The sequence below is a fragment of the Glycine soja genome, chromosome 19, assembly GCF_004193775.1.
Source record: "Glycine soja cultivar W05 chromosome 19, ASM419377v2, whole genome shotgun sequence".
Taxonomy (NCBI): Eukaryota; Viridiplantae; Streptophyta; class Magnoliopsida; order Fabales; family Fabaceae; genus Glycine; species Glycine soja.
Genome location: NC_041020.1, coordinates 8,322,530 through 8,394,618, shown reverse-complemented (window position 1 = coordinate 8,394,618; position 72,089 = coordinate 8,322,530). Strand labels below are relative to the sequence as shown.

General features: G+C 31.8%; 4 protein-coding genes and 1 pseudogene across 4 annotated transcripts; 4 read left to right on the top strand and 1 right to left on the bottom strand.

Annotated features, from left to right (window-relative positions):
* The first annotated feature begins 15,640 nt into the window (after nt 1-15,640).
* LOC114398391 (uridine kinase-like protein 5) lies at nt 15,641-25,230 on the top strand. Its single transcript, XM_028360578.1, has 13 exons — nt 15,641-15,703; nt 15,971-16,040; nt 16,164-16,279; nt 16,592-16,688; nt 17,150-17,229; nt 18,533-18,727; nt 18,828-18,911; nt 18,985-19,045; nt 19,924-19,984; nt 20,727-20,820; nt 23,379-23,451; nt 24,799-24,881; nt 24,979-25,230. The coding sequence occupies exons 1-13, from the start codon at nt 15,656-15,658 to the stop codon at nt 25,123-25,125; spliced, it is 1,209 nt and encodes a 402-aa protein (XP_028216379.1). The 5' UTR covers nt 15,641-15,655; the 3' UTR covers nt 25,126-25,230.
* A 3,516-nt stretch (nt 25,231-28,746) lies between these two features.
* LOC114399486 (GDSL esterase/lipase At5g33370-like) lies at nt 28,747-31,072 on the top strand. Its single transcript, XM_028361682.1, has 5 exons — nt 28,747-29,076; nt 29,262-29,389; nt 29,559-29,801; nt 29,898-30,150; nt 30,623-31,072. The coding sequence occupies exons 1-5, from the start codon at nt 28,824-28,826 to the stop codon at nt 30,856-30,858; spliced, it is 1,113 nt and encodes a 370-aa protein (XP_028217483.1). The 5' UTR covers nt 28,747-28,823; the 3' UTR covers nt 30,859-31,072.
* Nucleotides 31,073-33,528: 2,456 nt separating this feature from the next.
* Nucleotides 33,529-35,404, top strand: LOC114399649 (GDSL esterase/lipase At5g33370-like). The gene is made up of 5 exons (XM_028361857.1): nt 33,529-33,863; nt 34,051-34,178; nt 34,355-34,597; nt 34,681-34,933; nt 35,032-35,404. Exons 1-5 carry the CDS (start codon nt 33,608-33,610, stop codon nt 35,262-35,264), a joined length of 1,113 nt encoding a protein of 370 aa, XP_028217658.1. The 5' UTR covers nt 33,529-33,607; the 3' UTR covers nt 35,265-35,404.
* Nucleotides 35,405-43,711: 8,307 nt separating this feature from the next.
* On the bottom strand, nt 43,712-44,810 carry LOC114398322 (annotated as a pseudogene).
* Nucleotides 44,811-52,206: 7,396 nt separating this feature from the next.
* LOC114399856 (GDSL esterase/lipase At5g33370-like) lies at nt 52,207-54,736 on the top strand. The gene is made up of 5 exons (XM_028362073.1): nt 52,207-52,519; nt 52,709-52,836; nt 53,130-53,372; nt 53,607-53,859; nt 54,429-54,736. Exons 1-5 carry the CDS (start codon nt 52,264-52,266, stop codon nt 54,659-54,661), a joined length of 1,113 nt encoding a protein of 370 aa, XP_028217874.1. The 5' UTR covers nt 52,207-52,263; the 3' UTR covers nt 54,662-54,736.
* The last annotated feature ends 17,353 nt before the right edge of the window (nt 54,737-72,089 follow it).

Below are 72,089 nucleotides of genomic sequence, written 5' to 3'. Positions count from 1 at the left end.
TCATTCACGTTCTTTCTTTACTTCATTGTTCTTTCATTGACGTTGTAACGATAAACTTTTAAAATTTTTTGTTGCAGGATATCATAGAAATACGTTCCTTTTACCATTAGCAGTGGGCACCAAACTATCCATAGTTTGCCCAATTTAAATACGACGGAGGCACCTACAAAATTCGAGTCAGGCAACACCGAGGAAAATTCTTCTTTGCTGATGGCTTGAAAGACTTCAAAAGAGAGTTAAACAATTACGAGTCTACTACCATCAACTTCTACGCCTACGGCCACAACTAGATATTCGACCTCCACTTCACCCCCTCCACTGGACCAGCAAACATGTGGAAGACCACGACTCATATCAAGAAAACATATGTGGACTGTTGAAGTCACTCAATCCATGCTTGCTGCCCCCTATCCACTGGTAAATCACCATTAACTGATTATACTTTCTTATTCAAATTCTTATTTAAATGTTTATCTAATTTACATTTAATCTGTAGAAACTTCCTACTTCTGTCGCGCCGCATGTTGATGCCTGCGGCCAACATATGACAATTCTAAGAAGATTTGGCTCTCCTCTGCAATGGAATGTCATAGTCCTCGACACTGGCATTGGTGACAAATATATTGTTCAACCTTGGTACCAATTTCTCGCGAACAACGATTTGAGCCATGGAGATGAAGTTGCATTTTACTACAGACGTTATGATAAAATTTGGGAGATTGTCATCAGAAGACAAAAAGACTGGGAAGATAGTGCTACCGACTGAATTTTATTTGTATTTTCTTAATTTTACAAAGAATATTTTGTAGCTTGAACACCAATTTTATTATAAATATTGAGCCTTTTTTGCTTCAACACTGCATTTCCCTTTATATCTGTCTTGCAAAAAAGAAAGCCATGCTTGCTAAATCACTAAGCAGACGACCCATGCGTATGCACGGGTTGCAAACTAGTTTAACTATAATATAAAATAATATATAGTTATATATAAACTTAGCTTGCTGTGTTGGAAGTTGTTGCTAGCTAGCCTATGTCACGTGATGTAACCATAAAAATGTCTATTGTGGTTCAACTTTTTCGATAACAATGCACCCACTTCAAACTGAAGGAGCAAGCACAAGTCCCAGGACTCAAATTGCAAACATTTTTTTAAACCGGTTAAACCAGTGAATTATTAGTTTTTCTGATTTTTACGATTTTAAACCGATTATGGGTTTTTAAAACGATTTGATCATTGACTGGTGTGAAGGGTCTTCTGGGCCGAATGACATATCAGTTCAACCAGTTGATCTAGTCTGATTTTGAAAATCATGAGAAAAGGAGAATGTGCCATTTGAATGATGAGGGGGTACAAACATTCAATCGTTTTGGGTCTCTCTAAAAAAACCTCATATAAATGGTTCTATGAATATGAATAAAAAATGAGGTAAGGGGACATTGGCCCATTGTAGATTTGAAGGTTTCCTAAGTAGAGAAGGATTTCTACTTACCCTAAATAACAGGGAAAGAGTAATAGAACAACAACAATAATATGGGGCTTCGAGAGTAAGGTCTAGGCGAAGTAAGAAGATAAATAGAAGTTGGCCATGTTTGTTGAAGGTGATGCATCTAAGGAAGAAAAACCAGAAAAATAACTAGTAAGGGGATATTTCCATGGTAAGTCCAATATTATTGGTAGTTCATCTGATGATAGCTATAATGTGGTTAATGAGAAGCTGGATCAACAAAAAATGAGAAATAAAAAGCTTCAAACGAGTTTGGAATTAAGCAATATGCTGCCAGATGTGTTCATACAAAATTACAAGAGGATTTTTTAGAACAATGAATACAAGAAAGCCTGGAGCTAGGCTCAGTTTTAACTAAACCTACGTGTAGGTGGGTTGCACAACACATGTCAAGGAATCATAATAGGCAAATGAACCTAATGTAATTTGTAGAAAAGAAATAATAAGTATAAAGAGTTATTGTATCATCGAGACTATATGCAACATAAAGGAATCAACAAATTTTTACATGACTGTGTGGAGCTTTAGTTTTAAGAAAAAAAAATGTTTTGTTGTAGCAAGGCGTTAATTCGCTATGGCAAAACCAAACTAATTTTGGTTTTTCAAACATAGTTTTTGGAGTGAAAAATGAATCAAATAGATCAAAATGTTGCTGAGATGAAATCCATAGAATTCTTCATATGAATTTCGTTCCTAATTAATCTTCTAATTCAATACAACCAAGATCCAAACTACATTGACTAACCTTAATTCCTTAACAATTAATCCTTGAGTTACAAGTCAAATCCCTAATTCTTTAAGTGACTCAAACCTAGAAACTCAGAATAAGATCAATGAATCTCTACAAATGTAAGCATTTGATCCATTTCTGGCATCAAAGCCTAACACAATTTCAATTTAGATCTAGGATTTGAACTTGTTTTCACTCAATCCAAATCCCTAAAAGCTAGGTTAATCACTCCTAACATGTATCTAAGCATAGAACTGAAATAGAATCACATTAACTATGAGATTTGATAAAAAAAAAAAAAAAAATAGAGCTTACATACTTGAGTTCTACTTCAATCACTCAACAACTGTGAAATTTAGCTCATTTTGGATCATGAAGGATCCAAATAGAACCTCAAAGAAAAACACTGGAGGAAGAGATATAGAGATAAAAGAGAGAAAAGTGAGAAAAAGTGAGATTCTATTTATGAATTTATCAAATAAACCAAAAGTCTCTTACAAAGATGTTACAAGCTCTTATAATAGAGCTTAAAATACATTATTTTTTTATGCCTCAGATAAGTTTTGCTATAGCGAAATTACACTAATAGACTAAGGATTCTGAACTTGATCTTCATGCCTCTAGACCTTTATTCGCTGAGGCAAATGGTCAACTCGTTGTGGCGAGTTTCTCTTAAATCTAAGGTCTTTATCTCTTTATATTTGTTGTGAGGAAGTGCAACTCTGCTGAGGCGAATTCCCTGTCAGTTCCAACTGGTCTAGTGTCTTGTTTAGCTGTGGTGAAAACATATGTCGTTGTGGTGAGATCATTTCTACAACTCTTCATTTCTTGATTGATCAAAATTTTCTATTGTAACAACAAAATTTACACAAAAACTTCAAAAACTATCTTTTTTAAGTTTTCAAAACAATTTTATACAATTTATTAACAAAAACCACTTTAATGAACAAAAATTCTAAAGATAAACTAAGATAATTGCTCACAAAATAAGGTGTGAAAAACAATTATCAAAATACCCTAAACTTAGATAATTGTTTGTCCCTAAGAAACACAAAATCAAACAAAGGGTGAAGAAAATATTTACAAAAATACAAAAATGGTTAGAATGATCAAACACATACATCATCATAATGAAATTTCAAATTATGCATAACCAAGAAATACTCGTGCAATAATGTTCATAAGGATTCATCATGACATTGGAAGCAATTCTTTGAAATTGAGAGGCATAACATCCTATGATTGAGAATTCACTATTTTGCATGGTGTCTCACAAATGAAATGTTTCACCCAAGGCATGTTTTGCCAAGGTTATCACTTTCACTCATTCAAACATTGAAATTCTTCAAATCAACTTTGTTTTTCATCCTAATTTTCATTAAGAACATCAAATGAAAGCATGAATAACTAAGGTCTTTTAGGTTTGTAACCTGGCTAAGCTAACAACATTTTTTTTTTGTTTTTCTAGACAATCAAAATTATCCAAGGATCAAGGAGAAAAAAAATATGTGCAAGTTTTGACATAAGCATTCACCTATCATTTCCAATTATTTTTCCGAACCAAGTTTTTCTTTTTGATCTTTTATTTCTAACTTTTTTTCCTTGGAGACTTTATCTCTCTTTTATTTCTAGTTTTCTTCTTTTTTTTTTATTAGAGAAACTTGGTCTCTCCATTTTTATTCCCTTGCCAATTTTGATTATATGACAACCTTTCCATGTGGTGAAACCACCCAAACTTATGTCAAAACTTTATCTCACAAGATTGCTCTTCTATCACTAGGATAAAGGAAACAATGGTTTTTCTTTTTGGCTTTTATTTAAAGGTCTAAAAAAAATAATTTTTTTTACTTTTGACTCAAAAATTGGTTCAATGGTTTAAATTTTGAAACTATTTTTGGTTGGCTTTTTTTGGATACAGGCTAAAATACTAAAAGAAAACAAGTGTTATAATCACTTTTATGCTTCATGTGACATCCTAATGATATAGAGATCAAACAAAATCAATGGTAAACACAATAATGGTCACACACATTCACTTATTATGTAGGATCACACCTCACACCTTAAAAGATATGAGCATTTTTATGAATCTCATCAAAGAATGCCACACAACCAATTTTCATCTAAATGCACCAATCAATTGAATTGATCCATATTCACACATGCATAAGTTCCTATGGAATTAGCATAGTCATTCATTCATCATGTGTTGTGATGTTCACACCTCACACCTCAAAAGATAAGAGCATTTTAATGAATCTCATCAAAGAATGCCACACAACCAATTTTCATCTAAATGCACCAATCAATTGAATTGATCCACATTCACACATGCATAAGTTCCTATGGAATTAGCACAATCATTCATTCATCATGTGTTGTGATGTGCTCAGTCATTGCAAACCAAACAAGGGACTAGCAATTATCCAATTTTTATTTTTTTTAAATTCTGAAAATTGTTGTTTTTGACAATAGGATTCACTATGGTGAGAATTACACTCGCTGCAACGAAAACAACAAGTATCTATCTAGTATTACTCCCTTGGCACCAAATAACCAGTCTCCAATGAGTTAGGCCATGTGATTGGATTTCTCAACACTAATGTTTTTTGCTATAGTGTTTGTAACCTTCAATGTAGTGAATCAACCTCTAGAAGCTGATAAAAACACTTGGTCTCTCGCCACAGCAAAACCTTGCTTCGCAGGAGTGAATATAGTTACAGAAACAAAGTTGGATATTGCATGAATTTTCCCTGAAGTGATAACCAACATTGTCTCAATGAATATAGTTATAGAATCAAAATTGAATTATGTGAAGAAATTTGTTGCAGCAAAAACATTTTTTGCCTCAACGAATGAAGTTACAGACACAAGACTACATTCTAGAGAGATTTCACTGCAGCGAAAGTTTCTTTTGCTTAAGAGATTACAACTACATATTTACAATTACCTTTTGCAAAGAATGCCACTATATTGAAGACAAATTTCACTTCAATGATGGCAATTACAAAACTTCAAGACTATGAAAGCATTTTCTAACAACAATCAAGTACCAAAAACATGCCATGGTTGGAAATTCCACAACAAACATTAAATAAAGAAGCAAATACTAACATTAATACTATATATATATATATATATATATATATATATATATATATATATATATATATATATATATATATATATATATTAAAATATCAAAAGATAGAAGAGAATATGAGTTTGGTTGCATCTAACCCCAATGGTGGAGGATTTAGCTACCCATTTCCATGGGTAGCCTCAAAACACATGGAGGGAGGAAAAAGATGAAGAGTGGAGCCCAAAGGAAGCTTCCCCTCTCGATGGACTGTGAATTCATGCCAAATGAAGAACTCCCCCCTCACTTTCTAAATGGCAGTCAAGCCTTATTTATGGAAAAGCTAAAATATTTATTTTTAGTGACTTTTAGTTGAGCTTAAAATTTTGACTAAGCTAAAGTGAAAAACAACCTAATTGTGAAAAATAGAATCTAGCTTAGTTCCTAATTTTGGCTCAAGCTTGTAGAGATCATTTTGCTTCTTGCCAGAATCTAGCTCTAGCTCCATTTCTTAGCTTAGCTACATCAAAGTTTTTTTTGGAATAAGTGGCCTCAGAATAATTAAGACGGGGGGGGGGGGGGGGGTTGAATTAATTATGAATGTGTCTTGACTAATTAAAATTTATCCTTCTTAATGTTACTAGATTCAATTAGGCTTTACTACTAAGTTATGTAGACAAAAGTAAAGCGGAAATAAAAAGAGCACAGCGGAAAAGTAAAAAGCGTAGGAAAAAAGAAAGCAAACACAAGTTTTATACTGGTTCGGCAATGACCCGTGCCTACATCCAATCCTCAAGCAACCTCTTGAGATTTCCTTTCCTTGTAAAAATCCTTTACAAGCAAAGAGCCACAAAAGATTTATCCTCCCTTTTTCTCTTTGAACAACCAAGTAGATGTACCCTCTACTTGAAGCGAACCACAAAGGATGTACCCTCCCTTGTGTTCACTATTACAACCAAGAAGTTACCCGCTTCTTAGACAGAATTCTTAGACAGTTAGTTCTTTGAATTTAGTGTTTGGGCAAAGAATTCTCAGATGGTTAGTTCTTTGAATTCTTTGTTTGGGGAATCAAAAGAATTCTCAGACGGTTAGTTCTTTGAATTCTTTTGGCAAGAGGGAGAAGGAAAGAAGAAGAGAAAAACAGAAGGATAACACAGTTTTTGTTTTTGCAGAATTTTCCTTTCTTCAAGGACAAATTGAACAAAAACTAAGAATGAATTTGGCAAAGGTTTTGCAAGAGAAAAGCCGTGGAAAGTTTTGTGTAATCAGATGTGTTTTTTTGTGTTATTGTATTTTTAAAATGCGTGCCAAGGTCTTATATTTATAGAACCTTGATACCTTTTGAGAAAATCATGTTAAGAGTTATAACTCTTAACATTTTCTTCAAAAACATTTGCTGGTAATTGATTACCATAATGGTGTAATCTATTACACAATGTATTTTATGAAAAGTTGTGACTCTTCACAATTGGATTTGAATTCCAATGTTTAGATTCACTGGTAATCGATTACTAATATAGTGTAATCGATTACATTATTTGAAAATCATTTTGGAACGTTGCAAAGTACTGAAACCAGTTTGAAAACCATCCTGGTCATTGATAATCGATTACTACCAAATGGTAATCGATTACCAGAGAGTAAAAACTCTGGTAACTTAGAAAATTTCAAAAAATCATGTTTAAAACAAAAAGTGTGTTATTTGATGTTTTTTTAAAAAAAAATACTTTTTACTACCTACTTTGACTTGGCTTGATGCTTCTTGATTTCTTCATTTGATTCTTGAATCTTTGAGTGGAATCTTGAATGCTTGATTCTTTAATCTTGAAACAACTCTTTGAGCTTTGGCATCATCAAAACATCTTGGTGAATCATCATGGTAACTTTGCTTCCACAATCTCCCCCTTTTTGATTATTACAAACCTGAAATCAAGAGATGCCTACAAGCTATTTTCTAGTTGTTCACTCACTTTATTCTCCCCCTTTCTTTTTGAGTTTAAGCTTCATTTTAAGTTAAGTTAATAATTGCATGAATTCTTGATTTAAATAACCCCAAATTTTTCTCCCCCTTTGGCATAAAAAAAAAGGCCAAAGTGTGTTGTAACATAAAATCATACACAAATGGATAAACATACAAGAAATGTATTCATACAAGAAGAAAGGAGAAACTTATAAAAATCAAACAAGATAATAAATTATCCACAAATCATACTAAAAGCATATGTATCAAATAAGTCACAAGTCATTAAAAGTAACCAATTAGAACCATAACATAAAGCTACTAACAAGTTCTAAAATTCTAGAAAATAAAGTACTAATAAAGTTTAAAAACATAGCTAAATACACGATTTAGAAATAGAAAATACGATAAACTATAATAATAATCTAAGTGGATGGTGGCGGTGGAAGGTTGAAGCAATCTTTGATGAAAGTAATGTCGCCTTCAATCTTCGTGATCCTAGAATCCATCTCTCCGAATCGAATGTCTACTTGACTCTCCAAGTAATCGATTACTAGACACCTTTTTCCTAAGACTAAGTGCTAATTGACTATCAACACTTACCAAGATGAATTTTTATTAACATAGAAGGTTTTAACATATCAGAATAATTTTATTTGAAATAAAATATAATAATTTTGAAAAGCATAAAAATATTTTGAGCAATCAATCAAGTAATTCAAACATATCAAACAAGAATCACACATGGATTGAAGGATATAAATCACAGGCATCATCAAACATTCAGATTTGTTAAAGGTAATTTAAAACTTGGAAAGTTGAAAGAACACAATCAATCATTTTAAAAACAATCCCAAAACAAAAATCAACAAAAAAATGTTAGTCATCATGTTAACAATTTAATTTAAAATTAATGAACTGAACCACTTAAGTTGAGTAATTGGATAAGATAATACCTTTTCGTGATTGGAATGTTTGATCTTCACCATTGGAATGAAATGGAAATCAGATTACCATCTTGATTTTAGTCCCTTTGAGTGATGTCCTCTTCACTCTCATAGTCTTTTCTTAGAAGGTTGATTTCCTTCTTTTCAGATTCTTTGGATGAATCGTTGTCATCCCAAGCGATGTAAGCCTTCTTGGTCTTTCTTTCTTCATGACTTTTCTTATCACTCTTCTCAGGCCATTGCTCGTTTGAGGGGCAATTTGCTTTGATGTGACCAAGTTGATTGCACTTGTAGCATCTAAGAGTTGGAGAACCTTCATGGAATCTTTTTCCATGGTTGAAATTTTGACGCCTCTAGCTTCTTCTATTCTTGACAAATTTGTGAAACTTCTTCACAAAAGGTGAGAAGTCTTCTTCATATTCCGATTCTTCATCTTCATTTTCCTCTTGCACTAATGAGGAGGCTTTTAGTGTTATGCTTCGTTTCCTCTTGTCGGTTTCTTCATTTTGATTTAGCCATTGGAGTTCCATCTCATGTTCCTGTAATTTGCCAAAAAGTGTGGCAAGAGACATAGAAGAAAGATCTTTACTTTCAGAAATGATAGTTACCTTGAGTTGCCATTCCCTACTTAAGCATCTCAAAACTTTATTAATTAAATCTTGATTAGGAAAGGTTTTTCCTAAGGAGGCAAGGTGATTAACTATCTGTGTGAATCTTTTCTGCATGCTTTGGATGTTCTCATTTGTGTTCATCCTAAATAATTCATATTCATGTGTAAGGGTGTTGACTCTAGATCTTTTCACATTAGTGGTGCCTTCATGTGTGAGTTGTAGTGTATCCCACATCTCCTTGGCATTTAAACAGTTTGAAACTCTAAAATATTCATCTATTCCTAGAGCAGAAGTAATGATGTTTTTGGCTTTAAGATTATATTGAACTATTCTTCTATCTTCTTCAGACCATTGTTCTCTAGGTTTTTCTGTTGTTGTGTTTGTTGATGTGCTTTCATCTACTATGGTGGGTACATAAGGTCCTATTTCTATTGCGTCCCAAATGTTTAAATCTATGGCTTCAATAAAGATTTGCATTTGAGTTTTCCAGTAGTGGTAATCCTCACCATTAAAGATAGATGGCCTATGGATGGAGTTTCCTTCAGGGAACATAAAATTTGAGGAGGCCATTGATCTTGAAGTTGTGAAACTTTTCTCAAGAAACTTGTTCTGATACCACTTGTTGGAACAAGTGGCCTCGAAATAATTAAGAAGGGGGGGTTGAATTAATTATGAATGTGTCTTGACTAATTAAAATTTATCCTTCTTAATGTTACTAGATTCAATTAGGCTTTACTACTAAGTTATGAGAAAGTAAAGAACAGAAACAATAACTTAGACAAAAGTAAAGCGAAAATAAAAATAGCATAGCGAAAAAGTAAAAACCGTAGGGAAGAAGAAAGCAAACACAAGTTTTATACTGATTTGGCAACGACCCATGCCTACATCTAGTCCTTAAGAAACCTCTTAAGATTTCATTTCCTTGTAAAAATCCTTTACAAGCAAAGAGCCACAAAGGATGTACCCTCCCTTGTTCTCTTTGAACAACTAAGTAGATGTACCCTCTACTTGAAGCGAACCACAAAGGATGTACCCTCCCTTGTGTTCACTATTACAACCAAGAAGCTACCCGCTTCTTACACAAAATTCTCAGATGGTTAGTTCTTTGAATTTAGTGTTTGGGCAAAGAATTCTCAGACGGTTAGTTCTTTGAATTCTTTGTTTGGGGAATCAAAAGAATTCTTAGACGGCTAGTTCTTTGAATTCTTTGTTTGGGGAATCAAAAGAATTCTCAGAAGGTTAGTTCTTTGAATTCTTTTGGCAAGAGGGAGAAGGAAAGAAGAAGAAGAGAAAAATAGAAGTATAACACAATTTTTTTTTTATAGAATTTTCCTTTCTTCAAGGAAAGATTGAACAAAAACTTATAATTAATTTGGCAAAGGTTTTGCAAGAGAAAAGCAGTGGAAAGTTCTGTGTAATCAGATGTTTTTTTTTGTGTTATTGTATTTTTAAAATGCATGCCAAGGTCTTATATTTATAGAACCTTGATACCTTTTGAGAAAACCATGTTAAGAGTTATAACTCTTAACATTTTCTTCAAAAACATTTGCTGGTAATCGATTACCATAATGGTGTAATCGATTACACAATGTATTTTATGAAAAGTTGTGACTCTTCACAATTGGATTTGAATTCCAATGTTCATATTCACTTGTAATCGATTACTAATATAGTGTAATCGATTACACTATTTGAAAATCATTTTGGAACGTTGCAAAGCACTGAAACCAGATTGAAAACCATCCTGGTCATTGGTAATCGATTACTACCAAATGGTAATCGATTACCAAAGAGTAAAAACTCTGGTAACTTAGAAGATTTCAGAAAATCCTTTTTAAAACAAAAAGTGTGTTATTTGATGTTTTTTCTTTTTGAAAAATAATTTTTACTACCTACTTTGACTTGACTTGATGCTTCTTGATTTCTTCATTTGATTCTTGAATCTTTGAGTGGAATCTTGAATGCTTGATTCTTTAATCTTGAAACAACTCTTTGAGCTTTGGCATCATCAAAACATCTTGGTGAATCATCATGGTAACTTTGCTTCCCTAGTTTTGTTTCTCTTCAAATTGACTCTAAAGTTTCTTCTACTTCACTCTATGAAAGTAGACAAAAAATATAAAATGCAACTTAAGAAATTAAATATCTAAACTAAACATTTAATATTTACAAAACTAAGATAAAAAGGTAAATAATCACTTTTGTCCCTCAATGTATAATTCGTTGACAAATACGTCTCTGAAAGATGAAAATACAAAATTTAGTCCCTGAAAGTGTAAAAAAGTGCGACAAATACATCCTATCATTAACTTCTGTCTGTCACTGTTAATAAAATAGCCTACATGGATTGCCAGCGTAGGGGCATATTTGTCATAATATTTTTTTGACTTTTCGTCTTCTCATTCTATTGACAAATGTGTCCTCAAAAGATGAAAATATAAAATTTAGTTCTCGAAAGTATAAAAAGTGCAACAAATATATCCAGACGTTGATAATAGATTGTGACTAATTATTGTTGTTGTTGTTGTTATTATTATTATTATTATTATTATTATTATTATTATTATTATTATTATTATTATTATTATGTGTTTGTAATTTACTACTCCTATTTGTTTAGTACTTATGTAATATATTTTTTAAATTGCCTTTTAATATATATATTTTATTATTTTGATTTCCTTGTCAAACCTTAATCTTTGTTGTTAAAAAAAACTTTATCTTATATCTTATAATTTTATCAAATTTCTACTAAATTTCTCACTTTTAATCTTTAAAATTATTCTATATCCCAATTCAAACTTAAGTACCCTTATATTTAGATTGAAAATAATATGTCGAGAGTTTTGAGTAGAAAAAACACAATCGGCCGCAGGACCAAATTTATTTATTTTTAAAAAAAGAATTTAATCAACTATTTTTTTAAAAAAAAGTATCACAAAATTTAAACTAGATAAAGCTAAACTGAAATTATAAGTCTTTTTTCTTAATCAATAAAATGTACATATATACGTCAAATATGAAAGAATCCCTTGGATATATCTCATGTGCTTCCACTCAAGATAATACTTATTATACATAATATGAATGAAATGAAAACAGTTACTAACAAATAAAGAACCCAAATAAATTTAAATAAAAAATACAATAATACTTAAACTAATACATAGGTTAACTTCAAAACAAAACAAAAAAAAAGTAATATGGAGTTTTATTCTTTGCCTTTGGGACAGAGAGTTGTATCTCTCGCTGATTTAGGGGCTGCAACGACCTTGCATTCCATTTGATATACTATGGTAGAGTACGTAATAAAGATTAATAATTAATTAAAGAAACAAAAAATTTGAAGAAATAAAGGCTTTCATTTTTTAAAATGGTAACTCAATTTTTTTATATCATAAAACTAAAGAAATTTATTTTATTTTGGAAAATAAGTAGTTATATTGATTAATTAAAAAACTAATTAACAATTTGATAGATGGATAAATAGATAGATAATCAAAATATAAGAATTTAAATCTTAAGTTGTATTTTATTATTTTTTAATTCCTTTTCCCCTAACTTCTCTCCTATACAATTCATTATTAACGTCCGGATATATTTGTCATACTTTTTATACTTTCGGGGACTAAATTTTGCATTTTTATCTTTTAGGGACGTATTTGACTACGGAGTGAGAAGACAAAAAGTCAAAAAAATATTATGACAAATATGCCCCTATACTGGCAATCCACGTTGACGATCATTTCCGTGACAAATTTGTCCTTTCGTACCATGTAGACTATTTTATTAACGGTGATGGACAGAAGTTAATGGTCGAATATATTTGTCACACTTTTTACACTTTCAGGGACTACATTTTATATTTTTATCTTTCAGGATGCATTTGTCAGTGAATTACATAATGAGAGACAAAAATGACTATTTACCTAAGACAAAATGAGTATTTAAGGCAATATAACAATACTCGGGTGAAGCCTGAAGAGACTTTTAGAAAGAATACTTAGGGGGTGCCTATAGAAACTTGTCGGAGCATATGGAGGCTTAAGAAAAGAAAGAATATCACAATTGGTGCTTGTGTTATTAGAAATCCTATAGGTGTTGGGACTGAATGTAGCACAAAGTCGTGGGTGAAGCAATATAAATTATGTGTGCTTTATCCTTCTTATTTCTTTTGTTATGTTATTTTTACATATTTATTTTGAGAAACTTGTTTTAAAAATGTTATATCTTTGATATAAGATCATTATATATATGTTTTCTCAAACTGTCTTCAAAGTTTAGAAGCAACCTCTACTCATACATATTAAAAGATAAAAGCATATTCTACACAATCCCGGATCTGGCAATTTTTAAGTAGCTTTTGAAGTAGTATATGACATTCATTATCTTTGTAAGATTTTACTAGATAATTATCTTTATAGAAAGAACTGTCAAAGGATAAAGATTGCTCCTAACAAAGCTTCTAGAAACTAAACTCCGATATATCTTAAGGAACTTTAGAAACTGAGAGTTCTTTTGTAGAGAAAAACATAGTTGATTAAGTGTCACTATTCATTCCCCATCTAGTGACCTTTTGATTCACTTTAGGATGGACCAATTTAAGGCTTGAGTGTGATTCTCTCCTTGTCATAAAATCTTTTAATTTCCTAACGTAGTTCCTTGGCGTCTTAGAAATAAACAGTTGAATTGTATAAAAATAACTTGTAATGTAAATTTTATGTATTCTCATATTTTTAGAGAATGAAATATATGGATTGGCAAACTTACTTCTCATGGCATATATCCATGTACAGGGTTTTACTTGGTGGAATTTCCTTTCTAGTTTTATTTGGGAAGAGTAATAGACACCCTTTACCTTTCTTTAGGTTTAGGTGATTGGTTTTGGGTCCCGTTTATGCCCCAGGTTTTGTATTTGATTTTTGTCTTTTAATTATATTTGGTGTATATATAATGGATAAAACATGGGGCACCAACATGGTTGTGATTGCAAGCTTTATTGTGATGACTTAGCATGCCTCCCTTTTTTTCTCAAGGAATTTAACTCAATTGGTTGAATTAGGTGTATGAATTGTTGTAAACTACCTAATAAATGCATTTGATTTTTACAAATAAAAAATGCCTCTTTTTCTATATACAAAAAGTTAAATTTTTAAAAGATAATCTATAAAAAATATTTTATTAATTTTGAAACAAATTAAGATTTTAATGAGCATTATACTAATTTGATATAAGTGATTTTGACATTTATTTTTCATAAAATGAAGTTTGTGAAAGAAATACCAACAAAAGATTTTTTTTAAAAGTATTAAACTATATTAAAACTTATTTTTTTTTAGTTTCTGTAATTTTTAGAATATTATTAATCATAATTGCAAATATTGTCATTATTAAGAGAAGTTCTTTTTAGATTAAGTTGAGATTAAAGGTGTTGCAAGATAGTGATTAAATGAATTATCATAAAACGAAAATTTGAATTTTTTTTTATTAAACTTTTAACAAATTTTCATATCAAATGTTAGAAGAATAAAATAATAATGAAGTAGCACTAAAATATTAAATTTGTCTAAGGCATCAAAACTTCTAGACACAACCCACATAAAATTAACCATTAATGTTTTTTATTATATATAATTACTTTGATATTTTTTTTACTGTATAATGGCGACAATGTATCTAAACTTAAGACTTCATAAAAATTATTCAAATCACTATTCACCAAAAAAAGTTATTCAAATTACTCACCACAAAGCTGACGCAAATGTATGCATCATCAGGCAACATTTGGGCCGACTCAAATATAATGTTTATAAAATATTATTAATAATAATTGCAAATGTTTTCATTATTAAGAGAAACTTTCAATTTTTTAGATTAAGTTTGATATTAATGATTAAATGAATTATCATAAAATGAAGTGTTAAAATTGTTTGATATTAAATTTTAATTAACAAATTTGCAGACCATAATGTTAGCAGAACAAAATAAAAATTATTAAATTATATTAAAGTGGCACTTAATTATAAAATTTGTCTAAGGCTTTTAAACTTCTGGACACGACCTACATAAAATTAATCAATAATGTTTTTTTAAATAATAATTACGTTGATATTTTTAGTGTATAATGGTGACAATGTATCTAAACTTGGCTTCATAAAATTGCTCAAATCACTAGTCAACAAAAAAAAAATTATTCAAATCACTCCCCTCTAAGCTGACCCAAATGTATGCACCACCAAGCAAAATTTGTAATAATGTTACTAATATTCATGCCCACATGAATTTGTCTCTAATTAACGAGAAAATGATAAATCATTTTGATATATTCAATGGTCTACATAAATTATATATAAAAAACTAATAATTAACTAACAAAGATTATATATGAATATTATTTATGAGAATGATGTGTTAATCAGATTTACCTATAGAATATGTAGTAACGAATTCTCCACAACATTAGCAAACACAAAAGGTAGGTAATGCTCTTTTCCCGTATGTATTGGGTTGTTTGATATCAAGTATAGATGAATGTGTTATGTGTATGATACAAGGATCCTAGATATACACACGGAAAGTAATGGAGATGAACAATTTTGAAAAAGAGGCTACACCATTGAACCTCAACATTGAGGACAAGCATACGCTCCAATCCAATGGCTTCAAAGCTCCATCATCCCCAAAACAACCCTTTTTTATTGGTACAAATGACATTTACATATTTTATTTTCAATTTCACTATTTTTCTTTTGTTTTTTTACAAAATGAATTTTTTTTAGGTGTTGCTGGTGGAACTGCATCTGGAAAAACAACTGTATGTAACATGATAAATACTCAACTTCACGATCAACGCGTTGTCCTCATTACCCAAGTAACTAATTCTCTATAATATTTATTCTCTATATTGATAACGTTAGTGTTTTTCTTTGTCTTGTATTTTTCTGAATGGGAGTAAACAAGATTAATTGTTAATTTTGAATATATTTTTCTTTCGGTTTTTGGATAAACTAATGGTTTGATTGTGTATGCTTTTCTCGCCTATTTGAAATGATAATGGTATTTGTTTGTCTAAATATTTTTTCACGGCAATAACTAATTTTAGATTTTTCTTACAATTCATTTGCACATGATTTTATAGGACTCGTTTTATCACTCATTGAGCGACAAGATGTTGCAGAAAGTTAATGAGTATAATTTTGATCATCCTGGTGAGTACATAATGAATCTTGTCGATCCAATTTTGTGTAGCATATGGAATTCAAAACTTGATGTAGAATTAGTTTCAAAATCTAATCCAATATAAGAACAATTGGCTCTTCTTGATTTTTTAGATGCCTTTGATACAAAGCTTTTGCTTTCAACATTGGAGAAATTAAAATGTGGACAACCTGTTACTATACCAAATTATGATTTCAATTCCCATAAGAGAATTGAAGCTGGACGTCAGGTACTAATATGAATTTTGAAAATAAAAAATATTACATGTGATTATTAAAGAGATTGAAACCATCTGGATAGATTTTAGTTAAGGTTGATGTCATACTTTTTAATTAAGTATTTGATACTGATGTGTGTATAATTGTCAGTTACCTTATTGCTACAATATTAATATGTAATTTTATTTCTTAGCGAAATTGCTATTGGAAGTAACCAAGCTATTGAAATAACTTGATTGTTATACATCATTATATATATATATATATATATATATTACATTGTTTATTAAAATATAATCTCTTTGGATGCATTCAATTGACAGGTTCAACCTGCAAATATAATAGTTTTAGAAGGGATATTAGTTCTTCATGATTCTGGTGTTCGTAATCTTTTGAACATGAAGATCTTTGTTGATGAAGGTTAGTTATTATTTTTAATTCCTCACTCATATTGATACATACTAATTGAAAAGGAAAACAATTAGCATATGTGTATTATTTGAAAGGATGTATAATTGGTACTAAGCACTTTAATAGTATCACAAACATTCGCCAAAACCTTAATAATATGGTGATAGTTTCTCTGACTAGCACAAAAGAACATGTTGAGGATTGGAAAATTCATTTTGTATTCCTCTTGCTCCTTCATTGATTTAGAGAAAGATGTTTCAAAGTCATTTTTTTTATTATCATGGTTTAAATTTCTATATAGGATTAAATTATTGTGAGTTTGTGAACTAAATGTCTTTCAATATCTCTAATTTTTTTTTCTTTTCTATTTAATGATCCTTTAGACGGTTCAGTCAATGATCGAGCATTATATCTAGGACTAGTAATACAAATATATGGTTAAAAAGACTACTATTGTTTAAGCAATGCAGATTCTGATGTGCGCCTTACACGAAGGATGCAACGCCTTGCTATTGAGCGTGGGAGGAATATTGAGAATGTTTTGGATCAAGTTAGTAAGCTTACTCCTTATTAGTTTCATATTTTGTAACATTTTGAAGGAAAAGCCTACATGCAGATTGAATTAAGCGGTATTAATTATTTATTCCTCAAAGAAAAAGAAATATTGATAATGTCACTTCTTACAAAATAAATAATTTCATGATGTTATTTTTGCTTGGTGAATCCCTAATAGGAGTTAAGGTTATATTTTTCTAGCAATATGGTTAAGTCAAAATGCAAGTTTAAATAAGAGTGAGTTACCTTAGATCTTACAAAATGAAGAATGCAGGTACCTTAGATCTTATTATTACCTTCAAATTTCAAGCAATGTGGTGAAGGTTATAGTTTCCATCTAATGAAGGTAAATAAGATCTAAGTAGCTACATTCTTATTTTTTTTAGAAGAACTACATTCTTCATTTGAACTATAAAATAAAGCCTTTGTAATGCTTCAATATAACTCAATGTGAATTAAGTTAATTACTGATTATAATCAAGTTATTAGCTCTACATTTGATATGATTTTTACACTTTCAATAATTTTTAGATGCTAATCCCCTCCTAGATGCATTTCTAAAATGTGATATGCATGCCTACTATATTGACCACCTTCTTCACTTGCATTGGATTGGAAAGCCCATCTAACATAATAAAGCAAATAATTATGAGAGCAAGCAATTCTGGGAAGAAGGAATTTACACTTTTTTATTTACTTTTGAGATTAGTTAAAAAATTTATATATCATTTGTTTGCATGGAATTGGATCCTATATTTGTGAGGATGAATAAAGTTAAATTAAAATACAAAATATATCAATCTAAAATGTAGAAGATATAACCTACATTAAAGGAAGATTTGGTAGGGATTAGAAGAAGTTTTTAGTTTCTTAGAAATCTTAAATTGGGAGATCATAGACTTTTTATGTTTGGTATCTATTTTAAAAAATAACATTCCAAGAAAAAATATTTCTTGATAATGAATGTATTTTTGCTGGATGTTTTACACAATTTTTCCATGGAAGAAGTGAAAATCTAACTTTATCAAGTTAAAATAACATTTTTTTCGTGATAAAAATACCACGTTACACCTTGAAAAGGAACTTATATAAATGCCTAACAAAATAAATATATTATTAATTAGGAATCATAATTTTTAAACATGAAAAATAACTTTTATTGTACTAAACATCCCCTAGTTGAACATTTTTTTATTGATTCTTGTAGCTTTTTCTTTTCAGCATATAACTTATTCAAAGTTGTTTTTGTTTAAAAATGTTTAAAGTCCTCCTTGACTAAATACAAAATGATTGTTCAGTATTCCAGATTTGTAAAGCCAAGTTTTGAAGATTTTGTATTGCCAACTAAAAAGTATGCTGATATTATCATCCCGAGTGGAGGAGATAATGATGTTGCCATTGACTTAATAGTACAAAACATACGCATGAAGCTTGGCCAACATGATTTGTGTAAAATATATCCCAATATTTTTGTTATATGTTCAACATTTCAGGTAAAACTTTCATAGTCCTATTATATAAAAATGGAAAGTATATAAAGCTTAGGATAATGATGAGGATGAAGAATCTAAACTAACATGTGTTTGTACTCAGATAAAGGGAATGCACACTCTTATCCGAGATGTTAAGACAACAAAGCATGACTTTGTCTTCTATTCAGATCGTCTTATTAGACTGGTATACAAGTTTGTGTAAATAAAAAGTATTCTTAAAAATGATAATGAATGATGACATTTTTTGAAATTTTAAGGTTGTCGAGCACGGATTGGGTCATCTTCCTTTTTCTGAAAAACAGGTGATAACACCAACAGGTAACTAGGATATAACAAATGTCGGGGATATATTGTCATGTATTAATTACGAGAAATTCTATCATTTTTGGGAGTAAGAGAAATCTCTTAATTATTTTGTGCAATTGAATAAGAATTGCCACATTAATGTGGGTCATTTCTCCTATTTTAATTACATTTACCGTGTTACAGATTATGTGATGCATATTCAATTGTACGTTATAAGAAATTGTTCTTAATCTCGAATCAATTACTTTATTCATAAATTACTTTACACTGGTATTTTGACCATTTCATCAATATACATAGTATTCTTACACCATATGGTAGTAGGGGCCTACCTTTACATTCACTTTGAACCTTACATTACTTTGATAGAGTAATGTTTCTTTTATGAATTTATATTTATACACTCCTTACATACTTAAGTTATTAGAAAACATTATGATATTGTGCAAAAAGGAAAAGGAACAGAAAAAAGAATTTTTTTCACGTGTTAAATTTATTTATTTATTTTAACTAGTATGTCAACTTTTAATATACATTACAGAGAAAATTACACTCACACATTTTAAGTTTTTTTTTTTATTTTAAATTTATAAATATCACTACTTTTTTCTATTTTACACTAATTTCCTTTAAGTTTAAAAATATTACACTGATATCCTATTGTATGTTACACTAACAATTATAATATTTGAAAATATTATACTGATATCTCCTTCTATATTATACTAACACTAACACTCAGCTACATGGGGGTTCACTCTAATTGTTTAAAAAATAGGAAGTATTTGTGTAATTTTACAAAAACCTTCGGGATGATTAATGTAGTTTTCACTACTTTCTAATATTATCAATAAAAAGGTTGAAGTGTTAGTTTGTCTTCTGGCTTGCAGGATCTGTATACTCTGGTGTAATTTTCTGTAGTAGGTTGTGCGGAGTATCAGTCATTAGAAGGTACACAATTTTAAGTTTTTTTTTTTTGAATATATACAATTTTAAGTTATCATGTTTTGGAATAAAATATTTTCCAAAATATAATTAGCAATGTTATTTATTCTATAGATATTCGAACAACGATTCCTTTAGATTGAGTTTAGAACGTAAATTTTATAAAGTAGAACTTCCTGACGTGTCAAAGGTCAAAGCATAATTCCTGTTCAAACATCCAAATTTATAATGTTAGTCTCATAAGTGAAAATAACCATTTGTGTCCACAATCTTATCTCATTTTTTTAAATGTATTTTAAGTTCTTAAATAATTAATTTATATTTTAAATTCCTAATAATTTTTTTTCGTTTCATTATATCTTTGATATATTAAAATTTTAATTTTTAAAAATGTTAGTTAATTTGACAGTAAAAACTTAAAATAAAAGTTTTAATATATTAAATATTCAACAGAAAAAATTATTAAAAATCTAAAATAAAAACCGGTGAGTTATTATGGACCTAAAACATATCTAATGTTTTTTTTTTCTACTCAGAATTATAACTTTGAAAATTTGTTAAGTCATAAAGGAACCTTTTGTAAATATACATTAGCTATGATTTTTGCTTAAATTCATATTGCACGTGACTTTATGATAAACCTTTGGTTCAACACTTTTCTCCTTTAATTTTAGGTGTCCAAAGCATATTAAACTTGTTTATTAATTTTTTTTTATTGAATTACTCTTCCCTCCTACTTTAACATCAGTGGAGAAAGCATGGAAAATGCATTAAGAGCGTGTTGTAAGGGAATCAAAATTGGTAAAATCCTTATTCATGGGCATGGCACAAATGGTCGACAGGTTAGTTGGGAAAATCATTATTCTACTTACATTTTCCTGTTCATTTGCACTTAGCCTGGGGTGCATAGTTATCTCATAATCTTACACAAATACGAAAAAGATAAATACAAAGCATGCCGAATTTAACGAATAAATTGTTTTATTCTGTCTATCTCTACATTTTTTAGATACGTTGGAAATTTCAGTTTGAGATAACTTTTTTCTAAAAAAAAATAAAATAATGTCAGATGTATTTTCTGTGCGATGAAGGATTTTGAATGTGGTCATGAATGTTGGTTTTATTTTTTTTTATAGACTCTTAAAATGTGAGTTTATTCTTAATTTAATTTCAAAAATTAGTTCATAAGATAAAGAATTATTCTCTCTCACTTATATATTTTATCTTTAGATTATGTCTAATTGATATGAGACTTGAGTTATTTCTTATACATCTCTCACACCCAATACTTTGAGACTTGGTGCATGAATAATATGGTAGATGATCCGTGAATGGATTTAGAATAAACTTTTATACTAACTTAGAATGTAAGTTTGAGATTAATTTAACTCTAAAAACTAATTCATAAAATGAGAATTATTGTTTACTTATATATTTTATGAGTAAAGTATTAAATTAGTCTCTCACTTTTGGAGACGTTGTCAATTTGGTCCCTGAGATTTAAAAAATGTCAAAATGATCATCGACTTTACATTCTGTTTGACACATTAGTCTCTATCGTTAGTAGTCTCTTAACACCGTTAGTAAATGTGTGATATGGCACGTTAAGTAGCACCTGGACGCATACGTGAAACTTTCACATCAGTTTCTTCTACTTGTCACGTAAGGAGAGACTAAATTGACATTAAAGGAACTAAAATGACATAATTTAGGTGATAATCTTTTTCCCCAAAATGTTAAAATTAAACCCTAACTTCTCTTTGCAGAATCTTCAGTCTCAACCTTAGACCAAAGTCTTATATTGGTTCTATTCTACCTATTTCAATTGCACCAACATCAATGTCTTCATCAACCCACGAAAAGAAATTACATCGATCTGCATCTTGCTGCACAACACAAAATATCCATATTCAATCTTGCACAAAAATTAGAATACAAAAAACACCATTAACATTACTTACTTGTGGTAATGGTCAAGCATAAAACAGTATCCCATTATTCCTTGCCGTCCTTGTTGTTCGAATGATAGCTCTTATACGAAAATAACAAAGACGGTTTGACGTGACACTCTCCCTTGTGCTTGAATTAGCAGACATGGTAGACCACAAAATAATAGAAGAAGAACTACAAAGATGGAGAAAGATGAATAGGAGAAGAATAAGAATTGGATGAGAGTATGAGTAGGAGGAAAAATGGAATGAAAACGTGAATGTTAAAGTAGCCATTAGGGTTTTAACATTTTGGGAAAAAAGATGATCACTTAAATTATGTTATTTTAGTCCCTTTAATGTCAATTTAGTCTCTCCTTACGTGGTAAGTAGAAGAAATTGATGTGGAAGTTTCACGTGTGCGTCCAGGTGGCACTTAACGTGTCACATCACACATTTACTAACGGTGTTAAGAGACTACGGCAGGGACTAACGTGATAAACAAAATGTAAAATCGAGAATCATTTTGATATTTTTTAAATCTCAGGGACCAAATTGATAGCGCCTCCAAAAGTGAGGGACTAATTTGGTACTTTACTTTATATTTTATGTTGTGAATATTTCTAGTTAATGTTTTTCTCAATATAGTTTGACACTTGAGTTTTTTTGCCGTATAGACAATGATTCAGACTAGTTAGATTTTTTCATTCTTTGTATATGATATATTAACTTTATTAGAAAGATGATACTATTGTGTTTACTTTTGTATTAAATATGATGTTCAAGACTACTAGTATTTTTAGATTGTATATGACACAAAATAAATGTTTATTTTATATAACTAAAATTTATATTTAATAAATGTTTTTAAATTCATAAATTATATTATAATTAAATTTTGTAATATATAAAGATTTTAGACATATAGATTATTTTTTCGATTTATAGTAAATCATTCACACTGTAATATAAATTTATTTTTAATTATTGATAATTTTTTTAAAAAAACATTGAAATTAAAATTAAAATTAAAGATATTAAAAATGATATATTGAAAAAGATATGAGATTTTAAAAATATCGCTAAAACCACTATAGTAAAAACACCCTAAAAAAGCTCTAATCTAAGAATGAAAACTAAACTATCACTCAAGATAATTACTCTAATTTTTATATATATAGGGATTATGTTTCATAGTTTGACCTTAATGCCTTCTCTTATTATGTTTGATAATAGATCAGTAAATGTTCAATGCTCCTAAATTGCTTCTAGATTGATAGATAAATAATAGGACAATGAAGTATTTAGTCTATTACCTCATATAGTCTTATATAGGAAAAAATTCATGAGACTATATTTTTTTAGAGAGATGAATGGTCACTTTTTAATTTCTATATATTTAAAGTGAACACGTTAGTATATATCATTTTTTTTTACAAAAATCATGTGTCATTTTTTTTTACATGATGCAGTTAATCTATGAGAAGCTACCAAAAGATATTGCAAGTCGTCATGTGTTGCTACTCGATCCAGTTTTGGCCACAGGTTTTACAAACTATTACCTTTGATCCTATATATAAGCAATATAGTACAAATAATCAAGATCAAAGAAATTGATGGTCACATTAGTATCATCATAAATTTAAATTTTATTCTAAAAGTGTCCTTAAGTTTAAATGTTATAAGTGATAATTTCATTTAATGTTAATATTCATAGTCCAATGAGTGGGTGTCTAGTAAATAGAGTTATTAATAAATTAAGGGTATAAAAGGCATTTAACTTTAAATAAGTTTAAAAACTGATCATTATTACTTATAATTAGAACCAAAGAAAAATATCATTTGTTACTTAAGAATCAGAGGTAATATGTTGCACAACTCTTCATTTTCGTGTAATTTGCAAGCACATTTCAAAATAGTTCACTTACTTGATGAAACTGTGTCTCAAAAATTTTCAAAAACAATGTTTCTAGCTAAAGTTTACAATTTGTTTATGGTTTTCTTTCCTTTATTTTTAATTTTTACACAATTAGCAATGAAAATAATATACTAATTAAATAGAGACTTAAAAATGTTTTATCCTTCTAAATGTACCACATTTTGATTTTGGCACCTACAATTTTTTTTATTTAGTTGTTGTATCTAAATTTTTTTATATTTTTCTTTTGTTCCATGTTGTCTCCTTAAAAAATAAAGATGAGGTAATTGATGATGAAAATGTGTTTGATGGTCACATTACTAATTGATGATGTCATCAGATGACACATCACCAAATAATGATATAATCATTTGATGAAATTATTAAATACCCCATCACCAAGTGATGATGTCATCAAGCACAAAAAACTTATATATTTGTAGGGATTAAAAATAAAAATAATTACAAAGACTTGAAAAACTGAAAAAAGTGACCTATTTGTAGAGTTGAGAAAATATTTAAGCATCAAACTAAATAATTTTCCAACTATCAAATATCTCACTAAATAATTTTAGTGGTGAATGTTTTTTTATTCGTAAGAATTAAATACGGTATCAGAGAGTTTACAACACTCATACATCCTGTTCAATCAATTGAGCTAGATCCCTGGACATTTTAGTGATGAATGTTGAACCAATATTTCTTAACTTTCTTTCATTTGAACCACCACAAAAATCATGACATCAGGTTTACTTGACCAACAATATATTTAAGCCTTAAATAGATTATAGAACTTTACTAGTTATATTAAATTATAAAAGATTAATTATTCTCATTAAAAGATTTATCGTTTTATGTTGATTTTCTATGTTATACTATAGTGACATCCATGTCTTATGTGTATTGTATCTGTATCATGTGTTGTAGTGTTACTACTAAATTCCCCTGCAGTGTCTAATGATTATAATCATCAGGAAACTCTGCAGTCAAAGCTATCTCTCTGCTTCTCAACAAAGGTGTATCAGAATCTAACATTATATTTCTAAATTTAGTAGCAGTGAGTCACTTTGATTTGTTGCTTCCTTATCTTTACCTATGTTTATGCATTTTGGATTCTTTGCATTATTTATTACTAACAACAATGCATGATGCAGTCACCACAAGGAATAAATGCAGTTTGTGAGAGATTTCCAATGATTAAACTTGTGACATCAGAGATTGATGCATCACTGAATGAGAAATCTCATGTGATCCCTGGCCTAGGGCAGTTTGGTGATCGTTACTTTGCGACTGATGATTAGCACAATAAGCAAATCCATACATAGCTGAGTGACATCTTTGCCAACCTTGCTTCTATAGCTTCCAACAAACAAGCAACTTCTATTTCATGATAAAGCTATCACATGATATAATCTATATGAACATCTAGAACTATGAATAAAACCATGAAAATATAAGTTGCTCATGTAGATAAGAACATTAAAGCATGAACAGAATCTCTATAGCAATGCAATATCTTATATTAATTAATGAAACTGATAATCTTCTTTTGCATCTCTAACAAATTTATTCGAAATTGTATAAGATCATGGAAAGTAGGATCTATAACATGGCCCCCAAATTGAAATATCTTAATAAAGAATAAAGTCACTTAATATGCAGTTTTCTTTACTTGTAGCTCTTAGTGCTAAAGCATTATTTTTTATGCATTTACAATAAGTCAATAAAAACATTGATGGTTAAATCTGACTTATTTATAGTTACAATGGTTCATATACAATTCAAGCTTAGAAACAAGATACAATCAAGAACATTTATTCAAGATAAGGCAACCATTATTTACACGCACAAAAAAAGCAACTACTTTACCGATATCACATTCTCACTTTTTGCAAAACCTGCCAACCTTATCATGTGCCCTTGCCAATGTGCAGCAAGCAAGTAATTTCTATTAATGCATAAAACTACCAAACAAATATCCTTCCAACAAATATTACCATAGATAGATATATAAGTTTAGGAAAATACTTACCATACGCATATACATTCTTTTCCATAAGATTTTTCTTCATTTCTTATCACATAAATTATCATATTTATAATTTTTTCTCTCTTCTTTTATTTCTTCTCTCTTTCTCTTTCCCCCCCTACCCATACACCTAAAAAATGGGGCGTGGTTGTACTTTTATAATTACTCACAAGTTTATTTAGCCTCCACGAAAAATTGCTAATCGGATAAATTGATGTAAAAAAATATTATATCAGGAGTGGTGAAATCATGAAATGATTGGTATTTCGTTAGGTAGAATGAAAATAGCCACCTTCTAGAGAAAAGTAAAGAATGTGATTCGTGGGTCAAAGGATGAGAGAACAACTACGTACCAACATTAAGACCTGCTACCATGCTAGGTTACGTTGCTAGCATGTGCTTAAGAGCAAGTAGAAAAGGCCATAAGCTCATTGAAAAAGAAAACTAAGTGCATGTCAAACTCATAGTGATATACAATATATTTAATTTGAATTGGTTTAATTTTCTTTTTCTGAATTGCTTAATTAATCATTTGCTCTTATATATTTGTGCTAACTGTAATTTTGTTTTAATTTTTATACTTACAAATTTTTGGTTTTAGTCTTATGCGATAAATTTTTCTAGACTTTAATGCTTATACCTCCATTTTGCGGTGGTTTTAGGCTACCAAAAATTAAAACATAAAGACTTAAAGAGTTATTTGTATAAAAACTAAAACGTAAATTTTAGTAGCTACACAAGTTGCCAATTTATCATGAGAAGGACTAAAAGAAACTATTTTTAGAATTTAAGAACTAAAAAAAAATTTAAATTTCAAGAAAATAAAGACTAAAACACTAAAGCAAATGTTAATCAATGTTTTTAGGAAATTAGATTTCTTTTTCTGAAGGAAATCTTAGGGCACTAGTTAATTATAGAACCTAAAGTAGAAATATTTTTATTTAATGAAAAAAATTATGTTGTCCATAATTTTATTTGTGTTCTCCTATTATTTTCACATTAAATATTTTCCCTTTTAGTTCCCTAAATATTAGCAAAGTCCAAACAATAATTAAGCGTTTTCTTTTTCTCTTACTTTTTCTAAAAAAATTAAAAAAGAAAAACTCTGAAAACGACATGTTGGGAGATCGATTTTAATTGCCTCAGAAGTGGGAATTGAGGAAAGGATAACCAATTGATTGTGGCAATTACGTATAATCACTGCACCGCTGTCTCAGCTACAAAAATTAATTTTGTTTGACCGAATTAGTCATAAACTTCAAAGGGTGACGTTTAATGTGTCAGAAATATTTCAAATTAGAGAAACCATTAGAGTGGTTGGTATATAAAAGCATACTTGAATGCTACTGGTGGAAAGTGAAAACGAATTCACCTCCAATTCACATTTGGTACACATTTTTTCAACTTATGAATAATGAATAATGCTAAATGGTACAATTATTTTGGCATTTAAGGTTCTCTTTTATGCCGTCAATAACTTATGAATAAAACTGTATCTCCCATTCTCCTCATATATGCACGACTCGTACTTACGCGTATACATAAGCAGAGAAATTATTAGTACCATAAATAGCATTAATACCAATTTTCAAACGTTTAAATACTTTGTTTGAATAATTTTTTATAAGATGATTAACTTATAATAGCTTTGTAGTATATACATATACAGCATGATTAGAAATATCAGGATATATTATATTGTCCCATGATACCCATTGAAATAAACTATTATTACAGTTATAGTCTTGTGTAGCCATGCATGTATAAATGTTTCGTTTTGCTATCTTTGCAAGCTTGTTTTGAAAGAGATTTGGAAAATCATCAGTTGTGAATCTGCTCATAGAACTTGTATTTCTTTTTTCTTTAAATATACCAAAGATATATTAATTGAAATAAAAGGGTTACCAACCCATTTACAATCAAGGACTTATGCTTTTCTAGCAACATTATTTTGTACGTACAATATTAGTAAACCAATAAGAAAACAAAAAACTTTAGCCTGTTCAGATGTGTGTCAAATCTTATTAATGAGACATCCATAAACTCATTAACATCAAAAGACTCATTTCTAAAGATAATGCCATTTCTTAAAGCCAAACAGAGCATATTACTATGATCTTAAATAATCATAATATATAAGTGGGACATGAGAGAGTAATGAGTTCTTAAAAAAGAAATAACAAATTACTATATTATTGTTAAACTAAACTTATTAAAAGAAAGAGTTAAGATTGATTTTTTAGTCTATTTTTTTTATAGGTTACTAATGCCCACAAACTGAAAAATAATTGTGTGCGCATTAGCAATCCCAATTATAGATCACGAGTGTCTTTCAATCCGTGTCTTTCAATCCACTGTGTTAAAAATTAATCCTATTTGCGATACGTGGTTATCATTAGTGCAACGAAATTTTAAACATGATGAGAATCAAATACGAATTTTTTTGCTAAACAGATTATATACCATTCATGTGAACAACATAAACTCTTATATATGTACGTCAACCCTTTCAATTATCACTTCCTATTTATCATTTGGATGAAGTCTCCGTTGATTTATACTAATCCACTACATAATACTTAAGACTACAGTTGCTTACTTTAACTATTTGAATCTGATTATCGATCATAAGGTAAAGTCTTAAGTAAAACTTAATGATTAAAAGCTATATATTACTAAAGAAGTAACGTGGAAGTAACCTTGGCATCTTTCCTTTCTACTTTGCATTTCAACTAATCCAACCTATCGCATTTATGTTTGTGATCATAATGCCTCAATTTTCAGAAGCAGATCATTAAACATTCAACTTCAATTAAAGGGCACCATAAAGGGACCTCCTAAGCAAGTAAGAATCTGCATGAAAAGCTGTTATATAAAGACTTGAATTCCTCATAATTCTCCATCCACAACAAAAAACTACTTCTCAATTCAGTTAACACACCAACCCCACATCCAAAGCTTCAGTTCAATATGGCAACCTTGTCAAGTTTTGCTCCTTTGGCCATTCTAAGTTTAGTTCTAGTAATTAGTGCCATTGTCTTTGAGGCTGAAGCTAGGCCAAGGACATTCTTTGTATTTGGAGATTCACTTGTTGATAATGGAAACAACAATTACTTGGCTACCACGGCACGTGCCGATGCTCCCCCTTATGGGATTGATTACCCTCCAAGTCATAGACCAACTGGTCGTTTCTCCAATGGCTACAACATTCCTGATCTTATCAGTTAAGTTCACATATCTCTTCCCACATTTTGAACCATATTTTGGCTTCCACATTCATCTTTTAAGCTTCATTTTTATCATGCACATTTCAAGTTTTGAACCCTTTTTGGTCATGTAGCTTTGCATATCATAATTTACGTAACATAGACACATAAAGTTTATGTCTAACTAAGTGATTTGTTTCAGGTCAACGACTTGGTGCTGAGGCTACATTGCCATACTTGAGTCCAGAATTAAGAGGAAATAAGCTCCTTGTTGGTGCAAATTTTGCTTCAGCTGGAATTGGAATACTTAATGACACTGGAATTCAGTTTGTAAGTTCATTACATACTATTTACTTTTTCCTATGATATCTAATACGTGCCATGCCCAAAACTAAAACCATAACACAAGATAAATTCTAAAATAATAATAAAAACAACTGTAAAGTTTAAGACTAATCATGAGGATTCCACTTAAAAATGATTGCATGCAAATTTGCAGATAAACGTAATCAGAATGTATAGGCAGCTACAATATTTTAAAGAGTACCAAAACCGAGTGAGAGCTATAATTGGAGCTTCACAGACTAAGAGCTTAGTGAATCAAGCACTAGTACTCATCACTGTAGGTGGCAATGATTTTGTAAACAACTACTTCTTGGTGCCCAATTCAGCAAGGTCTCGCCAATACCCATTACCTCAATATGTCAAGTATCTCATTTCTGAGTACCAAAAACTTTTGCAGGTAACACCCTATTGATTAAACAAAAGGGTTAATACTTTGATGATTTGTGAAGTTGTGATCACTCTTTCTCATAGTCATAAATATATATTATTGCAGAAACTGTATGATTTGGGAGCACGCAGAGTTCTTGTGACAGGCACAGGACCATTGGGTTGTGTTCCATCAGAATTGGCCCAACGCGGTAGAAATGGACAATGTGCTGCTGAACTTCAACAAGCTGCAGAGTTGTTTAATCCACAACTCGAACAAATGTTGCTACAACTCAACAGGAAAATTGGAAAGGACACTTTTATTGCTGCAAACACAGGAAAAATGCACAACAACTTCGTTACTAACCCTCAACAATTTGGTACTACATACTGCTAGTGCTAATTAATTTTCATGTCATCAACCTAGTTTCTCATGCCCATTGTTTTTTTGAATTGTGGTCACCATGGTCCACGATCACAAATGTGGCTGCAACATAAAAAATTGTGACAGCATAATCCAGCAATTGTGGGCCTATCAATAGCATATGTTTGCAATTTTTCACAATAAAGAAATGTTAGGAACACACTCTAGAGTCATACTCTTTTAAATACACTTTTTGATATATTTTCTCTTATTGGTTGAAATTTATTAAAAAGATAAAAGTTTATAAAAATATTATTATAGATTGTGAAAATTTGCAACCCGAACCCTTATTTAAAACCTTAATTACATCCCCACCACTATCTTGGATTCAATTGACGTGTAATTTGATGTGATTTCTCTCTAATTAATGATGACATAAAGAAATTAATTAGCAAGCAAATTGACATTTATGTTGTTGCTTTTTGCAGGGTTTATCACGTCACAAATAGCTTGTTGTGGGCAAGGACCCTACAATGGTCTTGGGCTATGCACACCACTCTCCAACCTTTGCCCCAATAGAGACCAATATGCATTTTGGGATGCATTCCATCCATCTGAAAAGGCCAATAGGCTTATTGTGGAAGAAATTATGTCAGGTTCTAAAATCTACATGAACCCAATGAACCTCAGCACCATCCTGGCTTTGGATGCTATTACCACATGAAGACACCAATAAGTCTATGCACCTCGCATGCTAGTTTCATTATGTCCCTTTTTTATTATTGTAATTGTGATTTAATTTCGTATTCCTCAATATCTAATTGGGGAATTAGAAAGTTAAAGGGAGGAAGAAACTTCCCTTTTTGCATAAAATTACAACGAAGAATATATATATATATATAAATGGTGGGAAGTACTAAGTGATTCCTGAGTCTCAATATTAAAAAAATGTTACTTAATTTTCTACCTTTGATTTTTTTTTCTTTTTTCTTTTTCATATACCAATGATCTCTATGATAAAATGTGAAAGGGAATAACTCACTCCTTTTATCTTTGAATAACTTTGCTGATATTAAAACATCATATATATGATTAATGAGTGGATAACTAACGTGCTATACACATGGCTTTGATCCCTCAACCTGTTCCATTGTACATGTGTGGCTTTGAGGCCTCACCAATTTACGTCTAAATTTGTCTAACACGCTGCTAATAGTTCTCCTGTTCAGTTATAAAGCACATAAATTAGTAAGAAACTTTATTAATTTGTTTGACAAACAAGTGTAAAAGTATATATACCGTATGATTTACCAGTTACATATGTCCTTAGAGGCTCAAATTAAAATTGAACTTCTCTGGCCCGGCCTGCAACCCGCAATAGGCCAAATTAAATATTAAGATAAAAAATTATTAATATGTCAAATTTTGACTCAATATTTTAGCAAAACTTTATTCAACTCAATCTATTTTTATAGGAATCATAAGATTAACTTGATGGTTGAAAAGAAAAAGAAAAAAAATTGTGAATTTGAATTCTAACAAAATTAACAATTGCCATTAATCGATAAAAAAAAAAAAAAACTCAATCTATTTCACCCTTGTATGCACTCCCTTTTTTTTTTCCTTTCCATCTCTCCTCTTCTTTCCCCCTCCAAGTTCCACCCATTCCTTCTAAATCAGTTTGTTAAACAATCTTCATCCCTCTTGGCTTCTAAAAAGATGATCAATTGTAGTGTGCATCAGATTGCACAATCAAACCACACACAACCATATGAAAAGGAAACAAATTTCTAACCAGAATTCTAGAGCATCTCTTCCTTACTGTCACTCAACATTTGTGATTAATTTTGTGAAGAAAAATGTTTATCGAAACGAAATTTGTATTCGTAAAACTACACGAAAGTACTATTGGTTTTTGTCGAATTTTATTTTAATTTTTAATTTTCAATTAAGAATTATTTATAAAAAAAGATAGTCATCTACATTTACAATTCGTGCATTTTGTGCTGTTTTGTTATGTAATCATGTAACAAATAGAACTGCGCAATGCCAAAACCATATTTCACTTCATCGCACCACATTTTAGTAACAGAGATCACCACATACCTACACTATGAGCACTGCTACTTGATACGAAACAAAACAGCAAGAAATGCACGAATTTTAAACGTGGATGGCATGGATATCTTTTTATAAATAATTCTTAATTGAAAAATAAAAAGGGAAATGTTTTTTATTATGAAACAAATTTTCGTCTAAAATGCACGAATGACGTGACAACGTGCCCCCTTTTAATGTTGTGTTTCAATTGTAATCGAAGCTCCCTTTTGCAAAGCAATAGCTGTGGTGATGGTGTCCGCGTGTCACAACGTAGTAAGAAGAACCAGAGAATACTGGCGCGTGGGAGTTCTAATTTTGTTGCCACTTTTTTTTTTTTTTAATTAAATTAAAATAAATAAAAAATACAAACCCATGCATGGAAAATAATGGTTAACGTCTTCAAGCATTTCGTGCCAAAAAATTTCGTAAGAAATAACAGTGCTGAAGAAAAAAAATATTAAAGGAACTAAATTAAAATAAATTTAATATTTTTATATCACCATTTAATTTTAGATTATAATAAATGATAACTATATATCTAGCTCAATTGATTGAACAGAATATATAAAATGAATGATATGATTGTTAAATTTTATATTTACTTTAATATTCATTTATATATATAAAATGATTTTTAATTAATCGATAATATAAAATTCTTTACATTAACTTAACCATATACTAAAATCAAACTTGGTTTAATTAAAAATCTAGCAACTCAAAATTCAAAAGATGAATAATTTTTTAGAAAAAGAGTTAGTTTTATACAACCATTTAATTAACTCATCATATATGATAAGTTTATCGATTTTTAAAATAATTATTTTAAAATAATTTAAACGATAATTTATAATTGAATGAGCGTATATAAATATTAAACTCATAATTTTTTATTAGTTTCGACATAGCGACTTGATTTTCTTTTACATTCACATGTCTATAAGATATATAATTGAAGCGGCCTTGTGAACATAATGTTGTTCACATGTGTATGACATCGAAAATTTTCTGAAATAACAAGGAAAATTTTAATGAGCAAGAAGCTATAAATCTCAGGTCAAATTGTTTTTAAGTACTATTATGAAAGTAACAGTATTATCTTCCATTTCTAGTTGCATCTCAATGAATCCAACCAATTGCATTTATGTTTTTGACAAATGCCACCGGTTTTAGAGGAACACAAAACCTTCAATTATAGAGCACTAAAGCGCGCTCCTAAACTGTTAAGACTTTTGTCAAATCATGCGAAAAGGTTAATTATATAAAGACTTGAATCCCTTGGAAATTCTCCATCCACATCTTAAAACTATCTAGCTAGTCTCAGTTTAGTTAGCAAACAACCCCACAGGCCACATCCAAAGGTTCATTTCAATATGGCAATCTTGTCAAGTTTTGCTCCTTTGACCATTCTTAGTTTAGTCTTGTTAGTGGTTGGAATCATTGTGTCTGGGGTTGAAGCTAGGCCAAGAGCATTCTTTGTGTTTGGAGATTCACTTGTTGACAATGGAAATAACAATTACTTGGCCACCACGGCACGTGCCGATGCTCCTCCTTATGGGATTGATTACCCTCCAAGTCATAGACCAACTGGTCGTTTCTCCAATGGCTACAACATTCCTGATCTTATCAGTTAAGTTCACATATCTCTTCCCACATTTTAAAACTTTTTTTAGCTTCAACATTCATCTTTTAAGCTTCATTTTCCATCATGCATATTTGAAGTTTTGAACCCTTTTTGGTCATGTAGCTTTTCCTATAATAATTAACTTAACATAGACACATAAAGTTTATGTCTAACTAGTTGGGTTGTTTTCAGGTCAGAGACTTGGTGCAGAGTCAACATTGCCATACTTGAGTCCAGAATTAAGAGGAGATAAGCTACTAGTTGGTGCCAATTTCGCCTCAGCTGGAATTGGAATCCTTAATGACACTGGAGTTCAGTTTGTAAGTTCATTACTGGCTACTTGATAGTTACCTTTTCCCATTATATCTAATATGTGTTATGCTCATAACCTCGAGCACCAGAATATATAAACATAACCCAACATAAATTCTAAAATAATAATAAAATGGTAAAATTTAAGGAGTGCACTTAAAAAATGATTGTGTAACTTTTGCAGGTAAACGTGATCAGAATGTATAGACAGCTAGAATATTTTAAGGAGTATCAAAACCGAGTGAGTGCTATAATTGGAGCTTCAGAGGCTAAGAATTTGGTGAAACAAGCACTAGTGCTCATCACTGTAGGAGGCAATGATTTTGTAAACAACTACTTCTTAGTGCCCAATTCAGCAAGGTCCCAACAGTACCCACTACCTGCATATGTCAAGTATCTCATCTCTGAGTACCAAAAGCTTTTGCAGGTAACACCCTTTTGATTAATCAAAAGGATTAACAGTTAATGTCCTCTAATCTCTAATATGATACGTATATATATATGTTGCAGAGGCTATATGATTTGGGAGCACGCAGAGTTCTTGTGACAGGCACAGGACCCTTGGGTTGTGTTCCATCAGAATTGGCCCAACGTGGTAGAAATGGACAATGTGCTCCTGAACTACAACAAGCTGCAGCACTCTTCAACCCACAACTCGAACAAATGTTACTTCAACTCAACCGCAAAATTGCAACTGACGTTTTCATTGCTGCAAACACTGGAAAAGCTCACAACGACTTCGTTACTAACCCCCAACAATTTGGTACTACACACTACTAATAACTAACTAATCTTCATGTAGGACTAGTGCAATCATATAGAAACAAGTACTAACATTTGTGTTATTGTTGCTTTCTGTAGGATTTGTTACATCACAAGTAGCTTGTTGTGGGCAAGGACCTTACAATGGTATTGGGCTATGCACAGCACTCTCCAACCTTTGCTCCAACAGAGACCAATATGCATTTTGGGATGCATTCCATCCATCTGAAAAGGCCAATAGGCTTATTGTGGAGGAAATTATGTCGGGTTCTAAAGCCTACATGAACCCAATGAACCTTAGCACCATCTTAGCTTTGGACGCAAACACATGAAGATAAACAAACCCAAATTTCCTAGAACAAAATTAATTGTATTCACCTTCCTTGCTAGTTCATGACATTTCTCTGTCTACATGTTTTAGTTTATTAATTGTAAGGAAAGTTATATGTTAAAGTCATAAATTCGAATACTATTAAATGCTTTGTTTAGAGGAGTCATGATTCACACCTTGATTAAATATTCCAAAAAGTTACCTAAGAACCAGTAATTTGACAATGAATCAATAAGAAAAAGGAATAGAATGAGATGAAGTTTCATTATTTTATGAAAATTCAATACAACTACATGAAACACACAAGTATGTATAATATATAAACATAGAATCATTGTCCCTTCATGAACCAAAAATAAAAATTGTTCACTTTATGAATGATTTCAAGAAAGGAAGAAGATTAATAGTTTTTTTTCAATGTGTAAATAATAGAAAGTAATTTATGACGACAATGAGTTAAATTTTTTTTGTTTTTGCTAGCGTTCAAGAAATACATTTTTAATTTGGATTTGTAGAATTGTAATTATCTATTTAATATGTTACTTTTATATAATTTTTTATATATTTCTAAATCTTACACGTATTGTATCCTATATATTCTTGAAATAATTGTATCACCTAATATGATATATACGTATCATATTGCATACACGTGTTGTATTTGTGCATCGTAGATGTATACTGTACTGATTTTTTAGGTAATAACCTGGTTCCTTTGACGGTTTGACCATTCATAAAAAGAGCAAGCGAAACCATCCAACTTAGATTTAAGCCAAGACCTAGATCTGTAAATTATTACGTCCACCACTTTATTAACATCTGCATCCTCCCTATTGAATATCACATCATTTCTAACAAAGCCAGATAGGCCATGTAGCTGCTAACCAAACAGTCCTCCCCAAGTTTTCTTTTGTTTCTTTCTAGCAATAAATGCACAATGTTGCCAAAAGTGTCTTATGCAACCTTGAGGTAATGACATTTGAAGTTTGAACCCCAAACCATGAATAACACTTTCTCCTTATGCTGTATGAAAAATTGCATGTAAACATCAAATGACCAGTTGACTCTTACTCTTGCCCACAAAAAATACATTTATCATCAACATCATTCCCTATATAATATCCTCTTCCTCAATTATTACTGTTAAAGATATACTTTTGTAACTACATAATATTTTATTTTTCAATTTTTAAAATAAAATTTAGTAAATAAGTTGGTTTCCTATATTTTAGGAGTAAGTCAGTTTTAATGGATTAGCCTAGTTAATAAGTGGTTCCTATCTTTAAGGAGCAAGATAGTTTTAATATTCTGTTTTGCTAATATCTTGTTATCTAATTAGTTTATCTTTTGCTATTTATTGTATCGCTGCTGAGAACAATTTGAATTAGAATAGAATAATTCTATTTCCTCTTCATACGTATTGTCTCTCTTCTCTCCTCTGTTTTTTTATAATTTCCTCCACAAAACCAACAATTGGTATCTGAGCCTTATTCTTACGGGACCTCTACCATGGAAGGTGAAGCAAGTTTTTCCCACATAACTCTTCCAATCTTTGATGGAGAGAATTATGATATTTGGGAAGTGAAAATGCAATCCTACATGGAGTCTTTGGATTTATGGGATGTTGTGGAAGAGGATTATGAAATATATCCGCTGCCTGAAAATCCCACCACGGCCCAAATTAAAAATCACAAGGAAAGAAAGATGAAGAAGGCAAAGGCGAGGTCATGTTTGTTCACTGGTGTTTCACAAATGATATTCATCAGAATCATGACTCTTAAATCACCCAAAGCAATTTGGGATTATCTGAAAGAGGAATACGTTGGAGATGATAGAATACGAAGCATGCAAGTTCTGAATTTAAGGAGAGAATTTGAGCTTCAAAGGATGAAAGAGTTAGAGACAATCAAAGAATACTCAAACAAATTGTTGGGTATTGCTAACAAGATAAAGTTGTTGGGAAGTGATTTTACTGATTCGAGAATTGTAGAGAAAATTTTGGTAACGGTGCCGGAGAGGTATGAAGCATCTATAGCTTCATTGGAGAACACAAAGGATCTGTCGAAAATCACATTGGCAGAAGTACTACATGCCCTGCAAGCTCAAGAGCAGCGAAGGTTGATGAGGCAAGATCGTGTTGTCGAAGGTGCTTTGCCCGCCAAACATCATGAAGTTGATGAAAGCAAAAAGGATTTTTTCAAGAAGAATCAGCCAACAAGCAACGAAAATAATGCAAACAACCAAAACAAAGGTAAGGATAAAAAGAAAAATTATCCACCTTGTCATCATTGTGGCAAAAAAGGTCATGCACCTTTCAAATGTTGGAGGAGACCAGATGCAAAATGTAACAAGTGCAACCAGATAGGGCATGAAGCGGTGATCTGCGCCAACAAAAATCACCATGATGAAGGAGCTCAGATTGCTAATCAAGAAGAAGAGGACCAACTGTTTGTGGCCACATGCTTCTTGAGTAGTGAATCAAGGGAAAGTTGGTTGATTGATAGTGGTTGTACGAACCACATGACATATGATAAGACCTTATTCAAAGATTTGAAGCCAACTAATGTCTCAAAGGTCAGAATTGGGAATGGTGGCTATATTCCAGTAAAAGGAAAAGGAACTGTTGCAATTTCAACGTGTTCAGGTATCAAATTAATATCAGATGTTTTTTATGTACCTAACACTGACCAAAACTTGCTAAGCGTAGGTCAGTTGATTAAAAAGGGATTTAAAGTGTCCTTTGAACATCAACATTGCTTTATCTATGACAATTTTGGCCGGGAAGTTCTAAGGGTTAAAATGAAAGGTAAAAGCTTTTCATTTGATCCAGCAGAGGAGGAGCATACAGCCTATTTCACTCAAGTCACACCCACGGAACTCTGGCACAAGAGACTTGATCATTGCCATCTTGAAAGAATGCTAAACATGAAAAAAAGGAAATATGCAAAAGAAAATTTGAAGAAGTTTCAAATGGAGGAATGCAAATCTGTTAGCACTCCAATGAATCAAAAGGAGAAGTTCAGCAAGAAAGAAGGTGTTGATAACATTGATGAAGGATATTATGGGAGCTTGATTGGATGTCTAATGTATCTCACTTCAACAAGGTCAAATATTCTATTTGCTCAAAAGAAAAAAATTGAAATTTTTGTTGACAATCAAGTAGCCATTGCTATTGCAAACAATCCCGTGTGTCATGGAAAGACTAAACATTTCAACATCAAGTTCTATTATTTGATAAAGATGCAACAAAGTGATGAAGTGAACTTAATTTATTGTAAGTCTAAAGATCAATTGGCTGACATGTTTATAAAGTCACTACCTATCAACAAACTTGAACTCAAAGAATTGGAGTTTGCAGTTCCAAAAGCAAGGAGGAGTGTTGAAGATATACTTTTGTAACTGCATAATATTTTATTTTTCAATTTTTAAAATAGGATTTAGTAAATAAGTTGGTTTCCTATATTTTAGGAGTAAGTCAGTTTTAATGGATTAGCCTAGTTAATAAGTGGTTCCTATCTTTAAGGAGCAAGATAGTTTTAATATTCTGTTTTGCTAATATCTTGTTATCTAATTAGTTTATCTTTTGCTATTTATTGTATCGCTGCTGAGAACAATTTGAATTAGAATAGAATAATTCTATTTCCTCTTCATACGTATTGTCTCTCTTCTCTCCTCTGTTTTTTTATAATTTCCTCCACAAAACCAACAATTACTTTTGATTTATAAGATTTCAAAAATTAAGGATATATAATAAATAGCTCTTTTCAGACAACTATAGAGAACGCTTCAACTAAACCACAAAGAAGAAAAAGAAATTAAAGAGGTGTAATGGAAACGTTGATACATAAAACAGATAATGACATTTTAAACATTACAATCAAATTGGCCAAACAGAAGGACATCACCTTAAGGCAAATAATAACCAACCAAAAATTAATTTGTAACTGAATAAGTAACAGAAAATGCAAGAGAAAATTCTCAGATAGCTACTTGCCTACTTCTTATCAAGAACCTAAAATTTGTCAACTGTGTAGGGAGCTCAGGATTCCTTGTGGAGATTCGGCTGCAATCTTTACTGTTTCTTTATATTTTGTGTGGCCAAACAACACATGAAAATGTTCCCTGCATGTAATGGCAAACATTTCAGAAAACGTGTTAGGGAACACAAAAGTCCTCATACAAATCTGAGCAAGACATAAAGATTTTTTTTAAAAAAAATCACTTATATGCAGTAATTATAGATGAAACAAAAAAATAAATATATAAATATGTAATTAAAAACTTAAATATTTTTCTGTTCACCTAGTTGTGTCATTTTTTTAATTCCTATAAATTGTATTGTTTTGATTTTTATCTTTGTAAGTTGATCGATGATGATGTGACATTTCATGCTGTTATCATCAAATGATGATGTGGCATGATTACATTTGACATTCAAATGATATTGAACTATGTAAAACATGTGTGGATGAGTTACCCCTCCAATGCCACCTTAAATTTATCACCTAATTATACAAAAATAAAAATTATTTAATCAAGGGCTTAAGACAATTGCCTCAAATGGTCTTGTAGTTGTGATGTCACTAATTGTCATCTTGAAGGGACAATTGTCTTGGGAGATATAAGTTACCCAAGGGTAAGAAAAGGATCAAGAAAGAAAGGGATGGGACAGAAGTCACAAGTTCAATTCTCTCCAACAAATATTTTTAATAAAGTTAACAAACTAGCAAACTGACATTTGCCAAGTAAAAAAAAGAACAATTATCTTGATGGATAACTATCTTTCAGGAAATTATTAGGTAAAATTGTAAATTTGGTCCTCTAATTTGTCTTTCATTTTAATTTTGGTCTCCTTTTAAAATTATAGGCGAATTTTGTCCTCTTATTTTATCCTATCATACAATCTTGGTCCTCCAGTCCAGAATTGGACGTTCTGTTACAAAGGAATGTTGACTACCACGTGTCACGTTCTTATTGGATGATGACTATCACGTGTCATGTTCTGATTGGATGTCAACTTTATGGAAGATGAAATGCATTGTTGTTGTCGTTGATCAATCAGAACATGACACCCGTCATCATCCAATAAGAACGTGACACGTGACAGTTAACATTCCTTTGTAACAGAACGTTCAATTCTGGACTGGAGGACCAAGATTGTGTGATTGGATAAAATAGGAGGACAAAATTCGTCTATAATTTTAAAAGGAGACCAAAATTAAAATTAAAGATAAATTGGAGGACCAAATTTACAATTTTACCTAATTATTATAATCCATGAGATTGCAAGAGAAACATGATCTACATGTGACATGTCATGAGTCAACTTATTTGATTCACTAACTTTTACTAATTGGCCTTTTCTTTTTGAAAATGTATTTTTCTCCTAAATTCCTTTTTTTCAGTTTTTTTTTATATTTTGAAAATACATTTGTTTCTCATCTTCGTGCTCCTCACCTCCCTATGAAGCACTACACCCCCGACCATAGGCCCATCCATTCTTTAACTTTTTTTGCACTCCTTTTGCCTTTCCCTATCGTGTCAGCCTCCTCTAGCTTGTACTCATCGTTAGCTTCCCCCAACGAATTGGTCATTATAAAACGTTCAAATGTGCTAAAAATTTAACGTAACCTTTGTAGTGACCGCGTAAAATAGTTTTACACTATCAATCAATTACAAATCACCGTTTGAATTATTTGAAGTTAATTATTTTAAAAATCAACAAACTTATCATATATAATATATTGTGTAAATTTTTTTACATGGTCTATACATGACTTTTTTTTTAAATGCATGTATTAAATGCTTCCAAAAATAAATTAAAGATTTAAATATACTTTTCCTAATTTTTAGGAAAATACAAGAGGATTGAATTGTCTTACAAGTAGGATTATGCTCAAAACTTTTATAAACACAAAGATGAAGCAAATATCTTATTATAACCTTTTTAACAGTTAGAAAAAAAATAATTTTTCTATTAAACAATTTTTTATGAAAACCTTTTAAAGTTGTAAAAGAGATAATTATGGAGAGTCTTATACTCGTTAGTTTTAACCTAAAAGTACACCTAGTCCTCCGTATCCCTCCAAGATTTCTATTAACTAAAACAAGTTACAAAGAATTATTTTACTAAAGTCTCTTCAAACTTAAACATATGAGTATATTTTAACTTGCTTTTCCAAGCAACTCGTTAACTGGTTAAGTATTTTTTGACATAATGCCTCTTCAGATTTCAACCGTTTTCACTAAGAAAAGATTAAGGGTAAAGACTCACAGACTATATTATCTTATAAAGACAGATGTACATGACAAAACAAAGCATTATAGGGCCTGTTTGGATGCACTATTGTAAAAGATCTTATAGAGAAAAACCTTATCCAAGAAGCTCTTATTACATAAGTTAATTTGATGTTTGGATGATAAACTCTTAAGTGTTTATTTAAATTAATATGGTGTTTGGATGAAATTGTAGAAGATCTTTTGCATAATTAAAATTACCAAAAAGGATATTATATGCATTGACATTATTAAAACTAATAATTAAATACTTAAACATTATTATATAATTATTAAATGCCTTAAATAATTAAATATTATTAAAAATAATAAAAATTATTTTCTTCTTCTATTTCATTTATAAAAATATTTTAACTTTATCATTATATTTAAAATATTGTTATATATTTTCTAGAAATTTTGATTAAAAAAGTGTAGCATATATATATATAACAAACATAACTTGCAAGGTTTGAATTTTGGACCAAAAAGGCAGCAAGGTAAAAGCAGGGTAGTCTCAACATATATATATATATATATATATATATATATATATATATATATATATATATATATAAGTCTTAGGATTTCTGCATCCAAGATTTTCTTGTAGTGGTATTCAATCACTGTGTTTGGAAATGAACATTTATCACGGCTTCTCTGGAAAATATCAGCATATAATATGCATGATTCTCCTTCCTTCTTGTGGAATATTATAATATGCTGTTTGTTTGCTTGGGGTGGTGTGGAATGCTGTGGCATGGAGTGATATGACATGAAATGAAATAAAAGTACCATACCATTGTTTGGATGTTCTATGATAGAATGTAATATAGATTCCATTCTATTGCTGAGAAATGTTAGAATGATAAATAATAAATCAATTGCATCTCATTTCATCTCATACCCCTTAAATTGGAAGAAAAATAGAAGTAACAGTTCAGAATTGAGATTTTTCTGGCTGTCATAATATTAAAAGTCTCGGCAGTTTCTGATTTCCTGTAAAGTTGGTTAAGAGCTACTTTTGTTTCATAATAGCTAATTGGACACAATGATCCAAACACTTTCCAATAGTTTGAAGTTTAAATATTAGTCGGATAGACTATGTTTGGTCTTTTAACAGAATCATAGGGAAAGTAGTGTCGATTTGAAACAAGCAATTGGGCACACTTCTCATTCACAGAATGCCTTTTCCTTTCTGTGCTTCTTTTGTATATACTAGAGACTAACTCAAATACTTGATTGGTGCATTTTGAAAAAATTGTAAGGCAATCCTGTATTTAAGTTAGTTCTTTCTAATAAATAAGAGTTTTAACTGTCATGCAAGATTGAACATCAAAGGAGAATGTAGGCTCATTACTTCTCAGATTGACCAAAAGCAAAACCAAAGTGGCTTTGCCAAAACATTCAGATGCACCACTTCTTTGTACTGGCTGTGGGACAAGAACTGAGTTGTCTATAAAGATAATTATGGTTCCCACTTAAACAACCTAGCTTAAAAATTGGATAAAGAAACTCAGGATACCAAAACAATTTGAGATGAGATCCTAAACAATACAATATATGGCTGGAATTAGATCATCTAGCCAAACAATTTGAATACAAGAAAGGTTCATAACAAGACAACCGAAACAATGAAAGTCCAAATTGTAGTTACTGCACAAATGATTCAAAATAGCTAAGAAAATAAAAGGAAGCATAATTGAAACCAAATATGCAGAGCAACATTAGCTTCAACCCCAAGAATGTAAGCAATATACATAAGCCGAATGATGATAAAAAATTCAACTACAGAGCTTATATCTGCTTGTAATAGTGTAAGCCGGTATAATATAATTCTTTTAATTGAAAATCTAATTTAGTTGAACCAAGCTACACAGCAAACAACTTAACAATAAGACCTTACCACCTCTCCCGCTCCTTCAGAAAACAAAAAAATCCATTGAGAGAGGGTGTCCAATGCCCCCGAATATACCAATCAGAAAATTTTGCTTGGCACCAATGTAAGTAACAGTTGGATAAATGGAAGCATAGAAAATGCTAATAATGAGACACACACGCCTAGCATTAAGAATCCAAATCGATTCGAAATGGGTTTAAGTGGGATAGTATGCAAGCAATCCAATGAATTGATAAGAGAGAAAGAAAAGGAACTAAAGAAGAACCAGAAAGTTGACTCAACAACCTCTTTCATTCTCTCTTTGAAGAAGAACAGAACTCATATAATGGTTCTCCATTTATGTCAAGAATCTGAGCATTCACAAGGCCAATTTGGGCCATGTTGTTTCTACAACCACAAGCACAAAAAACTTACAAAATTATAAAATAAATTAACTAATCATATTTCTCTCTCCATGTGTACACAAGAAAAAAGACCTATGAAATTGCCAATGCTATGTCCCCAACAGCATGCCTAGGCCATTCATGTGCTAGATCCCCAAGCTTCCTCTCAAAGAATAATCTCCACACTGCAATGGAAATGTGAAGCATCACACACCCTTAGGCAAAGAAACTCTGAAAGTCTATGTCCTTAACAAAAGCAACCATCAAGAGAAGGAATCCTATTGTGAACAACAACAAGCCAGAGAAGGAATCCGAGGTGTCAATCAGAAGCTGATCATGGGGTGTTGTCCCTTGAAGCTTGCTTGCGGTCTCGGATCTGTGGCCAAGCACAGAGATCTCTTTGGAGTAGAATATCATCAAAGCTCCACAAGTAAGAGCTATTGTGGAATGAAGAACACACATAATGGTATATATAGAAGAAACCATTTATCCGAATTCACTTCAAAGGCCTTTAATTGCTTTCTTACTTTTAACTTAATGGAGCCTCTGCCCTCTAAACCAACAATGGTAGTTGAAATTCCAATCACTTCTTTCTAGTTTCTAGTATTGTATAAGAACTAAGAACGTAAAAAACAAACACCCATAACCAATTCTAATGCTAGTTTGATACACATGGTAACTCTTCTATCAGTTCTAAACTCAATCTTTGTAGTTTCAACAAATTAGAAACTGCAATTTGCCTTTGACATATCTATCAAACAAAGCTCAAAGCCTTAGACTAAAACAGGAAAACTCACAGAACAACTTGAATCAGAGATATATTAGAGTAAGTAAGCCTTTGGAAGTTGAATCCTAGAACCAAGCCTCTGAAGTTGTGATGATATACAGAGATGAAGCAAAATAAAAACAAAAATGCATAACCATTCTGCTTTCTTTCTTTTCACAGGAACTTGATTGAGAGACATTTCACAAGCTTAATGAAACAAACAAAAACATAACCCTAATCCATAACAATATTGAGAAGAAAAAGAAATTAATGAAGAACCTGTGATGCTAACAAAGGAAGAAGAAAAAATGACGAAAGATGATCGGAAGAGATGACGAAGGAGATCAGAAGCATGGGAGAAAAATTTCGAGGAAGGCACAGCACGACAAGTTCTCAGGAACGAGAGAAAATTTTAGGGTTCAGAAAAATGAGGAGGGTATGCTTGTCATTTTGAAATTTTCTTGAGGACATTATTGTCCAAGTCTTATTTTGGGATCAGATTCCCGAAAAGGAGATTTGAGAAGCTGGGAATCTAAGCTTGAGAGGAAGATCTGCTGAGAGCTTTTGCTTTTGTAAAAGTTAAAAAAAAAATAACAAAACACTCTTAAAAAATAAAAAAGATCTTTTTTCAATAGATAAGATAATAAAAGATCTTTTGGGCCACATCCAAACGGGCCCATACTTATCTTTCTTTTCTCGTACAATTATTGTGTTGTAGAGAATATATATATATATATATATATATATATATATATATATATATCTTCTTTAGCATAGACAAATACATTGTTGTACTTTGTTGGGTAGGCAAACATGTTTGATATAGACAATGAGTTGTCCTCTATTCACTTTCATAAAGCTTCCTTGGTGTGCTTCTTATGAGCTAAAAGACTATATGTGTGTTATGTACCTGAAAGATGACAAGATTATACAAACATATATTCTCATAAGATTACACAAACATATATAATCTTTGTGCTTAGCCTATTGTCTAACTAAGAGGATTACCTTCCTCTTTCTAACAAAACTGCTTTCGTCTTATCTTAACTTGTAAACTTATTCCTTTGTTTATTAAATCAAAACCACTAAGGATCCTAAATCGTCCTTTGTCCTAACATTTTTATCATTATAATTTACTCACTTTATTTTGCTTCGGTCCTTGTAATTTTTTTAAAATGTCTATGAAATGTGGTTCTTTTCACATTGTTCCCCGCCATTAGTTACTAATGTTGCTAGCGATTATTGACATCAACAAGTGTCATGTCAACAAAAGTGTTGCATCAATAGTGCCCCATCACAAAAAATGCCATGTTAGAATGGATGAAAAAAAAACTTTAAAGACTAAAGACAAAAACAAAAAAAAATTATGGAACTAGAAGGAAAAAAAAATGACATATTTGTAGCACAAAAATGCCATGTAAGTTTATAATGCATTGTTGTTAGGTCATCTCTGCATATTATTTTACTTAGGGTAGGTTGCATTTATCTTTGTCTTTTAGCTTAATTTTCATTGAATTTGTAGTGTTTCAATTCATGCTTTTAGGACTTGTGAGAGTGCTTTCCTTGTTTTCATTTCTGTTTAGATCACTCTTCAAATGAAGAAATTAAAAACAAAAGTCTGAGCACAAAAGACTTGGACATGGAGTTAAAAATAAGGAGTTTGTGTTATGCCTTGCAGAGAAGATCACGAGGGTGTGATCAAGATCACAATCCCATGAATAGACATTAGAGCTAAAACCCTAATAGCACATGACCAAGATCATAGGGGTGTGAGGACCATCAGATTTTCTTTTATTATTTTTAAATATGTTTTGTAATTGGCATTAGCAACTTTTGGCCCATAACTTTAATTTAAATAGATTTTAAGACTCTAGTTGAGGTATTCTAAATTATTGAGGCATTGACGACATAGAGCAGGACCATATGATTCCTCCTTCTCTCTTTCTTCTTCTTGTTGTTTTAGTTTTCATGGCTATGGGTGAGTAGTCATCTTTATTCTAGGATTGGGGCATAGCCTTTGACAATTGTTCATGTTAACTTAGGTTATTTGAGGTTCACTTTTAATTCTTTCCTTTTAATTATACACATTAGATAGCTTGACCACCGTTTGTATGATTTTATACACTTAGAGATGAACTAATGTGAACTTACGCATTGGAACCATGAGAGGAGAGCTTAGATTTTGATTCACAACAATAGGATTAATCCTAGGTGGATAAAACAAATTAGTAAAGAGCATAAAGGATTTGATTGAATACAGCAACACGACAGTGGGGACAAATTTAATTAGATACATATTGGTTGCTTGAAAGAGAATGAAGAATATCTTAGATTAATTTTCCATTAAAGGAGAATTTGGAAGAGTCTTGATGTGAAACTCTGATGCTAGAATTTTCTAAATTTGAATTTATATCTCAATCAATTTTATCTTCATCTTCAACCAAATCTTTACCTTTTTAATTAAATATTCTAAAAATCAAATCTTAATCTTTTCCGAATTATTTAGTTTCTATTTTTATTGGTGATAATTGCTAAGCCAAAAATGCGATCCCTATGGATTCAATATTTTATTACTTGATGACGACCGTGCACTTGTTGTTTTCCCCTATCAGTTTATATTAAATATTAAGATAAAATAAATTAATATGAAATAAACCTATCTAAAAACTTTAATATGAAATAGATTTAGGAGTAAAAAAGGGCCTAGTCAAGCCATTTGGTAGGCCTAACCTTGGTCTAATTCATAATTATAAAGCTTGAATTTGATGTATTTACTTATTAGAAGTCAATTTTTAAGCCTAACTTCATAAAAAAGAAAGGAGGCCTCCTTCATTGTACTCAATCTGCAATAACCTGATATTAGAGGCTTCGTCGTTGGGAAGAGAAGGCTCTTGCAAGAGAAAGAGAAGAAATAAAAAATGTGTTACGTGACTTATCTTTAGTAAACAATCGCATGTCACGTATGTTAAGAATCGTCCCAACCTAATTTTGACTTATAAAAAAATAACATATTATAATTTTCCAAGAAAGAAAAATAAGCATATTTCTTTTGTATCAACTAAAATACAACTTTAGATATCTTCCAGAAATAAAAAAATAATAATCTTTTAGCCATCTTAAAATTACTTTCTACAAAAGGTATGTTAGTTAAGGTGAGGGTGTAAGGGTAGAGAAAGGGTACCGGGGGTGTGGGTGGGACGGTTAAATAGAATACCTACCCTCACTAGTTTTTGTTTGAAGGATCCAATATTTGCATATCTTCATTAAAATCCAACAACTATATTTTTTTTTTCAACTATAAATAAGGCCATTTTTCATGGCTATGTGTGAGTAGCCATCTTTATTCTAGGATTGGGGCATAGCCCTTGACAATTGTTCATGTTAACTTATGTTATTTGAGGTTCACTTTTAATTCTTCCCATTTAATTATACACATTAGATGCTAGCTTGATCACCGTTTGCATGATTTTATACACTTAGGGATGAACTGAGGTGAACTTATGCATTGGAACCATGAGAGGAGAGCTTAGATTTTGATTCACAACAATAAGATTAATCCTAGGTGGATAAAACAAATTAGTAAAGAGCATAAAGGATTTGATTAAATAGAGCAACACGACAGTGGGGACAAATTTAATTAGATACATTTTTGTTGCTTGAAAGAGAATGAAGAATATCTTAGATTAATTTTCCATTAAAGGAGAATTTGGAAGAGTCTTGGTGTGAAACCCTGATCCTAGAATTTTCTAAATTTGAATTTATATCTCAATCAAATATTCTCTTTTCTTTATTTTAATTTTATCTTCATCTTCAACCAAATCTTTAACTTTTTAATTAAATATTCTAAAAATCAAATCTTAATCTTTTCCCAATTATTTAGTTTCTATTTTTATTGGTGATGATTGCTAAGCCAAAAATGTGGTCCCTGTGTATTCAATATTTTATTACTTGATGACGACCGTGCACTTGCTGTTTTCCTCTATTAGTTTATATTAAATATTAAGATAAAATAAGTTAATATGAAATAAACCTATCTAAAAACTTTAATATGAAATAGATTTAGGAGTAAAAAAGGGCCTAGTCAAGGCATTTGGTAGGCCTAACCTTGGTCTAATTCATAATTATAAAGCTTGAATTTGATATATTTACTTATTAGAAGTCAATTTTTAAGCCTAACTTGGCTAGTTTGAAGATCTAACTCATAATAGGCCATTTATCCTATCTCTACCCTTATAAGCCTTTAAGTAGTTTAACAAGCAAAGCTAAAATTTTAAACTGTCAGGTGGAGTCTAAAAAAGCTTATGATGGGTAATAGGTTAGATTTAACTTTGAATTTTTTAAATAAGTCAAGCATATTTAAGCAAACCCATATTTGAATTTTTTATAGTTTGAGATAACATGAATTATTTATTTATTTATTAAGTGTCACTATTGATGATGTTGTGTTCCTAATATGACACTTTAGCTAACACAACACTTTATAACATTATATTTGATGATGCGACACTTAACAACTTCAAATGGCTAGAATTCTAATGTGATAAAAATTCTTATGTTAGGGACCTTTTTAATTTTTTTACAAAAACTAAAAAAAATGTGAGTAAATTATAAACACAAAAATATTTGAGCCTAAATTAAATTCCATAATGTTAATCCAAAAGGAATTTATATCTTAAAGATGAATTATGATTCCTAATTATTTTGATTAAATGCAAATAAATATAAATGGTAAAAGTTGTGTCCAATGTGCCATCAGATCATGGTTTGGATTTCTGCATCTGAGTTTTTAGATTATACATCCATATAAGATGATCTGACATAGTATTTATAAGTAGTACATTTAATATCTTCATTTAATACTCTGTATTTGAGATTCTTTCTTGTAAGAAACATTCTCCTAAGATTTGTCAAAGTCCTATGAAGAATAAATAAAATCCAGAGTTTGGAAGTGCTGATTTTCATTAAAAGATGCATTTTGCTGGTGAGATTTGCTATCATGGAAGAAGTGACTTTCCTGGTGGAGTATAAGACACGTCAACATATCAGCATGGACTCTGCATAAAGAAGGGATGTGCATTTAATGCAAGCATTAAATATTCAAATGGCCTCAAGACTTCAGTTAAAGATTAGAGTGAATACAAATACTAACTCTCAAAACATCTTGTAAATCTTGAGAGAAAAGACTAAAGTGTCGAGAAATATATTCGTCTATAAGATGATCTGATATTAGTCAGTGTGTAAACTTCCAACAAATCTTGTTGATTTATTTAGAGCTAGCATTGACTTAGTAGGACAAATAATACTTAGTTAAGTCAAGCTTGGGGTAGAGTTAGTGAAAACTTGTTGGGTTGCTACAAACTGGGCGTAGTCTCAGTGTAGAGACAAACTCGTCAAACTTTATGTCTGTTATTTATTTATTTATTTATTTTTTTGCTTTTCTTTGTGTTGCCTGATAAAAGGGTTCAAATTCGTTTTTAGATTTTATATTTCTTTTTGATCTGTTAAGAAAATTATTTTCCCACTAAGTGGTAAAGTTTTTCTTAAATATCCCTTAGCTATTTTTAGGTAAATTCACATTAGATAATAAACGCGTTTTCAATCTAAAAAAAGTTTAAACTTTCTAAAAACACAATTCAACCCTCATTCTTGTGTTATTTGCTTTTACATGTAATGAATCAACATATTGTGAAAATTAAATTCTAGAACTTTACAAATTATTAAAAATTTATTCCAGAAATTAATTTCATATAAGTCTTCAAATTCTTAAAAGCTAAAATATATTTTTTATCCCTACAAAATATTCAAAGTTTATTTTTAGTTCCAATAAAAAAATTTATCTATTTTTCATCCCTATAAAATTATAATGTTACTTATTGACTTGAAATTACTCTTGTGGGAATTAAAAATCATTTTAGGGAAAAAAATTAAAAAAAGAAAAAAAATTGGTTCTCGTTCACCACCATTAGCCTCTGCGTGCAGCGAGCGCCACCACCATCGTCAATCAACCACCGCCACAGCAACACACCCAAACTCCAATGGATCTGGAAATGCCCAATAATAAGAATATTCCTCGCAATAATTTCACGTCATAGGTCCAAGCCATGATTCACCCGTCCAACTCGGCAATAACCATTAATCAGTAGGGAGCACAACCATGAAAGAGCATCTTCTTGTGCATGCCTAGTGCAGAAGCCATGTCACCTGCCTTAACATAGCCATCAACTAGGGCACTAAAGGAAAACACATTAAGCTTGGTTCCAGATTTAACCATTTCATAAAAAAGAAAGGAGGCCTCCTTCATTGTACTCAATCTGCAATAACCTGATATTAGAGGCTTCGTCGTTGGGAAGAGAAGGCTCTTGCAAGAGAAAGAGAAGAAATAAAAAATGTGTTACGTGACTTATCTTTAGTAAACAATCGCATGTCACGTATGTTAAGAATCGTCCCAACCTAATTTCGACTAAGAAAAAAATAACATATTATAATTTTCCAAGAAAGAAAAATAAGCATATTTCTTTTGTATCAACTAAAATACAACTTTAGATATTTTCCAGAAATAAAAAAAAAAATCTTTTAGCCATCTTAAAATTACTTTCTACAAAAGGTATGTTAGTTAAGGTGAGGGTGTAAGGGTAGAGAAAGGGTACCGGGGGTGTGGGTGGGACGGTTAAATAGAATACCTACCCTCTCTAGTTTTTGTTTGAAGGATCCAATATTTGCATATCTTCATTAAAATCCAACAACTATATTTTTTTTCAACTATAAATAAGGCCATTTTTTCAAATTAATTATATGAACTTTACAATTGTTTCTTCCTCGTTAGTTATTTATTTTCGCGGTCTATTTTACATTAACAGAAGAATTATATAAGATAATTTTTTCTTGATTACAATGTTACGTTTTAAGTCTTATCCACAATTTAAATATGATTACAAAATCAATAAAAAATACACGTGATCTAATAAAATAAAAGACATTATAAAGGAACTTAGTTTAAGAAGTAAATTAAAATACACTTGTATGGTGTAATTTTTTTCTTATTGTCGTTTAAGTATACATCATAATGATTGGCATGATCATTGATTTTGTAATAATTATTTTTAAACTCAAATATATGATGACTTTTATTAATTGACAGTGTTTTACATTAGTTGTGTATGAAAATGAAATTCAAATTTTAATTAAAAATCTTCTTTTATATTAACGGGTCTATAAGAAAATTGACACAGCCGTGTGAAGATAAATGTTGTTTACATGGATATTACATCGAAATAATCTGAAGTTTCAAGTTAAAAAACACTCAGTACAGGAAATACACGCATATCTGCAACGGAGTATTGAATTGGCAAGGATAATTTTAATGAACATTGAACAAGAAGCTATATATTTCTGGTCAATTGCATTTAAGTATTATGGAAGTACTATTGTTATCTTTCATTTCTTGTTGCATCTGATCAATAAATCTAACCTATCACATGCCACACCGGTTTTAAAGCCTTGAATTATAGAGCAATAAAGTGACCTCCTAAACTAGTAAGATCTGTGTTTCAAATGGTGCAACAAAGTTTTCATTATATAAAGACTTGAATCCTGGGAAATCCTCCATCCACATCCCAAATTATCTAGTCCTTAATTTAGCAAACCACCAATCCCACATCCAAAGGTTCATTTCAATATGGCAATCTTGTCAAGTTTTGCTCCTTTGACCATTCTTAGTTTAGTTTTGTTAGTGGTTGGAGTCATTGTCTCAGGGGCTGAAGCTAGGCCAAGAGCATTCTTTGTGTTTGGAGATTCACTTGTTGATAGTGGAAATAACAATTACTTGGCAACCACGGCACGTGCCGATGCTCCTCCTTATGGGATTGATTACCCTCCAACTCATAGACCAACTGGTCGTTTCTCCAATGGCTACAACATTCCTGATCTTATCAGTTAAGTTTACCCTTCTTTAGCCACTTTTTGAACCTTTTTTTAGCTTCAACATTCATCTTTTTAAGCTTCATTTTCATCATTCACATTCCAAGTTTGAACCCTTTTTTTGGTCATGTAGCTTTGCATATAACAATTAACTTAACATAGAGACATATAAAGTATATGGCTAACTGATTGGGATGTTTCAGGTCAGCGACTTGGTGCTGAGTCTACATTGCCATACTTGAGTCCAGAATTAAGTGGAAATAAGCTCCTTGTTGGTGCCAATTTCGCTTCAGCTGGAATTGGAATACTTAATGACACTGGAATTCAGTTTGTAAGTTCATTAATTACTTGTTAATTACATGAATATATATTCCGGATTTTGTATTTGTTCCTATAAAAAAAAAAAATTGTATTTCGCCTCAGTTGGTTTTGTCAACTTGACACATCATCTTATGGTAAACCTACTCACTATTGTGCTAAAAAAAATAATTAAGGGATGAAATACAAAATAAAAAACATTAGAGACGATCAAAGTCAAGGAAAAATTTCAAGGAAAAAAAATTTATAAATTTTAAGGCTAACTTTGAGGATTACACTTAAAATGATTGTATGCAACTTTTGCAGGTAAATGTAATCAGAATGTATAGACAGCTACATTATTTTAAAGAGTACCAAAACCGAGTTAGAGCTTTAATTGGAGCTTCACAGGCTAAGAGCTTAGTGAATAAAGCACTAGTGCTCATCACTGTAGGTGGCAATGATTTTGTGAACAACTACTTCTTGGTGCCCAATTCAGCAAGGTCCCAACAGTACCCACTACCTGCATATGTCAAGTATCTCATCTCTGAGTACCAAAAGCTTTTGAAGGTAACACCCTTTTGATTAAACAGAAGGGTTATCAAGGTTTTAAAAAGCAGTCCACGGTTGTGATTTTTGCCGTAACATCAAGATTTTTTAACTATTGGTGACCCCAATTTTATTCATCATATCAGCCAACATGATAAAAATGCGACCGTGACTGATATTTAATTAAAACCTTGAGATTGATACTTAATGTCTTGTGATCCCTCGTTCTCATAGTCATTAATTTTTATATTTCAGAAATTGTATGATTTGGGAGCACGCAGAGTTCTTGTGACAGGCACAGGACCCTTGGGTTGTGTTCCATCAGAATTGGCCCAACGTGGTAGAAATGGACAATGTGCTCCTGAACTACAACAAGCTGCAGCACTCTTCAACCCACAACTCGAAAAAATGTTACTACGACTCAACAGGAAAATTGGAAAGGACATTTTTATTGCTGCAAACACAGGAAAAACGCACAACGACTTCGTTTCTAACCCCCAACAATTTGGTACAACATACTAACTGATTAATATTCACGCCCTCTAGCCAGCCAGTTTTTCGTCCCACAGGTTTTCAATTATTAAGAGAGTTTAGTTTAGATAATTGAATAGAGTACATGAATTGTTGTAATTCCTAATAACTTCAATTCTTACTCAGAAAAAAAGGTTTTGAATTATGGTCACAATGCAATTGCAATTCTGACCATAACATCAAAATATTTTAGGTCTCTGTCACCTCAACGTACAACAAATGCATGTGGGCACATCAGTAACATTTGATTGCAATTTTTTTGCAATATCAAAGATTGCGAAAATATGTGATCGTGACCACCATTTAAAACATGTTCACAATTGTAGTCTCCTTTGTCCTTAGTGCAAAATTTCACCTCTTTGAAAATATTAATAATGAGGTGAAATAATATTACTTTTTAATTAATGATGTGCCATTAGAGGATAATGGAGACAAAAGAATAGAAATATGTGAATTGAATCATGGGATTTAATGCAATTTATTTAACTAGTGCTGTCATGAAGAAATTATCAAGCAAACTAACATTTATGTTGTTGCTTTGTGCAGGGTTTTTTACATCACAAGTAGCTTGTTGTGGGCAAGGACCTTACAATGGACTTGGGCTATGCACAGCACTCTCCAACCTTTGCACCAACAGAGAGCAGTATGCATTTTGGGATGCATTCCATCCATCTGAAAAGGCCAATAGGCTTATTGTGGAGGAAATTATGTCAGGTTCTAAAGCCTACATGAACCCAATGAACCTTAGCACCATCCTAGCCTTGGACGCAAACACATGAAGATAACACAATGACCCTAAAACTTGTATTGGCCTAATTCCATGCTAGTTAATGCAAGAAATCTCTCCTTTTTTACATTTTTTAGTATATATAATGTAATTGTTGATTATCGTATTCCTCTGTAAAAGTGAGGAACAAAATTATTGGAAGAAAAAAACTTCCATCTACCAAAAGTAACAATGGAGGATATAAATGTTACATTCATTACCAAAAGTAACAATGTTTTTTTTTCCTAAATTGCGATTTTGGTCCCCTAATTTTTCAATTCCATGATTTTGACCTCCCTAGATTTTAATTGTAATATTTGGTCATCTAGTCTTAGTGATTTTAGTCCTCCTGATAAATTATTATCAAATAATTATGATTAATTGAGTTATTAAGTTAATTATAAATTAATCAAATTCATTAATTATTAAAAAATTGAATAAAAATTATTAATCATAATTTTTCACAATACTATGTTCATTTTCTTCATGTCCACTGTAACATGCGACTCCACCAACAATAGTATCACATTAGGGTTAATAATCTTTTATTAAAGTTTTTTAATGATTTATAATTGATTTGATATCTCTAATAATCACAATTATTAGTTAATAATCTATCAAGGGACTAAAATCACAAATTTATAAAATACATAAGGGGTGTTCGTGTTGACTCCTTGGCAAGTGTATCAATTCGTACATGTAGTAATAAAATGATAATACAATGTCAAGTCCACAAGAACTTTGCTTCTAGTCAGAATTTTATATATATATATATATATATATATATATATATATATATATATATATATATATATATATATATATATATATAATGTTTAAGCAATTTGTGACTTAAATCGAATCTTGTTCATTGATTAAGTACAAATAAAAATTAATGTAAATTAACTACAAAGCAAGGAACATGAGAGAGTAAGAAAACAAACGCTTGGAGTTGTGATATGGTGTTGGTGATGAGTTATAGAACGTGTTGGGGGTTCTGCTTACTAGAACTACTATTGATGCAACTGTAATTGATTTTTCTCTTTTTAACATGAATATGATTATTACCTGCATTTATTAACCTACTTTAACCATGATCCCTCAAGTGAGAGAGCCTAAATCACCTAATATCGCTCATAATCCCTTAAGAGTTATATTAAATAATTTGCATTAGGAACAGAGATGCATAAACAAGTTAGACAATACCACTCTATCCATAAACATGGATCACCTAAATGTTCTTCCCAAGTTCTTAGCATATAAACATTTTTTAATGTCTAAATCTTAAAACAATACGTGAAAATGGATGATCAAACCATCGGCATGTGAATGAGCACAGAAAAGAACAATAATATCAATATCATATTAATAGATAGTTTAAAATCATTATATCAAAGAGAGTTTGATTTGCAGAGCTTCCAACAACGGGTGATTTTAGTCTCTCATTGTCATGAAAAACTTACAAATATAAAAGGTGGAATGAAATGGAAGAAAATGGAAGAGAAATGGAGTGAAACATATTGGTCAGAGCTCTAGAAGAAGATCTTCCTTGCACTGGTTGCCTGAGCTTTTCTTTTCCTTCCTCTGCTTCCTTTTGCTTCGTAGTGAAGGATTCTCAATGAATGAATGTTGATTTTATATATAAAATCCACTTTTTGCAAATATCTTCTCACTTGATAACCAATCAAAACCGCCAATGTGCGTTAAGCCTACACGTGCGCGTTGTGTGCACATGCAAAGTCCTCCTGGCATAAGTGACCGCGCGCTAAGCCACTAGATGCACGTTACAGTTAGCCTTCAGGTTAGCTTCTTGCGCTAAGCGGGCTTCTTGGGCTGAGTGGTCCTGATGCGCTAAGTGAGGATGTCGCGCTAAGCATGACACTTCAGTACTTCAATCCTCTTCCATACCTCTACTATATCTATATGAAAAATACAACCAAAATTACTATAAAATCATTACTTTAGCATCTTTTGGATAAAAACTCAGAAGAAGCTAAGTTCTTGTTGTTTTAACACAAAAGAAGCAACAAAAGAGAAGAAAATTAGATAATTGCTATATGATTTAAGTATACAAATGACGTATGCATAACACTTATCAATTCATAGGCTAGTTCGAGCCGATTTTGGTCAAATTCAGCACTCAACCCAATCAAATTTGATCGGTTTGCTTCGGTTCGATTTTCACAAATTTTTTTTTGAAACCCAACTCGGCCCATTCATGAACAATTTGGTTCAGTTCGGGGCAACGAGTTACCCATTTAAATTTGATCTTTTTTTCTTAGAACTACTATTTTATATCATGATTCATCAAAATATCCAATACAATTAACACAATATCATCAAATGTCTGAAAGTAGTAAAATTGATTCATTTAATACCATCAATATAATATTTTAAAATAATCTAATAAAAATTAAAACAAAATACTCTTGAATGAGATTTACTATAAAATTAGAGAGAGAAAATTATAATCTTATTTTTATTTTTTCTCAAAAAAAAAAGATAGAAATATATGAATTCAAGTATAAAATAACTTTATAAATATTATAAAAAAATATATTGTGCAATTCATTGTGTGGATAGCTCACGCAAAATTCAGTGATATTGTTGGTTATTGAAAAATTTTAAGGGGTTGTGCTATGAATAAGAATAGCATTTTGTATGTTTTCTAAATTGTTGTAGGCTCATTTTATTTAACATAAGCATTTAATATTATACAGAAAATAACTGCCCACTTGATAGACATAAACTACTTAAGAAATGTCAAAAACTCTACTACGTCCAAAGCATATTAGAAAATCCTATCAAATAGCATAAAAAGTAGTAATGGGTGTTGGGTCTTGAAAACTAACAATGGCAAAATGGTCTACCTGCTACTATATTATTTTTGTTTGATAAATTCGTGAGTACTGAAAGCACCACTAAAAATATGTCTTTTCACGACGCACATTCTAAGACGGTTTTGTTCAACCGTCTTAGAATGTAGGATGGTGACATTTGTGTAATTTTGTGGAACATAGACAATGACGATTTTGTCTAAAGGACCATCGTTGAATTTGTACCCAAAATTTCTAAAATATTATCCCTAGCTGGCTATGTCGCGTGTACCTCAGCTCACTCAACCTCGCACGCACCTCGCTCACCTAGAGAGAGGACTCGTTAGCTCGCTTTGTGTCCTCGGTCCGTTCATCCACTTAGAGGCCATTGTACTTGTGTCTTATGTGTCACATTAGCGTTGTGTGCGACCATCGTCAGCTAGGTAAGCAGCCATTGTCAAAATTGTTCCTCTATTTTGTTGGGCAACTAATTTCTATTTAATTAATTTGTTATTTGGGCAATGGTGGGTCCATATGTTGTGGTAATTTGTTGAAGTTCGGGCAGTGTGTATGCCCAAGCTTTGACAAAAAATGTAGGGCTTGTTTAGGAAGCAAATCCAGTTAGTAGTGGGTATTAGTAGGTTTGAGTTGAAACAGTAGATAGAGAATTGCATGTTGCGTGAATAGGGACCTCCCAAAGCTAAAAATAGTCATGTTAGTGAAACATTGAGTTTTTAACCAAATACAAACAATCAGTAAAACTTTGAAGTAGTGTCTAAAAGACGTCATGAATTTGCCAATAATATAACACAAGAAATGGTAAAATTTTGCCACTATTGCCACCACAACAACCTTTATTGAAATCCCCTCCAATATTTGAAAGTTATTGCTGTCGAGGGCTGGTCCATGATGTTGCTATGACACCACTATTGCACACTATTCATTACTATGTTCTCACTAACAGATTCAGTTGTCAGCTCATGTTAGTATATGCAAGCCTAATCTGGAATGCTTAAATATTCTAAAATGTACACCAAGAGAAACCACATAGACAGAAGTTAGCAACAACAAAAGTTAAAAAATTAAAAACAACAAACCACTACAACTTTGAACTACTTGAAGCACTATGATAAAGGGTTTAAAATAACAATTTTCATAGGACAAGAAAAATAGGTAGGGAGGGAAGTTTTACCATAATGTTTCCCTATTCATTATGTTCAATTAACATTACCTTACATGACATGTCTCACAAAAGCCCTTGTTTCCCCTAACACATAATATCCAAATTTAGTTTTTGTTATAGTTGTTCTGTTGAAGTTTGTTGTTCCTTCCCAATGTAGCTTTGGTTCTTTTTTTACTTCTGGCGACTTAAGGGTTTGGTATTTTCATTATAGGCTACTTTTCTCAGTTATCTCCTTTCATTATATATTCAAAATGATATTGAGAGTACAGTCATTAGTGTAGGCTTTTACTATACCGTGTTGAAGCATGGAAGGTAGCTCTAGAATTTCTTAAAGTAGGTAGTGATCATGGAGCTATGACAAAAATGAGAAAACTTCAATCTTATAATGTTATGTGTCTGAGTGAGCAAATAAAGTGTCTTATTTTGGCATAGTAGTGAAGTCAACAATTTGGATTATAAATGGAAGTTTATATCCTTGTTGATTTTAAGCTTTGCTTCCCTAAGATCTTAGTCTGTCAGTTGTAATAAACAAAATTTTATTTGAACAATATTTATACAAGTTCATGACTATCAACAAAAGGTTGACACACTAACACCAAATTCATTTACGATATCAACAATATTATGTAGTTACTAATTATTACTACTGATTATCTAAATTAGTTATCAATATCATATAATTATGGTACAAGTCTAGGTTAATATAATTACTTTTGTTCTAATTAACAATCCTTTGCAAATTTAGCCTTACAACTGAGTTTTCAACTTGTTAATTAAATTAACAGGTTTAATAACCTAACAAATAAATTATCATATAAATGATTCACAGTCAGAAAATTGTTTCTAATATTAGGTAGCCACGAACATAGGAACATAGTAAAAAGGCGTCCAATGAAAATTAAATATTATGGTAAAGGCTGAAAATTTACCATATTCATTTAAAGCCTTCAGATGAACTACATGGTCAGGGTACAGGTCCGACCTTTTCATACCCTGTACCATATCCAGGGACATGGGTATTGGGTTAATTGATAAATAAAAATGTCTGAATGGTTTAACATGTAACATATTTTTACTTGTATTTAGATAATTGGTGCAATTCTGAAACTTTCTATTGTCATGTGGTTGAAATGTGCATGGTTGTAAGAACTACTAGGTATAGTAGAATTTGACTCTGAGTGGACTAATTCTGCTGAAATGTGGTCGTAAGAACTACTAGGTATAGTTGAATTTGACTTATCATTAGTTCCTGCACAAGTTGAATTTTTCCCTTCTTTGTAACTCTGGGTTTGACAAATGGCACTCTCCACATCTTGTTTATAAATGCAAGCATCCTCAGCATTACCAGAAACCATTCCAGAGTTTCTATTTACCCACACTTCAATAGGATGTGATTCTCCTTCTAATGCTTCAACCAATGTACTTAGTTCATTCATAGTATAACGAAATAGAATAAACCTGTTGTCCATTTCGCATAAGCAAAACAAATTTGAGTGTTTGAGACAACAATAACAGTGAGGAGAGCACTTGCAACATAAGGCAGATAGGTGCAAATCATAGAAGCAAGAGAAGCATTCTATTTCCTCAAACAAATCAAATTTATTGTCCATCCTCAGCTTCTTTAAATGAGTTGGAAGAAAGTGAAGGCTTTCCTTTTCCATAGTTATTGTTGTCTGTCAAAAATAAGGGTAACAAAATATGGAAAAAAATGAAATGAAGAACAAGTATCTGCATGGGAACTAAAATTAAATAATAAATGCCAATCAAAGTGTTATAAAGCTTTATAAAATATGTGGAGTGGGTTATGATCAAAGATAAAGACTATGCAAGAATCATTACCTTAACTGCCTTGGTAAGAACTCCATTTTTCCCACAAGCACGTCTTCATTTTATATATTTTAGATTTTGTTTTCCATGAACACTTAGCTCTACAAGGGACAAGGGCATGCATGGCTTCCTAAGCACATCCAAATAATAACTTGTCATGAGACATTGAAGTCTTACAACACTACAAACTGTAAAGCTCAACAGCATTTTGGCCATGCACAAGCCAATCAATAGGAGCCACATTCACAGGCTCTACACAGTTGAAGGCAAAATTGAAGCCGCAGTGGTATGCCCTTGGACAGGTAACAATAAATTCCCCTGACTGGTGAATAGTTTAATGTACAGGCACCCCCTTCTCTATTTAAGAATTGAAAGAGATAACTGAGTCAGCTGCTCAAAAAGATGAAATCATAACCACTAGAATCATAATATAGTTCCTAAACTCTATCTACTACAAAAAGAGAACTAAAATATCTAAGACTTGTATGAGACATGAACAGATGTGCTAGAGAGTTTTGGAGAGATAAGATAGTGTTGCTTTGGTAGAAATAGAATTGTCAAAGTTCAGCATACTACATAACAAGATAAAGGTCATAAAACAAATAAGTATACCATAATTTTAAAATCTTTAATGGACTTGTACAGAACTAAGGGTAACTTGACAAATGCAGGTGATACAACCAACAACGTTTACACCATGCTAAAAGCTTGATCTATTAGCAAAGGTGAAACTTTTGATATATAGCATCCGACATTAGACGCAAACCATTCCCTATTTAAGCCTTTAAGCCATTATTAGGCATAAGCCACTAGGTTGAACCTGACCCTCACAACCTTTTGGATATTTCATTTTGTCCCTCGTAGAGAAGGTTCACCCTCAAACCTTAAGGTTATTGGAAACATATCAAACCCATGATTTAAAATTTTCAACTTAGCTTTCATGAAAAATAACTTAAACTCTATAACTCCATAGACATACAGAAAGTGATTAAAAAGAAAATTAGTAATATCATTTGTTATGCCTTAAACTTTGTTTCTTACTTCTTTGGTTTTCTTGAAATTGTTTATTTCATCGTCAAAAGATAATTTGTGAATCTAAAATATTCAAAACACAGAATGTAAGTTAGCTGAGAGGCTACTCAAATTCTAACCTGTAAATAGAAAGTCCGGAGGGTTTGAAGATGTTTTGCTTACAAAGTAAAGTCCAGTATGATTAACAATAACTGCCCCACCAGAGCATAGTTTACACCTTTGAGTATTATTTTTTTGAATAGATTGCCCCTGCTACTTAGTGACTCAGGATCCTAGATTTGCCACTCACATTAATAGAAATTAAACTCGTATTCAATATAAAGAAGAAACAAAAACAAGAAAAGTACGGAGATGGAGGAAATACATATGATAAAATAGTTCTTCAATTGGTGAATCTTCCAGTGGCCTGGGCACCACTGTAGTCAATCCCATACCAAGGATAGTTAGATTTGGCTAAAGAATATTGTAGAAAATTATTGTTTCCAACATCTGTGAAGGAGTCACCAAAGATATATGTCCCAGACAGAGCTGCCAAAGCAATTGATGCAAGTGAGAACATACATGCAGCAAAAAGTACCCTTGTATTGCTAAGTAGCCTTGTATTGCCGAGAATATAGATTTGAGTCAGTGTTTTATAGTAGTACCACATTCAGGTTTTGCACTGTTGTGTCAATTCTTCAAGTATGCATGTTAGGTGGTTAATTTCCAAACCACATTGACACTTCAAAGTAAAGGCTTTATCTCATGTTGCTGAAGTAGTAAAACCATAAAACTTGGTGGTTGAATTCTCTAATGAGGAGTTGGCCAAGTAAGAAACATTGAGTCAACAATGTTAGCTTTTACTTAAATGGCACACGTGCTCATGTTTCTATAGCATTTGCAATGCTTCACCGCACTCAACTCCTTTATTGGCTCTGCCTGTAATTTAATTGAAGGACAAGAAAACCCACTTGGTCAACGAAAATAAGAGAGGAAGCTAAGAATTTTACTCAATATTGTTTACCTACTATAATATACATATTTTCTATTTATGGTAATGAAAGATTGGTTAAAATTATGCTTCACCTCTAGTGCTGCTTGGTTTAACTAAGGTGCTTTTTAGCTTGGTTAATTGGGTTTAAGGATGTCAATTTTCTATCATTTATGTAGGTGAAGACTGAAGAAACTTTGGACAATTCAACACAAACCTATATTATGTGATAAGAGACCAAAAGAAGAAAAATCTTATGGGACAAGTTTATATTTTATTTTTGGTTAAGTTGCTAGCCCTTTTTCCAATAGAAGTTAAGAAATAAAATAATTTTATTTTTGCTGAATACATATGCATTAAATTATATGAATTGATTAAAACAAGTGGATAATGCGAACAAGGATTGCAATACACATTATAACTTCAACATCTACAATGAAACTCTATTCAAAATGCGCAACTTAATTTTGTCACCTACACTTATTCGTTGTAGGTACTACAATTTCACTGGCATAGGAATTTAAGGTGCTTTTATGTTGTTGTTGCTTGTCCGAAGATAAAGTCATACAATTTGAAGCTGCCTTTACCACACTCATACTTATTGTTACAAGCATCTTTCTAGGTATGGAACTCAGTCCGACATTTAATTGGATACTTGGTTTGTTGCTCATATATGACTATTATTTTCCATTAAAAACATGTGCATTTTGAGTGAACTTTAGTTTCCCATTTGAGATTCCATACCTTGATTAATGCGGATAGTTTGGATTAGTCGTGGTATAGAATCTTGAATTGTCCATTCGGATAGTTTGGGAACTCTTTTTTTTTACTTCATTCATAGTTATAGGTTAAGTATGTTGTGTTATATTTGATGAAACTTCAGTTTATTGCTTATTGCTTTGTTTTTCGAGTGCATACTTGATTGTGGTCAATTTATGTGACTGCTTTCATTTCGTGTACTTGGAGACCAATGCAAAATGTTGCCGAAATTTCATCAAATTGAACACATGAATGAAGCAAAAAATGGTGTTCCTGAACGGGATAGGACCTGACCTTTATATGGAAAAAGTGAGATTTTCATGCATATGGGATAACATAGCCAATATCATAGAACACAAAACATGAATCGAAGTTGGATTCAAGCACCACAAATAAGTGACAACTATCAGAAGGGGGTTGAAGATTTCTTGCAATTTGTGCAACAATATGCACCAGTGTTAGGTGGAAATTATTTTTGTCCATGTGTTAACGGTGTCAATGGGAGACGTTAGTCATTGAATGACATTAGATCACATCTTATATGTGACAGGTTCAGTCTAACTTATATAAATTGGATATGGCATGGTGAATTGCCACACATGTCAACAGCCCCTCACACTGAGGTGGTACATGTACAAATCGGAGATCGTATGCAAGACATGATACGCGAGCTTGGCCAAGAGGGTTTTTTGCAAGCTCATGCGCCTTATTATCAAAAATTACAAACTGATTCCAAGCTACCATTGTACTTGGGGTGCACAACCTTCACTCGATTATCCGCGGTACTAGCTTTGGTGAACTTGAAGGCCAGATTTGGGTGGAGTGACAAAAGTTTCACTAAGTTGCTTGTGTTATTGAAGAATATGTTTCCTAACGATAACATGTTACCCAAGTGTCACTACGAGGCAAAGAAGATATTATGTCTTGTGAGTATGGAGTACCAGAAAATTCATGCATGCTCTGATGAGTATATTATGTACAGAAATCAGTTTGTGGAAATATGCAATTGCCCGACATGTGGGGTATCACGCTACAAAGTGAACGATGGCGAATGTAGTGATGATGTAGCCACAAACAGCAATTGTCCAACAAAGGTTTGTTGGTATCTTCCAATTATACCAAGGTTTAAGCGATTGTTTGTTAGTGCAGACGATGCAAAAAACCTTAGATGGCATGTAGAAGGAAAAATAAATTATGGGTTGCTCTGACATCCCACTGATTCTCCACAATGGAAGACAATTGATCACTTGTATCCTGAATTTGGAGAGGATCCAAAAAACCTATAGCTTGGTCTTGCTTCAGATGGCATGAATCAATTTGGTAACTTGAGCAAAAGCCACAGTTCATGGCCTGTTTTGCTAATGATTTACAACTTTCCTCCTTGGTTATGCATAAAGTGAAAATATATTATGTTGTGTATGATAATAGCGGGTCCAAGACATCTAGGAAATAATATTGATGTGCATCTTACTCCCTTGATTGAAGACTTGAGAAAATACTGGGTAGACGAGGTAGATGTGTATGATGGGAATGTTCAACAAACCTTCAGGTTGCGTGCAATGATATTTTCCACCATTAATGACTTTCCAGCTTATGGGAATTTGAGCGAATATAGTGTGAAAGGACACCATGCATGTCCAATCTGGGAGAAAAACATGAGTTACATCCAACTGAAACATGGAAAGAAGACAGTATATACAAGGCACCGAACATTTTTTAAACATTATCACCCGTATCGGCGATTGAAGAAAGCATTTAATGGAACCCATGAGATTGAAGGTGCACTGAAACCCTTAGTTGGACAGGAAGTTTATGATCGGGTGAAAGAATCATAATTGTTTTTGGTAAGACACAAAGGAAGGATCCGTCTGAGAAGAACATTTGGAAGAAAAGGTCAGTGTTCTTTGATCTTCCTTATTGGTATAATCTACATGTATGACATTGTTTGGACGTAATGCATGTGGAGAAAAATGTGTGTGGTGGTTTAATTGACACCCTTCTTAACATCAAAGGCAAGACAAATGATGGTTTGAAATGTCATCAGGATTTGGTTGACATGGGTATACAAGAGCAGTTGCATCCGCAAGCACAAGGTCAGTGAACGTATTTGCCCCCAGCATGTTACACAATGTCAACCAAGGAGATTTTTTTTTTGTCATTGTCTGAGAAATGTAGAAGTCCCACAAGGATACTTTTCCAATATCAAGAGTCTTGTGTCAGTTAATGATTTGAAGTTGGTTGGCTTGAAATCTCATGATTGTCATGTGTTAATGCAACAACTGTTGCTAGTGGTAGTTCATGGTATCTTGCCTGAGAAAGTTAGGCTTGTCATAACTTGCTTGTTTTATTTTTCTTTAATGCTATCTGTAGGAAGGTCATTGACCCTCAACAATTGGATGATTTGGAGAATCAGGCTTCCATTATCCTATGTGAATTGGAGATGTATTTCCCCCCATCATTTTTTGACATCATGATTCACTTAATTGTTCATCTTGTATGGGAGATTCGATCGTGTGGGCCCATCTTTTTACGTTGGATGTATTTGGTTGAACGTTATATGAAGGTGTTGAAAGGATATACAAAGAATCAATATCGATCAAAGGCAAGCATTGTTGAAAGATACGTTCCTCAAAGTTGTCATGACTGCACTATTCATGGTAGGGATACACAAGGATTTAATGTTGTAACCATGGATCGGCAACAGCTGTCACAAGCTCATCTATAAGTATTAAACAACACAGTAGAGGTGATCCCATACATAGATGCTCAAAAACAACATGTCACTGGTACTCACCCAAAAATGAACAATATGAGGTTGTTGCAAAAGCACAATAGAACTTTCATCAACTGGTTTAGACAAACAACACTTGGAAATCGTAATGATCATGATGAAGGTTTATGGGAGAACATTCCCATATTGATGGTTCAACACTTGATGTCAACGACATGCCGCCTTTCTCCCAACAAATGCCTTCGATAAATGTTGAACACGAGGAGGATGATGTACATGCAAATCGTAATGATCATGATGAAGGTTTATGGGAGAACATTCCTATGTAACTGCGTAAGAACAAAGTAATGTATATAGCATACATCTTTCATAATTGTAATACATTTATTTATTTGGATATTTACAACTTAATGCTTATATGTTGTTTATATAACTCACTATGTCCTAACTCAATTTGTTTTATTTGCGCAGAGTCATGGCAACACCCCCAAGGTCCCCTCCACATTCAGATATTCCTCCGGAGGTTACGTCAAGGAAGACTAGACAATCCACCAGGCTAAGAAGGCTCACTGTTAGAAGCTTGGATCAGCCGCGACCAATTGTTAACATCAATCCTACGACTAGGAGAGGATCAGACCCTCATAAAGAAAAGTTTCATAGTTATCTGGGGGTTGTGGCACGAGAAAAAATTCCTATTGTCCACTCCAATTGGAATGTTGTCCCAAAATCTCTAAAGACCTAATATGGGATGACATTTTGGTAAGTGCATTTAAGTACACGTATGTATAACATTATCTTTAACTAAGTTTAAAAAATGATCATTGACTTACTGTTACATAACAATTTTGATTTGCAGGGCAAATTTGACATCCCTGAAGGTGGCAATGCGAAAAAGAAGGTCATGTCAATAGTCGCTACTAGATGGAGGCAATTTAAGTCTTCCTTGACGACAAAATTTGTTTATGCTGACAATGAGGGTCAACAAATAGATGATCCTACCTTTAAGTATGGTATTGATCCAGCTACATGGGCCGAATTTGCAAAAAGCCGCCAAACCCCTAATTGGCAGGTTTGTTTAAGTACATTTGTATTTCAAATTGAATTAAGTATGATTTTTGTTATTGAATAATTTGTGCAAATTGTTAATTATTTTTGTAAGGGAATATGGAAAAAGGCACAGGAAATTAAAAAATACATTGACTACCCCCACTTACTATCTCCTGGGCGTTATGATCTTCTTGAAAAAAAACTTATGGACGAGAAGAGGAAGACACGAGAACACGAAGCTGAGTTTACTGAAAATTCATCAAAGACCGTGGACCCTCCATCCCCCATTTTGAGACATGTCAAGTGGAAGATGGCCCACACAAAGCGATATGGGCAGATGACCTATGCAGCAACACAACAAATATCAGACAAAATTGTGAGTTCATGTGTCGTTTGTTCACAGTCAAAGTCAAATTATTGTTTTATAACAATGAACATTGAAATGTAAATCCATATTGTGTTGCTCGCAGGATTTTTTAGAGGAACAAACAACGCAGGACAACTTTGTTCTGCATGTTCATGAGGACATACTGAACACTGCTATTGGCCGACCTAAGCATCCAGGTCGTGTTCGTGTTGCAGGGACAGGTGTCACAATCTGCCAATACTTTGGACAAGCCTCATGTGGCTCCAACACTTCGTCCACATCAATCACCCAACAAAAATTGGCTGACATCATCGGTAACCTCAAGGATGAGTGGAGGAAAGAGGTGGAAGAGGAAAACAAGCACCTGTAGAAGGCGTGGAGGAGGAAAGTAGAAGAGGAAAACAAACGTAGTTTGGAGATAATTAAACAAGAGTTAAAAGAAGCAATAAAAATAGAGTTATCCTAGATTGCATCACATCTCTCACCCCCCGTTGAGGCGCCGGATATAGAACTTTTAGCTGCACGTGTGAGCATGAAGGGGAGCTGTGTTGAAGCTGACACAAATGCATTAGGTAAAGAGCCTTTTGATGTTCGTGTGGATACTATGGGCTTGTACATAGTTGCTGAACAGAGTACTTGGCTAGTGGCATTGGGAAGAATGTATGACAATTCATCCACCATACACAATGTCCCTTATGCATATGACGTGCTTCGGGTGAGTGTTGTCACAGTTTACAACAATGACGCTCAAGTCCCATTCCAACGTTAGAGGTTCAGTTTGTGAGGTGAACCATTGGCACATTCATCGGATGGCTGACACATCTTGTAAAAGTTGTGTTTGATGAGGTTTTTTCTATTCCCTCTGAATGTATTAATTTTTGTGACATTCTTAAACAAAATTAGAATAATTGTTATTTTCATTAACCATGTAGGATTCACAAAAGGGTGTTCCGAAGTCGGTTGGACCTACTGAAAGTGGCGACACAGTGGCTACAATTAATCCATTGGGAGAATTGGTTAAGAACTTGTTTGATGTTTACCAAAAGCCAATTGAGTTGTCGTGGGACGGGACAAAATTTGGGATACCTAATGCAAAAGATGGGTTTTTAATCACACATGCAGATGTTACTGAAATCATTTTAGGTGACAAATGTTTGAACATATCTATACTACACCTGTGGATGATGTAAGTAAATTAGGTTTAGAAGGTGTCGTACAAGTTAAGTCATAATTAATATTCTTTACAATATATGCTTAACAATATTCATGTCAAATGTTTGAAATAGGTTTATGAATGATTGAAGTACAAGCTTAGGTTATGGTTCAGTGTATGGTTTCCTTGAGCCACATTCTATACACCACGCAAAGGACAGACGTGAAGAATGTCAATAATACATTGAAACGTGGGTCAAGTAATCACATTGACAAGTGTACTTAGGACCTTACTTGAATCAGTAAGTGAAATTGATGTCATTATTGTGAAAAAGTTTGCATTATAAGTTCTTTAATTACATTTTTTTACTTCAAGACACATTGACAACTTCTTGTTATGTGTCCACGGGACAATATTGTTGTTTGATTTTCTTCTTTACGTAAAAAGCCTGATGTTCACATCAAGGTTGCAATTAACAGGTTATTGTTAAAATTATAACAAATTTATTGTTTACCAAGTGTAGTATAGCAACAAAGTATTTTTTATGTTATATACGTTTTTGTCATTTTGGAAACTAGTGCAATGAAGAAATTATCCAGTAGTTTGGAAGGTAAGGCAGATGAAGCTGCACCTCGATGGATTGAACCAAAGGTATGTCATTATTTCATCAATAGGCATTTCAAATTAGTACCATGTGTTAGTATAAAAGTACTAGCTTAGGTAATTTCATACTGCATTTAGAGTCATGTTCAACCCGGAAGCTATGAGTGTGGATATTATGTCATGCATTGGATGTGGTGCATAGTCAGCGACGGTTTGAAGAATGAATGGAACAAGGTATGCATACTATAACAATACCTAATTTGTTACTTTGGTATCAAATCCTACCTTAATGCTTGATGTATGACACTAATTTCATGTTTACAATTTTGTAGTGGTTTTGTGATGGAACAGCGTTAGACAGGGAAGCCATGACATCACTACGCAAGAAATGGGCAGCATATTTTCTACAACTTAAAAACATGGAAGTTAGAAAAATTTAGATGACATAGGAAGATTTTTGTTTGGAAGTTAACATTTTCATTGTTTACATTATAAACAATTATGGTCAATTGACATTTAATTCAACATTATTATATATTTCTTTGTTAATATTTTTGTGGACCGAAGTCATTGCACAATGTTTTGTGGTTGCAATTTGTACTCATCCCTATAGGATAAGTGTTTTTGTTGTGGCACACTAATTGGTTGCAGGTCATTGTTATCCGCATTATGGTAGTCCTATTGACAGTGCATCTAACAAGAAGAAAAATCAGGTAGCACATATACATTCCATAAGTTTTGTGTAATTATTTATAGTTACAGAGATGAGGTGTTCAATGAATCTATATGGCATGTTGTATGTCTACATATTTGGGGTTGCTGGTTTCTTTCTTTTCTTTTTTCGTATTCGGTTGCTGCTTTCTTTCGACACTATTGTCTTCTTAATAAATACAGAGAGAAACAACAAAAAAAGCATATAGGTGCCTAGAAGAAAAGACAATATAGTGTGGACCAATTATGTTTGATCACAAGGGAATCTTAATTGCAATATAGTTGTGCAGTTGTTGAAATGGGGCCTCCTTTATCAGCATGGCCTTGGGAGAACTTTGGAACATACAAGGTACAAAAACATCTAGCTATGCCATGCTTATTTATTTGTTATGTTAATTTTTACTTGTACTGACATAGGTTATGTGTGTCATCTTTATTTGCTTTCCAATGATATATATAGTATCTATTGTATGGGCCTTTTTTCTAACCAGAAATCAATGGATTGTTTAAAAGGGTGTTGATTTCAAGCAGATTCACAAAGAATGGGACTAGTAAACAATTCAAAATGGATTTGTTTCTGTCTCTCTCTCTTTTTAATTATTGTATTGAAATTACATTATGTTGAAAATGGTTTCATATGTACATTCTAATATACTTGTTTTTTTCCAATAGGGACAATTTGTTGATTCTGCATGCACTAGTTGCCTCCATGGCATATATGGTATATGTTTCCCTTTCTTTAGCATCTTTCTCTTTGGAATGTAAAAGGTATTATTGTTGCTTTGGTTCTTCATGTGGGAATCTCAAAGCCACTTTATTATGGGTGCATAGGAAGTTCCATGGAGACTATCTTTTCACCCATTATCATTCACTTCATCATTGATCTCCTGTACCACAGTCTTTTACTGGTGAGAATCATATATAAACTTTACCCTTCTTCATTTTAAGCCTCCTCTTGTATTCTGATTTTGGACCTATCTGATTGTTAAAAAAAGGAAGACTTGTAAATAATTCTCCAGGCCAAACTTAAAAATACATTTATTATCTTATATTCATTGCAAAATACTTTAATGTTGTGTTGGTTATTGAAATATGACTTATTTTCCTACAACTGGAAATGCAACACTTTTGGAGCATCACCTTATGACGGTAATCATTGGAATCCCTATCCTTGGGGCTTCTTTGATGGGATATGGATCAGCAAGCATGATATATGGTTATGTTTTGAGTTTTTATTTCCTGAAATGCTTGGGCCACTGCAATGTTGAAATTTTTCCTCATCAATTGTTCGAGAAACTTCCATGTCTTAGATAGTAGATATACACACCGACGTAAGTTAATTTACATTTGTTGCATCCATAATTTTCCAATATAAATCTTAGTTACTGGCATCATATATTTGATCCTCAACTAGACATAAGAAAGCTCGCATTGATTTCTATCAAATTTTTAGGACGGCAAGTCAAAAGCATTTATTGTGTGTCCTATAGTACAAACGAAACCGTACGTGAATAGTTGTGACACTTCAGGTTCTTTATGGCATACTTGAATGTTGGTAGCGAAAGAAACAAGTGAAGAAAAATTTGAGTTGGGAAGAAAGTTTATATAAATTAGAGGAACTGTGATTTTGGATAATTACATAAAAATTGAAAATCCTTATTTGCTTTTCCTATTTTTATAGAACTTTCAAGCAACATCACTAATTAATTACCTAAACAATAATTTTAAGTGCTTTTATTTCTCTTTGTCCTTGTCCATACAAACATACCATTAAGAGAGGGGTGGATGGAAAAAAAAAGGGCCTAAAGCTAATAATTTAAGGTTCTCTGTTATGAAGAGAGAAGTTCATGTAAACAACTAGTCCACAAGTTCAACAACTAGGAGGCTATTAAATTCTTCGAGAACCAAATAGCTAAAGATGTTTGTTAGGCTTGAAGCCTATTTAAATTTTTCCGCATAATGTATTTAGCTTTCTTCAATATCAAATGTCATTGGTTCAAAAGCTTATCTTTATTCATGTCCATTTCTTTGCAGTTGTGAGTTGTATGTATCATTGATTGGCTTTCTATGGTATGATGCAGATATCACCACGTACTCAACTCTGATAAGGACACTAATTTGTGCCTCTTCATGCCTTTGTTTGATGCACTTGGCAATAACCTCAACAATATTCATGGAAATCACACAAAGTACTAAGTTCAGCTTTAATAATCACTTCATCCAATTTTTCTTTTATTCATTT

Excerpts from the sequence above, each read along its gene's own strand:
- LOC114399649 (XM_028361857.1), top strand. The coding sequence starts at position 33,608 with ATGGCAATCTTGTCAAGTTTTGCTCCTTTGACCATTCTTAGTTTAGTC. Across the intron at positions 34,179-34,354 it reads ATGACACTGGAGTTCAGTTT|GTAAACGTGATCAGAATGTA; the intron begins GTAAGTTCATTA and ends TAACTTTTGCAG. Across the intron at positions 34,934-35,031 it reads TACTAACCCCCAACAATTTG|GATTTGTTACATCACAAGTA; the intron begins GTACTACACACT and ends TGCTTTCTGTAG.
- LOC114398391 (XM_028360578.1), top strand. The coding sequence starts at position 15,656 with ATGATAAATACTCAACTTCACGATCAACGCGTTGTCCTCATTACCCAA. Across the intron at positions 15,704-15,970 it reads GCGTTGTCCTCATTACCCAA|GACTCGTTTTATCACTCATT; the intron begins GTAACTAATTCT and ends ATGATTTTATAG. Across the intron at positions 20,821-23,378 it reads ATGGCACAAATGGTCGACAG|TTAATCTATGAGAAGCTACC; the intron begins GTTAGTTGGGAA and ends TACATGATGCAG.
- LOC114399856 (XM_028362073.1), top strand. The coding sequence starts at position 52,264 with ATGGCAATCTTGTCAAGTTTTGCTCCTTTGACCATTCTTAGTTTAGTT. Across the intron at positions 52,837-53,129 it reads ATGACACTGGAATTCAGTTT|GTAAATGTAATCAGAATGTA; the intron begins GTAAGTTCATTA and ends CAACTTTTGCAG. Across the intron at positions 53,860-54,428 it reads TTCTAACCCCCAACAATTTG|GGTTTTTTACATCACAAGTA; the intron begins GTACAACATACT and ends TGCTTTGTGCAG.
- LOC114399486 (XM_028361682.1), top strand. The coding sequence starts at position 28,824 with ATGGCAACCTTGTCAAGTTTTGCTCCTTTGGCCATTCTAAGTTTAGTT. Across the intron at positions 29,390-29,558 it reads ATGACACTGGAATTCAGTTT|ATAAACGTAATCAGAATGTA; the intron begins GTAAGTTCATTA and ends GCAAATTTGCAG. Across the intron at positions 29,802-29,897 it reads AGTACCAAAAACTTTTGCAG|AAACTGTATGATTTGGGAGC; the intron begins GTAACACCCTAT and ends ATATTATTGCAG.